Source organism: Suricata suricatta, chromosome 7 (genome assembly GCF_006229205.1).
Source record: "Suricata suricatta isolate VVHF042 chromosome 7, meerkat_22Aug2017_6uvM2_HiC, whole genome shotgun sequence".
NCBI classification, from domain to species: domain Eukaryota; kingdom Metazoa; phylum Chordata; class Mammalia; order Carnivora; family Herpestidae; genus Suricata; species Suricata suricatta.
The window spans coordinates 46,722,308-46,794,396 of NC_043706.1; the positions used below are offsets into that span (position 1 = coordinate 46,722,308).

The 72,089-nt window shown below is 39.6% G+C and overlaps 1 protein-coding gene across 1 annotated transcript; it reads left to right on the forward strand.

Annotated features, from left to right (window-relative positions):
- The first annotated feature begins 2,887 nt into the window (after positions 1-2,887).
- Positions 2,888-59,847, forward strand: TFAP2D (transcription factor AP-2 delta). The gene is made up of 8 exons (XM_029945053.1): positions 2,888-2,926; positions 3,940-4,437; positions 8,019-8,079; positions 18,637-18,802; positions 18,970-19,088; positions 34,497-34,638; positions 39,514-39,627; positions 58,470-59,847. The coding sequence occupies exons 1-8, from the start codon at positions 2,888-2,890 to the stop codon at positions 58,687-58,689; spliced, it is 1,359 nt and encodes a 452-aa protein (XP_029800913.1). The 3' UTR covers positions 58,690-59,847.
- Positions 59,848-72,089: the final 12,242 nt, after the last annotated feature.

Here is a 72,089-nt window from a genome sequence, read left to right on the forward strand (position 1 = left end):
TTCTTTCTTTCTTTCTTTCTTTCTTTCTTTCTTTCTTTCTTTCTTTCTTGTTGTTGTTGTTGTTGTTGTTGTTGGGATGAGGCAAGAGGGAGCAGTTGGCCAAATGGAGTTTCCCTACAGTTCAGACAGATGCTGGTGTGGGAAGTGGGGACATTGGGTGGGTGGAGAGATTTTCAAGGCAGATGTGGGCCCTGGCAAAGTAGACCCTTAAGAGATGTATATTACCCTCCCTGCTTCATTTCCTTTCAATAAGAATACAAGTGTTTGGTTGTTGTTGTTTTTTCTCATTCTGTGTGATCCTTAGTTTCCTCTAGTTCCATAGGGGTTCAAGAGACAGTAAATGAACCCTGGAAGCCTTCTGTCTTGGTGTCTAGAAGTGACTCCGGAAAACGAAATGCGGGTAGGGATTAGAATGGAAAGTTAAGATTGCCAGCTCTCCTATGATGTCCTGAAGTATTTAAAGGGATGAGACAACTAGAGGTCATTCTGTGGATGTACTCAGCTGGAGGCCAGCTCATTACCAAGAGTATCAAAAGTGCTGGGGCTGCATGTGGATCTTCTCCCCGACAGGGACAAACACATGGGCTAAACACGTTGGCACAGCAGGTCAGAGCAGGCAGTCACCAGTCCTGAGCCTCCTGGTTGTTCCCAGGGGAAAAGGCTTTATGTCTGCTGCTTGGACCTAAGCTTGGGAAAGAAGGTCCCAGTGCCTAGAATGAAGATGTATCTGACAGTAGGGGTGTTGGGGGAGGGGCTTGTGGCTTTTCTGAGAAGGGGCCATCCTTTTCCATTTGAGATCGGACCCACAGGGAACCAACGTTGTCCACCTAGAAAGCCGTGTCTGGCAATTCCCAACATAAACTTCAGGCTCTACATGTTGGGGAGGGGGGGGCAGGGCGGCGATTGTTGTATTGTTGTACTTCAGAGAGGTGGGGGTTCCTAGGGTTAGGTGGGGGGGCAGGCCTCAGCTCCCCACAGATGGTTTTTTATGTCGTCTGTGGGTGGAATATGGAGGCCTCACTCAGTCCTGGCAAACAAAAGATTCTGCTGTAAGCATTTTGGGATTCAGTCCCTCAGTGCCAAGGGCACTCATCTTACACCCTCCTAGTTAAAGATCAAGTTGGCCATTCTTTCTTTTCATCTTCATTGGGCTCTCATTCTTCTGACTTTATTAGATCAAAATATAGAATTTCAAGAAGTTGGGGGAGGGTAGGGACGCTTGCACACCTTGAAAAAGGGAGCAAGTGTTGGCTGCTGACCCTTGTGCAGGGCTGAAGCATCACGGATCTCCATTTCAGACAGTGCATTTCAATTCTTGTCGTGTGCCTTTGTCCATTTATATAAAGCAAAGAGCGCTGAGTGACAGCCCCAGTTAGCCTGCATGAGCAGATCCTAATAAACCCTCCCAAACCTCAACCTAAAAAAAAAAAAAAAAAAAAAAAAAGCCACATGCCTGTTTGCCCGCGGCTTATTATTAAGACACCTTCTCAGCTTAAACACTTAAAAGCTAACCAAATGAAATGGCAATTAAGACTAAATTACCCCTTCTATCTCTGAGAGGAGTCTATGGGGCCAGTCAGTTCTTAAGAAATAGACAGGATTGAAGAGGGGACCTTGCAAAGCCTCAGTATTGCGGACATGTAGCCATGGCTACCCCCACCAAGTGCCAGAACACTTGGTGCAGGAAGCTGAATTTTGAACGAAGTAAAGCTCAAATACTGTTTGTAAGTGGAGAAATCAGCCAAAGAGACAGGGATAGGTGTGCACTGCCTCCCTCCTGCCCTCTCTTTGTAAAATATAACTTTCAAACACTTAAGGGTTATTTTGGGGTAATAATGTTCAAATACCTGGTGTCACTGCTAAATAGTCTACAACCCCCCAACCCCCACCAGTCCAGTTTCTGAAAGGGAAGAAGGAAAACACAAAAGAGGGGGAAAATGGGTTGGGTTGGGGAGTGGATGACAACGTTTTACCTAAATGTAGAATCTTGTCACACGTCTTTATTCTCTTGTATTTTTCTTAAATATATTGCCAGTTACACCATTTCTTTATGATGAAAACTTGGGGCTGTCCATCGTGCCTATTTATTTTAAAAGCTGCTGAAAGTGTATGCTACCGCAGGGTGTTGCCCTTCAAAAAAGGGAAAAGAACCCAAATTCGATGTAAATATGGAAAGAGCAGTATTGTTTCCACTTGGGCAAAGACAGACACCCCAATCTGGGTGAAATTGATTTGGGTGCTTGCTGGAAAAAGCAGCTTTCAGCATCTAGAAAGTGGAACCAATAGGAATGAACACCTACTCATGTAAAAGGAAGCTTTAATTAATATATATTTCCATCTCTAATATACACATATTGAGGCTAGATCTTTATCTTCCCAATAAAATGTGTGCAAATGCTCTCTGTAGAGATGAGTCCCCACCTCGGTCGGTATAGAAAAGCATGATAAAGGTTGGAAAAAATGGATAAAAATGTTGAAAGAACCTCCAGTTCCTTATTAGGCGAAGATACAATATTTATTCCTTGTCTCCTGGGATAAATCTCTTCTGCCTATTGTCCTCCCAGTTCTCAGTGCTGATGCTTAATTTTCAAAACTTCTATATTACCAAGGGACCTACGACATCAGCCAAAGAAATACTCAGCAAGTACAAAATCTGTTCCAGGGAGCTGCTTTTGTGCAGAGGGAAAATTTTGTTCCTACAGGTTTTTAAGTGGGTACGAGGCAAGGAGCTATCTGATCCGGGCAAAGCCATTACAATTTAGATCTCTATCTATAGAACATTTTTTTTTCCTTAAAAAAAATTGGAAAATACAAGAAGTTTGGATTTTTTTCCCGATTCTTTTTTTGGAGGGGGAAATTGCATCGTAAGCTTTCGGAGAAACCCAACATGTCAACTACCTTTCCGGGACTAGTCCACGATGCCGAGGTATTATTACTTTTTTTTTTTTTTTTTGAGCGCGCGTGTGTGTGGCGGCGGCGGCGGCGGCGGCGGCAGCTTTCCCTGTCTCTAATCTATATTGGACCGTTACATTTAATTATAATCTGGCTTTCGGGGGAAGTTAAGGAAGGAAAGGGGAGAAAGTTCGTTATGACATCTGTCGCCAAGAAGGGCAACTCTGCCACGTTAAGAAACATTTGCCATAATGAGGGGGAAAACATAATCCTAATAATAAAGAAGGGGGGGTGAGGAGAAAGAGATAGAGATGGAAAAAAGAGACTCAGAAAGGCAAAGTAAAGAGACTGATGGGGGGTGGTAGGTGGACAAGGGGGGGTGGGGAACAACGCACCCCTTTCTGAATGGGCTTATTCTAGGAAAGTGAAGCAGAAAGAGGAGGGTCGGATTCCTTGCCCCGCATGGGTACGGAAATGAGCGAGTTGAATGATTTGCACAGACTGGATTTTGTAAATACGTGGATGCCGGGCTGGAGCAGCTCCGACGGAGCCCCGCGGCGCGTACGGCTCAGCGTCCGGGTGCTGGGATCGGGCGGCCCCGGCCGGCGCCGGCCCGTGCTGCGGCCGTGTGGACATTCGGCTTCCGCTCCCCGCGGCCCCTGGCTCCCGACGCCCGGGTCCCTGTGCAAGTTAGGCAGGGGCTCTGTGTGTGCGTGTGTGCGTGCGTGTGTGTGTATGTGTGTGTGTGTGTGTGTGTGTGTGTGTGTGTGTGTGTGTGTGTGTGTGGTGTCACCCGCACCTATAAAGGGTGGGGGATTTTTTTTCCGCCCTCTCGACTGTGAGGACGAGGCCGCCCACCCCCAGCTCGCGGCTCGCAAGCGCTCTTTGCAAAGGCGCTGAGCCGGGGCTGCGGCTCGGCCCCAGCCTCGCGTGCTCGCTCTCCTTGGACAGCCAGAGAAAGCTCCTGGCTCCGGGAGAGCGGCGCCTGGTTGCAAAATGACAAACCTCAAGTTTTTCTGCTCTCCCTTTTCCCCCTCTTCCTTCCAGATACGTCACGACGGATCAAACAGCTACCGTTTGATGCAGCTTGGCTGTCTGGAGTCCGTAGCCAATTCCACTGTCGCCTATTCCTCCTCCTCTCCTTTAACTTACTCCACCACCGGCACAGAGTTTGCGTCCCCCTACTTCTCCACTAACCACCAGTACACCCCGCTCCACCACCAGTCCTTCCATTACGAGTTTCAGCACAGCCACCCGGCCGTCACCCCCGACGCCTACTCTCTGAACTCGCTCCACCACTCGCAGCAGTACTACCAGCAGATCCACCACGGGGAGCCCACCGACTTTATTAACCTGCACAATGCGCGGGCACTCAAGTCGTCCTGCCTGGACGAGCAGAGGCGGGAGCTGGGCTGCCTCGATGCCTACCGCCGCCACGACCTGTCCCTCATGAGCCATGGCTCTCAGTATGGAATGCATCCAGATCAAAGACTCCTGCCAGGGCCCAGCCTGGGGCTGGCCGCCGCGGGAGCGGACGACTTGCAGGTAAATAAGCATGCAGCGAATTTGTCTGCACCCTCCCCTCCTCCCCCTCCCCCTCCCGCTCCGTTAGAGCTCTGCTGTAAACTGCCTCGCCTCGCCTGGCCTCTCCTCGCCTCTCCTCTGCTCTCCTCGCCTCTCCTCTCCTCTCAGTCTCTCTGTCTCGGTCTCGGTCTCGGTCTCTGTCTCTGTCTCTGTCTCTGTCTCTCTCTCTCTCTCTCTCTCTCTCTCTCTCTCTCTCACACACACACACACACACACACACACACCACTTATGGAAAGTTATCAAAACAATTAGAGGAGGCGTGTGCCATTCTGTCACTCTCATTGGATCAAGGCATTTCACCTGGACCGCCTGGAGTCTGGCTAGCTGCGGGCCCCCACTTTCGGTTGGTCTGCACCGAGGTCGATTGTGAATCCTCCTCATTTCGGTCCCTGAGGGGATGGGACGGAGGAGACCGCGGAGGCTGGGTTGAGTCTAGGGGGACTCAGAGTAAGACCCGACAAGTTGATGACCAATCGCACCCTCAGTCTCTGCGCTTTGCTGGGATACCCGGGTGTTCGCCAGGTGTTTGTCCCAGACTGAGCTTATGGGGAACTTACTAAGAATTGGGGAGGGGTTGGTTTGTTCTGGGGACTTTGTTGAGCCCTAGCAGAAGCTTCTCCGAATATGCTAGATTGCTGTGGAAAGTAAAGAATCTCAAAGGAAAGTCTCAAAAATTTACCTCAGTGTATATCTGCGCAACGCAGCTCAGGAGGTTGTGGAGTTGAGCCTAATTCTCTCTACTGAGCTCCCCAATCCCACCACCTAGTTGGGTAATTGACAACTTTATTTTTCACAACAGTTTTTTAACTTTTACGTAAGATGCAACTCCTTAAAAAGAAGGAAATGAAGAAATGAAGGAAGAGAGAGAAGGGAAAGAGGGGGGAGATGAAATAGGAAGGAAGAAAGAAACAGAAAGGGGGGAAGAGGGAAAGAGGGAAAAAGAGAGAGGAAGGAAGGACAGAAGAGAAGAAGAAAGGGAGGAAGAAATCCAGATACTGTGGAGGCGATCACTCAGATGATCTCCCTCCTACTTCCTTCCTTAATGTATTTTTGTATATTCTTTGCCAACAATAGAATTTATAATTTTGCAAACATATTCAATATGCAAATAAACCCACAAATATCTGAAAAAGAACTCAAAAAGTGTGAGTTTGTAGCTTCTTTTGGCTGAAAGGGGGGCCGTAGATGAGTCCCTACTTTTTCAGTCCACACAAAGCTGGCCAGCTTCTCCACAGCCTCTACAACGAAAGGGGAGATACTGGAAGAGCACAAGTTGGAGACGTAAGAGATCCCTTGTTGCGCACAGAAAATCTTTTCCCCTCATTTACCTCCGACCAAGGGATTATTTTAAAATTAAAGTGAAAGCCCTTACCATCCCAACAAAGAACCATGGGTGCAAGATCGGCACATAAGAAAAAAGATCTGGCTCCATAAACCTTGACTTTCTACACTTATATTCACAAAATAATTTTATACGCTCAGAACATTTTTACATTTTTCACAAGAATCCCCTTATGTCTCAAGGGGGGAAAAATCTGCCATTCAATGCTTAGCTCAACTAAAACCTATTTACTCCTTTTAATAGCCACGTCTGCTGCTGATTTTTTTGTATCTGTACAAATTTTTTTTCTGTGCTAGGCACAAAGCCGGGCATTTTTCAAAAGAGGGGATTAGAACATTTGCAAGCACCAGACAAAGAGCGAATCCCGTGCAAAAGAACACCGTAGTTTATCCAATTTTCGACTTAGTGCCATTCAACTGGTCATTTATGCAATGTCATCCGACCAAACAACATGTTTTACTTATGAGGGGGAAAAGTTTGTTAAGTGTAGAGACCAAGATTCGTTTCTTGTAAGGAAATAAACATCTTAACAGTGTGCCAGAGAATGGGAGAGAAGGCGGTTCACTCCCTTGGAAAGATTCAAGGCCTTTACCTTCAACATTTCAGATATTTTGAGACCTTTTTTAAAGCCTATGTCTTTTTTATATTCTTGGTTTCCTCTTTTCAGCTTATTGCTCATACTGAGGGAAATACTCCAAGATACTAAAAGAAATTAAGGAGTACGTTATATGACATATTTATATATCAATGTCTATGGACATATCTGTATATGTATATATTATTGTATATGTGTAGATACATACCATGTTATATATATATGAAGCAAGTTGTAAATCTGGAAAGTTATTTTATTCCACTCCTCCTGGTCTTAGTTGGCAGAATGAAAAAGAAAGAGAAAAAAAGTAATAGCTACTTTTAAAAAGAGAAATAGGGAGGGGATGTGTGGGAGAAACCCGTCTCTCTCCTTTTATTTCTTCCTTTTTAAAACATTCATCAGCATATGCCTCATTTCAAATGCAACAAATGTAAATATACTTTTCCCTGCACAGAATTTTAAGTGAAAGTCCAATGGTTTGGAGGGCAGTCTAAGTCTGCCTAACAGATGCAAACAGTCTTGTGGCTTCAGTTCCATCTTTGAGTCTCCTAAAAAGATTTGCTATGGCCAACAAAGGAAACTGTCACACCTTTTCCCATCACTGCTTTAATTTATGCTCAGTCTCCAAGTTTTTTTTTTCATATTGATTTGATAATCACTTTAAGGCAGAACATTTAAAATAAGAAAGAGCTCGTGAGTAGGTTGAAAAGGGGGGTCTTACAGGCCTGCCTCAATATGGTGAAAATGGGGAAGCGAAAGGGAGCCAGGGCTGTAAAGGTTGTTTTGTAAAGTGGGTTTTTATTATGCACCGACTCTCTCCGCATTTACTTAACTCTTCACGGGCTGTTGGGTAGGTTAACACCCTTCAAGGCCTCTTTCATGTCCAATACCTCGTTTGTTTGTAAAGGAAAATGAGCCTTTAACACATTTCAACTCAGGGGGAAAAAAAGACAGAGAGAGAAATTTTTATTTTTCCTAAAAAATTAGCAAACCCTTTCCTTCTTCCCTGCTCAAATGATCCCTCAATCCATCAGGTGCCTGAAGACCTACAGTAGGTGAACCTGAAGGTGTTGCCTCTCTAAGGTATATTTTGCGTAGGATACTCCTACTTCTGTGGTAAAGCAGAACCAACATCAGATATCTTGAAGCCTGCCCTTGAAATGGCTCCTCTGAGCTCCCAAGAAGCCCACAGTGCCAGACTTGACACTTTCAATGTAATTTGCTCCACGCAGAAAGTGCCGTGGAAACTGTCTGTATATATGCTATGTGCCTTGATGGGGACTCAAAGGGCTTCTCATTCCCTTATGCCAAGATGAAAGGCACTCAGGTGCTTTGAAGTGTAATATTGTATGGTGCTGCAAAATGCATACCTTAAGATTTATACAACTTTTAGATTGTGGTTTTTCTGGCACTTTTTTCCCCCTTGAAATCATATGTGCTGCCAAACTTGCTCCAGCTCAATGGTTGCTTTTAAATGTCTACTACCGGGTTATGGGGATATGGCGATTCAGCAATGGGGCAGATTGAAAGACTAAACTCATGTGTTAATACCTACTAGTATCTATTTGAGTGCTTTTATTTCTTTTTCCTTTTCTTTTATTAAGGGCTCTGTGGAAGCCCAGTGTGGGCTTGTTCTCAATGGTCAAGGTGGAGTGATAAGAAGAGGTAAGTGACATGTTAAGATGAAACATTTTTCTCTCATCTGATACTTTGTTTTGAAGATCTAGTGGTGCTTGTAAACGTCAGACACTTGCCTAATGATTAAGAAAACAACTACTCTTGGTCAATTACTTTTGTCCCACACAGGCATAGTCCCTTCCTTCATTGAGGCTTGAATCTAGCCTCTTCCCAAAAGACCTACAAAAGAAGAGATTTGCTGTTTCTCATGGAACAGTGACAGAATCAAAGTTAGAAGGGGGAAAAACAGAAAAAAAGAAAAGAAAGGGAAAAAATCATGGTCACACCTCCTTTCCCTAACACCACATCCTCAAGCAATTTCCAGTCTCTTTTAGCCCTAAATGTGCCAGCCACCGCCTGGGTGATTGAGGTGATGGTGTTAACTTGAGGCTTTGAGGATACTGTGAAAGGCTAGATTCGTTGAGGCTTCAGGGAAGGCTAATGAAACACCAATATTGTAGCTACCCTTATTTTTCTAAGTGTCCAGAACATTTCTTTCTTTAAGGGAGGTGGGAGGAGGAGGTGGTGTTAACTGTACCGGATAAAGCTTTCTTGTTCCCATCTGTTGAGGAAAACATCTGAATCCAGAGTTACCCATGGAACTGGAAGGTGGGGGGAAGGCCAGAATTGAGAGCTGTTGATTTTGGCTCAGACACTGAAGGGGGCTGCATCTCAGATGTTCCATTTTGACAAAAGGTTTTGAACTATGGCATTTTAAGGGCCTCAAGGCAGTGCAGATTTTGCTGGCTTTCCCACTTAACTGTACCCAGAGCCTCTGAAGCTCATTTTCCTAGCAAGCTGAGTAACCCGAGGAGCACACAAGGCAAGGGGACCAGCTGTTATCCCAACTTCATACGAATTAATAAGAGGTGGCCTATTTACCAGGACTAATTCCAGCTCCAGGGCCGCAGTTGTCTTTAGTAAGTGAACTGCTAAAGACTGAGTCACTTCTGATGGCACCAAATAAATGTCCTTCAGTCTCTGTCCATTTCTTTCAAAGTTTGTTGAAACATTCCAATGCCTTTCCAAAGAAAGCTATGGATTCTTTCATGTTTAAACTGAAGGCTTTAGAACCCACTGTCCAAAGTAAAATTCCATTTAAATTGAGGAAGAAAGAAAACAAAGATTGCTCTTCTTTTGGAACTTGACGATTGTCATAGTGGGTGCTTGGAACTTCCACTAAATGTACAATAGTTATTCAACTCCGTTGTTTCACCCTCATGGAGGTTTTTCAAAAAACTACTAGTGTTGCTTGACAAGGATTTTTTTTTTTAAATGAGCAGTATTAGGCTTATCAGCCAGTCTAATATTCAGCCATATTGAAGTGACATGAAATAGGCCCAGACTAGTGAAAATTGAAATAAAATATACATATAGTTGAAGGGAGGGATTAAAAATGCACTGTGAAAGAGGGGTCAGGTGAGTTGTGCTGATCTGGGTCTGTTGGGGCGGTCACGCTCAAGGTGAGGCTGAGCACTCAGGGCGCATAGAGATGTCGGTGGTGCTGAAGGACAGCGCCACTAATTAGCGCCCAGAGCCGGCTCCTCCCAGAGCCCGGCTGGCGCTACTGCGGTCGACGCGTTCAGTTCCGCATTTGCTCCAAAATCACCTTCTCAAATGCTTGGAAATTGCATCTGATCTTACAATAGCTGACAGAGGGTGGGAATTATTTGAGATCGAGGGCCGGAGCTGGAAGGGAGGTGGCTGAGTAACCAGTTGAAATTTTGGAGAGAGATTTAAGGGACACCCCCTCAGCATCCCCCAAAGAAAGGTCAGCGCTCTTGGGTAACTACAAAATGAGAACTGTGGTCTTGTCTTATTAGAGCCACATAAATGGTCTTCCTTAGGTGATGTTTTATTGTTTTTGTAGAATTCAGTGTCACTTCATTTCACTTGAAAATCAGCGTGGAGTCTGCTATTTTAAAACAAATATTGATCTTTTAGGAGAATAGCATGGCTCCAAAGAGAAAGGGGAGGTAACTTGGGGTTTCTGTCAGTATTGTTTGACTAAACCCTAGTCCTCTGAACCCACCCCCCGCCCCCACCCCCACCCTGTGAAGGAATTCAGAATTTAACTGCGGAGTTTATTCCATTTCCACGTGTTTTAAAGAAAAGCCAGTTAACTTGGTTGAGCCCAGGAGACCAAGTGTGTATCTGTGTTATTCTGAAACAATCAATGTTCATGATAATTTACAAATGTCCTGCCTAAGATTGTGTACATGGACTGGAGTCCGCACAGGCCTAAATCTCAGGACTCCCCGTCTTTGAAGAAGAGTTAGGGAAGCCCTTTCTGTTTTTGTGGCAGTCTGTTGGATTTGTAACATAAATAGTTCAAGTCACCATTGTTCATCAAAAATCAGGAGGACACTAAGTTAAGCACTCTGCCATATTCTGTAATGGTTTTGTTTAGATAGGAATGTCTGTTTCTCTGCTAATCCATACTTTACAGGTAAATCTCCACAGGAAACATAATTTCTTGAAAAGCACAACTTTTTGCCATTTTTCCTCCCCTGCTAAGTTCTCTGATAAGCTTAACATTTCTAATAATTTCTAGAATTTACTGTGGAAAGAACAAAACATTTCACTTCCAAAGACTCCTGAGTGCTCTTCTAGAAGAAAGATCCCTAAGTGCCCCATAGGAGCTCACCCGGGAGAAACTGTCCCGGTTTGCAGGGGGGGGGGAGGGGTGAAAGGATGGGGAGAGGTGGGTGTGTGTGTTGAGGGATGAAGGAGTGCTCAGTTCTTTAAATTTGGCCACTTCTGTTAGCAAAGAACAAAATACCACTTCTCTGACTCACTGTGGCAAGTAGCAGTTACATTGTTTTTGCCTATAATGAAGGCCGGATAGCCAAAGAAAGCCCTGAAGAGGGGCAGCAACACGGTAATTACCACCTAGATAAAATATTTGCCACCTCCTCGGAGGGCGGCTCCCGCGCGCTCAACTCTCGCTTAATGGTGTGCCCGATTTTGCCCGCAGCTCCGCCACTCCAACCATCAGAACCAATAATCTTTACTTTACCCTGTGCCTGAGTATCGATAGCTTCTCTCGCCTCCGGCTTGGGCTTTGATATGTTAATATTTCTGAGTAGCAAATTCTGCAGAGATCATATTAATGTTGTACGTACAGAGTGGGGCTTTGCCTTCGTTGAATATTCAGATACTGGGTTTCAAAAGGCATCTTGAAGAAATGAGGCTTCTATTTACAGGAGTCGTCTGTGTTTTTAATCATTAAAAAAAAAAAAGAAAGAAAGGAAAACCTACTCTTCTTTCCCCCCTGAATCTTCTGAGGCTCCCTCATGGCCCCCTCCCCTTTGTCAGACGCTGGTCCCTTTTATTTCTAGTTCTGAGAATTTAAGAGTAGAAGAAGAATGTTGATGATGATGACAACGACGACAACGATGATGATGATGATGATGATGATGCTAATAATGAGTGGATCAGGTTGGAATTGAAGGGTTAGGGGTTCAATTGGGTAGGGGGCTATGGCCTTCAGAAGAGGATGGAGGGGAGATGAGAAGACCTAGCTTTTCTATAGTAGGGTGGAAAGTGACATTTTGGCCCGAATCTTTTTTGAGAAATCTGGATGGCAAACTCAAAAAAAAAAAAAAAAAAAAAAAAAAAAAAAAAGGAAGAAAGAAAAAAATGAAAAAAAGTGAAGAGGGGAAGCGCCCTTGTTTCGCTTTGTGATCACTCTGCCTTGCAGCCCCAGGCTAATTTCAGACGCTTAAATACCGTCATAGCCTCTGGGCCACTCGGAGAGGGAGCGGACCGGGCCACGGGCAGGCAGGAGTGCTTTCCGGATTGCCCGTGGCTACACAAAATACAAACTACTTTGAATCAAAACATTTTTGGGGAATTAATATGATCTGAACTCTGCAAGTTTTAAGAGAGCTGGAGTTTGTCAGATCGCTTAGAGGTGACTGGCACGCCAAGGAGGAGGCAGTTACGCTGCGGTACAAACATTGTCAGATCGGATTTAATTTTTTAAAAATGCTTCTGTGAAATGGAGTTTAGCATCAATCTCCCAGCCTGCCAATAACCGGGTGGATGGACCTGCCCACTCTTCCCTTCTACAGCCCCCCCAGCTGGCTGCCCACAGGCTGCTTGGGCAGGAGGATGAGCTGCCTCTGCTTCTTTAGTTTTGTGAGAGCCCTGAGCCTGGGAACTCGAGTTAGGAAGAGCCAAAGGCTCTTTCAGCAGCTCCCTGAAGGCATTAAGATTGGAGTGGGGTGGGAAGCCTTTTTTCTCTTCTTTTGTCAGAGCCCTCAGAATCTCTTAATGAGAATCTCCATAACTCATCTCTATAGCTCATCCATTTTGAAAATAGAGCCAGAAACACACCTGGAGCCTCGCCTGCCTCGTTAGTCCCTAAATACAGATGATGCAGATTCCAAATTCAGTCTCCTTTATATGAAGTCTAAAGCTCATATACCAAAGGGTCTATAGGCATGGTTTCTTGGAAATCTTTTTTTGTTTGTTTGTTTTTTGCAGGGAAGGGGAGCTCTTTTTCCATAGCCTACTGTCTTTTCTCTAATTTCTTTATTGCTTTGAAAATCACCAAAAGCCAAAGCATTCCCTGCATTGGGAAATAGGGATTAATTCTCTCTCTCTCTCTCTCTCTCTCTCACACACACACACACACACAATTACACACCCACCGCCACATTAAACCAGTAGGTCTCCCCCGCAGACCTCCCTTTCTTTTGTTCTGCCTGGAATCTGCACCGGGAGAAGCGCTTTGAAACCTGGTAATCCATTTATACCTGTAAGGTATATCTTTCCCTGAAACAGAACAGTTAGCGGCTGATGCCTCTTCTGAGGCCTATTTGATTGCAATTAAACCACTATCCCTTTGCCGTTTGATTACAATTAATATCTGCTGCAGGAGGAGAGGAGCGAGGAGGGGATTACACGAGGGATTTGGGATTGAGAAGGGCGAGGGGCTACAGAGGAAGCAGCCGAGAATGATTCTACCCCACCCAGTTTACACTCGCACCTCACAGAAATGCACCCGCAGAACAAACAGGGACAGGAAACTCCTATAATCGCTTACACATTTTTAATGTGTCAGAAAAAACGAGCGATCACTGGAGATGAAGAAGGGGAGAAAAAATCCCTGCCGTTTGTATTTCTTTCATTTGAATTGTAAACATCTGTTTGGCTCTAAGGCGAACAGAACATTTATTTTGCTCTCAAGATTTGGTCTAATTATGTCAACACCGAAGCGGCGGGGAGCGGGGAGGCGCTGCGGCTTTGGAGAGGCTGCGCGCACGGGCCCCGCGCCCAGAAGCCAGCCAGGAAGTATTGATCGCACCTGGAGAGCGCGCAGGGCCTCTAGCCTTTGGCAGCTCTGTTCTTAGAGAGGAGTGCACCCAGAGGGGGCACGTGGCTTAGAGGCAGCTTTGGAGGCTCCAGGAGAGCCACAGTTCCTTGGAGATGGCCGGGGCTTTTTCCTCTGCCCTAATTGCATTGGATGAGAACAGGAAAAGCGCATTCAGGCTACGGGTGCTTGTCTTTCTAGCCTATAGCCCGGCAAAAGGTGGGTGGGGGTGTTGGTGCGCTGCAGAGCTCGCACTCCTGAGACACGGTGGTTGCTGGACATAGTGGTGGCGTTGGGTGGGCATTATTCAGGTTGCTGAGTGCGTGTGCATACATTTCCCGTTGCACCTCCTCACGAGCTGGGGAAATAAATGGAGCAGGTGTGAGCATCCCCATTTTCAGATGGACAGACCAAGGCCCAGAGTTGTTACTCATCTAAGATTGCATATGTCATTAGTTGGCCAACCTCTTACTTGCTGCCCAGTACTTTTTCCACTCCCCCACGCTGTGCCTGCAGACACCGGGCCAGAGGTCTCCAGGCACACCAGGAATGACAAAACCCCGTTTTTCTTCTGGCCTCATGGGATCTAACGGGGTCTGCAGCTGAAGAATGTGTCTGTGTGTCTCATGCCTGGTTTTGTCCCCTGCACACTAATTCTTCAGCTGACTTTCCTGTAGCCATGGCAAAGTTCTCCCTTTTATGACAGTCATGTTCTAGACAAGTGACCTTAAATAGATGGTCCCTGATTTCTTACGCTGTTTCTATAGCTACAGATATGAGTTTGAGCATCACTGGAAATAGGAAGCCCCATCTCAAATTTCAATTTTAAAAATAGTCCCCTCCATGGAAGTATTGTTTCTGTACACTATGAATGGAAAAGAGTTGTACTTTAAAGAAGTTCTGCATGAATACCCTGGTTGTGGCACCAGAGACGCCTCTAACTGGAGTGCTGGATCTAGAATGAATGTTACATCATTTCAATAAAAGCTGATAGGCAACACAGGCCCCATGAGGAACTTCAACTGATAATACTGTGGTTGAATACTGTAAATGGCTTGGCATAGATGACTCTCATGATTCATCTGAAATCTCCGTCATTGCTATCTGTAGTCTGGATCTCCAGAATGAAACCCCACCTCTTTGGTCCTTCATTCCAAATGGAAAAATCTGGTTATGTTGACCTATTACTCTTTTCTTCCCCCCACCCTGAATAAACCACTGCGAAGAAAGATATCAGGTTCCCCATGCTGCTGTAAACTCTACAAGTTGCCAAATCTTTAGCCAGGACGAGAGAGTTCCCCAAGGCTGCAGCAATGCCAACTATCAAAGCAACAGAAATTCCCTTTAAAGATGCTGTGACATAAAAAATAAAAGACTCTAGAGCTGATGGCTAATCCTGAATACAAAATAAATCCTCCAGGCAGTTTATGTGTGCATAAAGAATACTCTTAATATTCAGCCTATGTAACTTACCTAATAAATGCTAATTTGAGCATAAAGCAGAAGCCCAACCTGGATTCAGGAGAGAAAGACCCAGAGCCGAGGAAGATTGCATTGGCGATATAGCAGATCCAGTGACTTCCCTAGGAGGAGCTGGCTTTCAGTGCATGGGGTTCACTTTGCCAAAAGGGGGTGATTTTCCAAGTGGAGAAACCCTGATTTAATTTTTTTTATGAAAGTCTTTTATAACCTTCTGCATCTCCCTAAATTAGGTTTCTAACCCACTGTAGACTATTAAAGATAGACAAGGTCTAAAATTGTGTCCTTCTTTTCCCTTGGCCAGCTAGGAAAGTAACACATGCACATTCTTCTCTCATAATTTGCTTGAGACCCATTGGGCGGGATTCCTTGTGTCCTCAGTTGTTTGTATCAAGCTATATTACAAGAGGAGGGTGTTTATGTAAGAATGTGAATTTGCTTATTATTCTGTGACCATGGGGGGGTGGCCCATTTTTGGGAGAGGGCTCTGTGAATTTTGAGTATAGATATTATAATTTCTTAATATTTTTGCTTCGGATGACTGCACAATGGCCTAAATCCTAAAGTTTTTCGGGATCCTGATTCTCACAGTATGATGCTAAAAGCCAGCTTCATTGATATCCTGTTCATCTCAATTTTTGAGAAGTCACTTAAGAGTTTATTTGTAAAATGCATTTTGCATCTATCTATAGGTATGAAAGGAGAGAGCATCAATGAAAGGATGATGGTAATTTTGGGACCCCAAATCTGGGAAAACTAATGATGATGATTAGCTTTAAAATTCTCTATGACAGGGGCACCTGCTGGCTCAGTGGAGCAAGCAACTATTTATCTCAGGGTTGTGAGTTTGAGCCTCGCATTGGGTGTAGAGATTACTTAAAAATGAAATCTTTACAAAATAAATAAAATAAAATTCTCTATGACAATGCAAGGTGGGGAAGCACAGGTGAGTCGAGTTTCAAGCTCCTGAGGTGGATATTTGCATGGTTTTCCACTATGTTGACTACAAGTTTAATTCCAGGAAAAGGATGTTGTATGTATATATGTATGTATGTATGTGTGCATTTTGAGAGAGATAGCATGCATGTGGGGAAAGGCAGAGAGAGAGAGGGGGAGAGAAAGAATCCAAAACAGGCTCCAAGCTATCAGAGTGGATGGAGCCTGACTTGGGTCTCAATCCCCCATGAAATCCTGACCTGAGGCAAAATCAAGAGTTGGACACTTAACTGACTGAGCCATCCAGGTGCCCCCAGGAAAAGGATTTCAACTTGACAGTTGAGATTGTGACCTCTCAGATTTCAAACTGAGGCCCAGTTTCCAGGCAATGGCATTGGGAGTTTAGCCAAGTGTACAGGACTCTTTTCCCAGTCTGGAGAGGTCTGGCTACTTTAATATTTTCAATATCCTGTCTTCTGTTGGGGGGGGGTGGTCTCCAGCCTCAGAATGCTTAAGGAGAAAGACATTGAGTCCCAGTACTTTCAGGGGAAGCTTGTATGACTATGAGACAGCCTAGAAGAATTCCAGGTAGTCCAGGGGTAGAAACACTTTAAGAGTAGGGTAAAGTTAACCTGTTCTCTCCACCCAGGTCCAGGACCCCTTTGCCTTTTTAAACATCCTCCCAGATTTCTTAGCCACTGTACACAGAGAACACACCCAAACCTGAATGCCAGAGACTAGCAACATGGCATTCCACCTGAGCAGCTTAGTAAAGGCGGGGAGGAGTTATGTAGGAGGCAAATGGTGAGTCTAAGACGAGGGCTTCTCAAACTTTAATCTGTATGTGAACCACCTGGGGATCTTGTTAAACTGTAGATTCTGACTCAGAAAGTCTGAAGTTTGGCCTGAGAGTCTGCATTTCTAGCAAGCTCCCAGGAGATGACAATGGTGCCAGTTGAGGACCACCCTTCGAGTAAAAAGATTTTGAACAACACTCTCCTGCTTGTTTTTCTTCTTTGGCCTACTTTTTCTCTTTTCTCTCATAGAACTTGACCTTTTGGGGAGATAAGTCTTAAGATCTCCCATAGCTGAAGAAATCAAATGTATGCTCAGGATAGCAAATCTTGCATTTGAACTTGCCAGTGAACCTCAAAAGCTCGGCCCTCAGATTGCTCAAAGCATAAGGAGGCAGCCTTGGACCCCAAAGCTATGTAGCCACTGTGTTAACAGTATGGATATTAGCTCAGGATTTTTCCAGTAAGAGGATTGGGCAGTGGGCAACTCTCCTCAGCGATTATCATCTTGGGTCCTCAAGTCTACTTCAGGTGCCTGTGGTTGGGGAATGTATTGTGTTGTCCTGGAGGGGAGCAAAGCTCAAGAGGCTTTCTGGAGCTTTGGAGACAAGAGGCTTCTGCCCCTGGAACCCCAGAAAGGCAAGATTGCTTTGGCTATTTTTCCATTAGCAGTTATCCTTGCTTTGTTCTCTAACAGTAATAATGATAACAACAATCAAAACAATATAATTGGCTACCAACATTTAATGTGACTGTTACTATGTTCTAAGTCTTGCACTGTATTTGACTGTATGTGCCAATCCTGAGGGCTGATGTGTGGCAGAGAGCTGTGGCCTATCATCCCCCCTACATGAGCTGAAAGTTTATGGTGCTAGGAAAACTATTTTGGGTGGTACTTGGAAACTGAATGACTCCAGTGCCGATAGTTGGCAGATGGATGAAGGAAAAGAGAAGGTAGTTTTCAGATAATTTAGAAAAGAGCTTTCAAAACTTTTGTCTATATAATAAGTCACAGATGGATGACTTATAATAGTCTATCCATTGTGTATATGTGCACATACATGCACACATATACACGGAGCCATTGTAAAATAACATACCCTCTGTGGGGTTAACTGGTGGATTTGGGGGTTTTGAATTAATTGAAGTGTTTCTTGGTGTGTATGATGTCAGCATTAGTCCTGGAGGGCCAGCCGGCACTACACAGGATGCTGATTTTTGCTAAAATTAAAAGATGATGGCTCCACAAACATGTCCTGTATCATATTTGAGAGATGAAGCCTTGGTTGTTATTTGTTTTTTTGTTTTTTGTTTTTTCTGCCTCCCCCATTTATTTCTTTTCATCCTTCTAGCACACTCCCTTGGAGATTTTTCATATGTTCTCTTCTCTTTGGAAGACACTCCTCTGTAGTTCTCAAGTGGGGGTGATTTGACCTCCATGGGGCATTTGGAAACATTTTTAATTGTTGCTCCTTGGCTGACAATGCTACTGGCACCTAGTGTTTAGAAGCTGGGGATAGTGCTAAACATCTTACAATGCACATGACAGCCCTGCAGCAAGGAATGACCCAGCCCCAAATATCAGTAATGCAAAAGTTGAGAAATTCTGCCCTACATCAAAGTCTCTTGGGATGCCTGGGTGGCTCAGCCGGTTAAGCGTCCAACTTCAGCTCAGGTCATGATCTCACGGTTCATGGGTTCGAGCCCCATGTCGGGCTCTGTGCTGACAGCTAGCTCAGAGCCTGCAGCCGGCTTCAGATTCTGTATCTCCCTCTCTCTCTGACCCTCCCCTGTTTGTGCTGTCTCTCTCTGTCTCTCAAAAATAAATAAAAAAATAAAATTGTTATTTGAAAGGACATCTTTAGAGCAGCTCTCCGAGATAATCCCGGTGGCGTGTGTATGAGGACAATTGTTGCCAGGTATTCCCAAATCCCAAGTGGTGCTTTGATGTTAACTGTCTTTCAATGATCTCCTCTCACTGTCACTAATATGTAATATACTTCTCCTCTCCCCAAGGTGGCACCTGTGTGGTCAACCCCACAGACTTGTTTTGCTCTGTCCCTGGCCGTTTGTCCCTTCTCAGTTCAACTTCCAAATACAAGGTGACCATTGCTGAGGTAAAGAGGCGCCTCTCACCGCCTGAATGCCTCAATGCTTCACTGTTGGGAGGCATTTTGAGAAGGTAAGACACTGTTTTCTGGCTGTACTAGTATATATTCCTCAACCCTCAGCCCGTAAGTCTCCTATCTCATGTCGAATTCCCCGTTTGGTCACATCATCTCATCATTTCCCTGTGAACTTTCAAAACCTAGTTTTTATTTATTTATTTATTTATTTATTTTTGGACAGAGCAAAATCCAAGAATGGGGGCCGCTGCCTGAGAGAGAAACTGGATAGGCTTGGCCTGAATTTACCAGCAGGAAGACGGAAAGCAGCCAATGTTACCCTCCTTACTTCTTTAGTTGAAGGTATGATTTTTCAGCTCTGCAAAGCAATGATGGAAAGTTAGTGATCCTTTGGAACTCAGGTTTGTTATATTATGCTGTTTCACTTTTTGTCTGTAGTATTAAGCAAGACAGTTAACAGTTACAGGTGAATTTCCCAATCAATCATGACACACATGATTAAATTAGATAACATAGGCTTAGGTAATTCATAAAACATCATTTAATTTACTAGTCTTGGCAAAAATACAGAAAACAATGCAAGATTTAAGTACCTCACTGATATTTTCTAATAGCAACAACAAAAAAATCTAGCTGTGCTATCGTCATTTTTATTATTGTTTATTTTAGATAAATCTGGCTTAACTCATTATAATTCAGTGCAACATGATTTAGAGGATAAATAGTAATCCTTTACAGAGGGTTTACAAGAGTTTAGGCATGATACCAAGCCTGAGAGCATATTGTACTAATCCTAGTAGACATCTCTTAAAGTTCAGTGAAGTTCTTTGGATTTATAGGTGGGTAAAATGAGTTACAGAAGGGTTAAGGTTAACCAGTGGTATAGAGACAAAAGTAAAAATATATTCCCAGAAGTTATTGTTTTCCAATTTACCTTTTCCTTTTTGTTTCTTCTGTAAGGACAAAAGTCCATATTCTTATTCAAACTTTTCTCAAGAAGAGGTATAACTGGAAACTTAGTTTTAACTTTGTGGGAGAGCTTTTGAATGTCAAAGGAGAGTTCTTCTATAACCCAGAATGCTATTGTATTAAATATGAACAAAGAGTTCCTGTTACCAAGGCTCACCTGAACACACCTGCGACACTTTTCTTGCATTGGTTACTCTCTTGTCTATAAAGCAAGTAAAAATCAAGGGAATCACAGAAACAAACATCTTGCCTCTTTCCAGATTATCAATTCATACCATTTATTGTACAATTTTGTGACGTAGTATGTTCTAGACATTTGTCTTAGCAAAATTGCTGTGGTGTTTTTGCTATTTATAGTTACCTTTGCTTTGTTCCCTAATTGTGATAATGACAACCAACAATAATATTGGCCACAAATATTTAGTAAGTGTTGCCATTACTATGTTCTATGTCTTGTGATGTGTTTGCTTGTGTGTGCTGATCCTGAGAACTGACGTATGATCGAGGAGGTGGACCTGTCATCCACACACATGGGTCAGTGGTACTGGGGAAAGGACAGAGTAGAAAAAAAATGACTAATGGGTTGATTCTAAAGAGAGACACATTCATGCTCAATTTAAGTAAGAAGAGAATTATAATTATAGCTACTTAGCAATAGAACAAAACACTTGTTCAGAATATAATGAAGTGGATTCAAGAATCATGTGGATGGGGACACCTGGGTGGCTCAGTCATTTGGGCATCCAACTTTGGCTCAGGTGACGATCTCAAGGTTTGTGGCTTTAGGCCTCACATTGGGCTCTGTGCTGACAGCTCAGAGCCTGGAGCTTGCTTTGGATTCTGTGTCTCCCTCTCTCTCTGCCCTTCCCAGCTCACACCCTGTCTTTCTTTCTCAAAAATAAATAAACATTTAAAAAAAATTTTAAGAATCATATGGGTGGTAGGACTTGATTGGTTTTTAAATTCAAATCTGCAGGAGAATCAACCTGGGAGATTTATTAAAAATCACTGGGCACCTTCCCTAAGCCAATTGAAACAGTCTCTGAGGATATGATCTAGGCACCTACATATTTTTAAATATCCCCAGTGATTCAGATGTATAATGAGGTTTAAGGATCAGTGGTCTAAATGTTTCTTGAGATTCTTTACACTTCCTTTGATGGATTGACTATGAATGCTCATGAAATTTGTAACTGGTGTGAAAATTAAAGGCCCTAAGAAAGACCTTTTCCCATGGTGTCTGTGAATATACTGGCCAATATGAACTGAAGAGCCATACATCAAAGGGTATATTCACAATTTTTCTTACTGACTTTTATGGTGGCCAACCACTGAAGTATCCTGTGTGGGAATCATCAACAGTACTAACAGAAGAGGTGCGAGTTAAATATGTTAACTCCTAGGATGATCTTTGTGGTTTTGCCATCTACTCTTTCAGTATACCTGTCCTCCCATAGAAGTATCTAACTGTGTTCTATACATTTGGGTTATGTTCATGGAAGAGTCACATCAGTCTTGGCTGATGAACTCTAAGATTTTATACTTTCCAGGTACTTTAATTGGATACTTCTGAAATCCCCCAAATCTTCATACTATAGAGCAATAGATCTTTTATTGTTGAATTCCAGGCACTGTGATGGAACTGAGGAAAGGACATTTAGAGGGAAAGGGACTTTTGCACCCCGTCAACCCCCAACATATTGTAAACCACAAACACATATGCCCACTTCCTTTCTCTCTCTCTCTCTCTCTCTCTCTCTCTCTCTCACACACACACACACACACACACACACAGAGAATTTCATTATCATTTGTTATGTTCTCTGATTTTTATTCTATTCCCTGTATGAGTGTTCTTTTTAAATGCTGATTATAAACCTACTGAATTTATTTTGGGACTCATGCCAAATCATGAGTCATGACCCACAGTTTAAAAAAACTACAAGTTAAGGGTGCCTGGGTGGCTCTGTCGGTTGGGTGTCCAACTCTTGATTTTGGTGCAGGTTGTGATCCCAGGGTTGTGGGATCAAACCCTGTGTCAGGCTCCACAATGAGCATAGAGTCTGTTTAAAATTCTCTCTCCCTCTCCTACTGCCCCTCCCCTACTTATGCATGCTCTCTCTCTCTCTTTCTCTCTCTCTCTCTCAAAATAAATAAATAAAAACTTAAAATATGTAAGTATAATTTAAAAAGTACAAGTTGTTTTAGGATATGAAGAGAACCTAATAGTTGAAGAACAAGGACATGCCATCTAAAATAAAATAGGCTTCATTTTATTCCCAAGCTGACAAGGAGAACAGTTTCACCATTGAGGATTCTAATGTATATTTTATTCCCACATTTTAGTTAGTGATGGCAATTGATGGCTCTTTTCCAGTCATCAAGATACCATTTTCTACATTAGGCTCATAGTCTTTGAAATCCTATAGATGATGCTATAGGTTACAAAATAATGGTGCCTCAATTGTAATTTGTCAAGCTCCTGGAAGATTGACATAGTTAATGCTTCTCTTCAGTACATTTGGGGCCTTGATCATTTTTGAGCAAAAATGGGCCTGATTCAGTTCTCTCAGGTTTGTTTTGACTTTCCAGTTTTAAGTGGTAAATTAAAACTTCACTGTATTTTCTAATTGGTGTTGGAAAGACGTGGAATTGACCATGTCTTTGGATGACACTTTTCTCCTCCCATCAAACAGTCTTTGCAAGAGCCGGCAACATTTCATATTAGTCATCAAAAATGGTCCATCAGCTTTCTTATAAATCTATGGCCTTGTAGTGAAGAATAGTATTTTTCTTACCATTTTTATGGATAGCTCCCCTTTATTTATCAGATTTTCTACAATAACCTATATGTATATTTGAAAACCAATACCTAGTAATTTAGTTTCTCTTAAGTGACTTGTTTTTTCAAGTTTTAATTTTAATTCCAGGTAGTTAACATACAGCACAATCAGTTTCAGGTGTACAACGTAGTGATCACTCCCATACAATACTTGGTGCTTATCATGACAAGTGTACTCCTTAATTCCCTTCAACTATTTTACCCATCCCCCCAACCCCTCATCTCTGGTAACCATCAGTTTGTACTTTATAATTTAGTCTATTTCTTGATTTCTCTCTCTCTCTTTTTTCCTTTCCTCATTTGTTTTGTTCCTAAATTCCATGTATGAGTGAAATCATATGGTATTTGTCTTTCTCTGATTGACTTATTTTCCTTAGCATTATACTCTCTAGCTTCTTCCATGTCATCGCAAATGGCAAGAATAACATTCCGTGTGTGTGTGTGTGTGTGTGTGTGTGTGTGTGTGTGTGTGTGTGACATCTTCTTTACCTACTCATGAATTGACTGTTTCTGCATCTTGGCTATTGTATGTAAGACTGCTGTAACCATAGGGGTGCATGTATCCCTTTGAATTAGGGTAAATACCTAGTAGTATGATTGTTGGATCATAGGGCAGTTCTGTTTTTAACTTTTTGAGAAAACTCCATACTGTTTTCCACAGTGGCTCTACCAGTTTGCATTCCCACTAAGAGTACATGAGTGATTTGTTTCTATACATTCCAATACTTGTTGTTTCTTATGCTGTTGATTTTAGCCATTCTGACAGGTCTGAGGTGATATCTCATTGTATTTTGATTTGCATTACCCTGATGCTAAAGGATGAACATTTTTTCATGCATCTGTTGGTCATTTGAATGTCTTTGAAAAAATGTCTATTCAGGTTCTCTGCTTATTTTTTAATTGGATCATTTCTTTTTTGGGTGTTGAGTTTCATAAATTCTTTACATATTTTGTATACTGACCATATATTGGATATATCATCTTTTCCCATTCTGTAGGTTGCCTTATAGGTAACTTGATTGTTTCTTTTGCTGTGCAAACAGTCTTAAGACTGTTGACTAAGACTCTTTTTAAAAATTTTTTTAATTTTTTTATTTATTTTTGAGAGACAGAGACAGCGCGAGCAGGGGAGGGTCAGAGAGAGAGGGAGGTACAGAATCTGAGGCAGGCTCCAGGCTCTGAGCTAGCTGTTAGCAGAGAGCCTGACATGGGGCTTGAACCTACCAACCTTGAGAGCATGGCCTGAGCTGAAGTCTGAAGCTCAACTGACTGAGCCACCCAGGCGCCCCTGATTGATACTCTTATAGAGTTATTTCTCAAACATCCTGATGGTCCAATATATTATTGGTATTTAATAACACACTCCACCACCCCATCTTGGTATAATATCTAACTGGCTTTATTTCTCATAGGCCAGACTTAGTAATAAACTTCATGAAGGTGAACTTTCCGTGATGTTATAGTACTTGTATCCGCCCCATTCTGGGGTAAAATTTGAATATAGCCTTGCCATTGTTTCTACTTTGATAGAAATTAAAAAAAAAAAAGTAGTGTATGGAAACGCTGACAGGCATTCCATGCAGAAGAAATGTCATAACCTTTGTAAAAGTCCAATGAGGATAGAAATCAGCCAGTGAACATTTGTTTTTCGAAAACTACCCTGGTCACTGACATAACAGTAGTTTCATCAGGATATTCCAAGTTTCTATGCTTGCCCCGGGCTTCCAATCATTCTGTTTTTATTTGTTTTATAATGATTCCCCCCTGTATTTCTTTTAAATTGAGTCACTCAGCTAATAGTGCCATCCTAACATTGTTCTCAAATCAACATATTAAAGTCATCATTTTAGGGATTATTTTAGGAATTTAAAGGAGAGGGTTATTTAATGCAAATTTGTAATATATTTGTATAATTCACAACATTTCTGTTACAAATATCATTGTGCCTGGTAATCAGTGAGATGAAGAACTTGAGACTGATTTATTTTCACCTCCCAAAGTTGTTTCAAAAGTGAACATTTTGGTAAGGCAGATATTTAGAGTGGGGATTTGTTCGGTCTGTGTAACAGATATATTTGACCAGAGTGAGATATGAATTTCTGAAATCAGTGTCCCCAGAATGTAATAGCAAATCATATTCCCCTTTTGTTCATATGTTTTCATCTAATAAGTTTTAGATATATAACTAATGGTTGATATGATTTCTTGTGCCCCACTTTATCATAAACTTTATTATTCTTTTCCCTTTTTTAAATTGTCTCATCCTGGTACCTATGACATCAGAGACATATTATTCTCTGGAAAATATGGTGGATTAGAGTTATTTAACCCAATGCGCTGATCTTCCTGAGGAGATCCTGAGATAATCCCAGACTCTTCCATGGTGGAAATAATTCTTTCTCTGGAGATTCAGAGAATTTGGCCAATATTATTGTTCTCATTCTAATAGTCTCACTATATGTTTATTATTTCTGAATCAGAAGCTTCCATTAGTGGCTTATTCTGTATTTTGTTCCAAAACAATCTTTGTAGAGTTGGTGGTTGTTAAACACGAGGAGTCAATGATGTGGTTGTTCCTGCCCATTGCTCCCTCTTCACTTGAGGTTTTCCAAGATGGCAAAGTTGCTCTCCAATGTTGCTGGAGGGCAATTTTGTTCCCTGGGGTGGGCTACTTTCCTGGGACAGTTCTGCTGAATTTGCAAAAGCCCATGTAACATTCTCAGGCAACACCGGGAGTTCTGAAGACACAGTTTCAGTCCTTAAACATAAATACCTTGGCTTGCAGTTTCCTATGACAGGGTTCAAATTCTATGTGTACATCGTCTGTCTGTTTGCATTTAAAAACAGTGGGGGCAGAGAAGGATGTGAATATACATCAGCAAAAGAAAGGGGATGTTTTACAAATATTCTAGATGATCTCCATTCAGTGTTTTCAAGTTTGAATTTTTGCCACTGTTCTTTCCTTGTTTAGTTTCAAAAACTGCAAGCTTCCAGCCCTGCCCTGCACTTCTTACTTCACGTGAACAGTTGTCCTACTCATAAAATGTATTATCTCCTGGGCTAGTACCACCTCCCCTGCCCCCCAATAAGGTCATCACCTTTGAAATTTTGTCAGACTCTGAGCTGGTTATGTAACCTGACTCCACTTCACTTTCTCTCTTTTTTTTTAAGTTTATTTGTTTATTTTTTGAGAGCGAGTGGGCAAGGGAAGGGCAGAGAGATTGAGAGAAAGAATCCCAAGCAGAGCCCAATATGGGGCTCAAACTCACGAAACATGAGATCATGACTTGGGCCAAAATCAAGAGTTGGGACATTTAACTAACTGAGCCACCCAGACATCCCTCAGCTTCACTTTCTTAATTGATAAATAAAGATCAGGATACCTACAATGTTTGAGATAATTCTAGCAGTTACAGCAGTTAATTCCCAAATTTTCTGTGGTGTCACGTAATAGAAGCTTATTTCTCGTTGTAGTCTGATGGGGGTGTTCCTCACCAGGGGTCTTTTCTCACAGTTTCATTCATGGACCCAGAGTCATTCCCTGTGTAGCTATGCCCTAGTCTAGGTCCTAGGAGCCCTGTTCATTCAGCTCGCAAGGAGAGAGACAGGATGGCAAAAGTACTCAGCTTTTTACCTACGTGGCCAGGAAGTAACCCATATCACTACTGTTCACATTTCAAGAACTATGACCACACTCAATCCCAGAGGTGTGTGTGGGGTACACTAGAAAATGTAGTCTCTAGCTGGGCAGAGTCTTCTCAGCAACAATGCTATAGTATGTAAAGAAATGAGAAATCTTTGATGGTCCCTCACTCATTTGTGTTGCATCTGTCTTGTGTGTCTTTTGTAGGATGAAATACACTGACATAGACCAGAACTGACTTGGCAATGAACTCTTTCTTATAGATGAGGTCCAGTGAGTTAGTTTAGATATATCAAGTTTTCTTGATGTGACTAGTCCATGGCTTTTTATTTTAGGAAGAAGTATTGTCCCCTGCTTGAGGCTCATAAGACTCAAACACCAAAATCCTTTGCTAAATGTTAATGATAATATATGCACAGGGCATGCCTAGCATTAGTTGTTCATCTCATGGAATTTAGGACAAAACTAATATTCTCATTGTCTACACGTGGTACCACCATGCGTTTCTGTGGAAATATGGAGCTTAAAGCTAGCCTTTGGGGACTCATGGCATGATTTTAAGTCTGAAAGACCTTCATCCCAAAATAACTTCTCCGCTGGCCATTCCAGACGTCACATTCCCATTTTAGTTCCTCCTTCAGGATAAAGGTTTCCAGCTTTCTTCTAAAACTGTGTCTGATATGAAAAGGATAATAAATTGTCCCTTTGTAATAATAGCTCTAATTGGTACTCACCCTGGTCAGTCACATGCACGAGTGCACTCACTTGGAGACGCTGGTGTTCCCTTTTGCACACAAACTCTCTGGCATTGACAATGTCTTGGGCATAGTTTTTGCATTTCAGAGCTGACAGTGGATTGAGCTCAATAAACTAAATGCTAGGAGAGTCTATGTTAGTCATTCTAAGATCTGTCTTGGAAAAGTTTTTTTTTTCTTCAAACTAATTAAGTATCACCTAATCTAAATTTCTTCTTCTAAATTATGGAAGAGTTTCTGATAGACTCTGCTTTGATAACTGTTAATTAGTAACAATTAGATATTGTGTCTGAGAACTAGCACTTATCAGAATTCTCAATAGTTGATCTCACTGATCCAGAGATTGTATCATACAATATAATGGACAAGTAGACACCATCTTAGGGGACATGCTTTTAAATTTTTTGTTTACTAATGCTTCCCAATATTACTCCCTTGATCTGCATCTTCTGATTTCATTCATCTTCAGGAGGAAAGAAAAGGGAGTTTTCATGTAGGGGCAGAAGAAATAGGCTACTATACATATGCCTTTGTGTCTGACTATGTGCGTGGAGTGTCTTAAATTCCTGCTTTTATTCATTGCAAAAAGGCAAGTGTATCCAAGCCTATTTGGCTCAGTCCTGTCCTCGCCTGCTTTGAGCTCTCTTAAAAACACATGCCTCTGCATGCCTTCCCTGGTGATTTTATTTTCTTCTTTCCATTATTCTCTCTTCCAATGAATATTCCTCGACTAATGTGCTTTTCAAACACGCAGTTTCTGCTTTATTTCCATTATTTACACTTAACAACATTCACAAGTATTTTAATAAAATTACAGATGGTAGTTATTCCTATCGATGTCTACATTCTACAGAAGAGCAATGGGAGTCTTGGAATTGCCTGTGTTTTAATTTACAACAAATATTTGAGTTTAGAATGAAATCTCTCTAAGAACGGAGTCAGAGAGTAATTTTACTTTTGAATTGATGTAATTTTAAATAGATAATTTATTCAAATAGTAAAAAATTTAAAAGCTACAGAAGAGTATATAGTAAAATATCTCCTTTTCACTTTATTCCCTAGCTGGGAGTTTCAGTTCCCCTCCTGGAAGAAAACAAATGTGCTGTTAAAACAAATGGTTTCTGTATTTTGTTCCAAGGATATATGTGTGTGTGCATGAGCTTTTTAATTTTTAAAAGAAATTATAGGATTCTCTACACACTGTTCTGCATGTTGGGGATTTTTTTCCATACCTTATAATAGTGATTTTTTTCAGTGCTTACAAATCGTCCATTCTTTTAAACACTCATGATATTCTCTTGTTTGAAAATCTCATAATTTATTTAACCAGTCCCTACTGAACATTATATAGATGTTTTCAATCTTCAGCTGTTAGAAATAGTGCTACAATGAGTAACCTCACACTCACATAAATAATTCTGCAGATATGCCAGTACATCTACTCATAAATTGCTAGAAATATTGCAAAATTGAAAGATATTAGCACTTGTGATTTTAGCAAATTATTGAAAGATTATTCTCCATAGTGGTCCTACATTAATAATCCCATCAGTAAAGGGGGTAAGAAGAAGCATATATGGTAGGGGTGCCTGGGTGGCTCAGTCGGTTAAGCGTCTGACTTTAGCTCAGGTCATGATCTTAGTTTGTGAGTTCCAGTCCCACACAGGGCTCTGTGCTGACAGCTCGGAGCCTGGAGCCTGCTTGGGATTCTGTGTCTACCCCTTTCTCTGCCCCTCCCCAGCTCATGCTCTGTCTCTGTCTCTCTTTCAATAATAAATAAATGTTTTTTTTAAAAAAAGGAGCATATATGGTAGTACTTTCCTGAATTTGAGCCCAAATTTTTGATGTCAAGTTTTTGATCTTTGCTAATTTGATTGGTTAAAAAAAAAAAAGAAGGTTCCCTCAGTTATGAAGGAGGTTGAGTTGAGTATTCCTAGAACAATTTAATGAGCTTCGTTTTCTGTTCATTTACTTTGTCCTTATGGGGTAATTTTAAATTATTTTCTTATTGATTGGTTAGTACTCGTTAGAAAACAAAACTGGCTGTATGTCTCTGATCTGAGTTGCAAAGCCTCCCCACCACTAGCTTTGGTTTGTCTGTTTGCTGTTATAAGTTTTCTGTTGGTCTGCTTGTTTGTTTAGGTCTTTGCCATGCATACTTTTTGATATTAATGTAATCATATGTCTCCTATATTTTATATCATGGTTTTTAGTTTTAATTGTAATATTTTAAAAGACTTATTCCAAAAGAATTCTCCCATCTTCTAATTACTTTGTGGTTCTGTTTCTTTATGTTTAAATTGTTGATCCATCTGGACCTTGTTTTGTTGTTAGATGCATGGTATAGATCCAATTTTATTTGTTTTTTTCCAGATGGCCACCCAGTTGTCCCAACACCTTTTATTGAAAATCCATCTTTTTCCTACTAGTATGAAAAGCATGCTTCATCTTACACTAATTCTCTCTGTACAAATATACTTTTTTTTAAAGTAGGCTGATGACTGTCTCCCTAGCAATGTTGTCTGTCTCTACTTCTACTACCTTCTTTGTGTTTTGGGGTTTTCTTTTTAATTTATTGTTTTTTAATTTTAAGTAAGTTCCATGCCCAACATAGAACTTGAACTCATGACCCTGCACTCAAGTCTTGCATCTCTACTGACCTTGCCAGCCCCTCTGCTTTTGTTTTTAGAGTTTATACCATATCAGTCAAATAAGGCAGATTCCTTTATGCAAGAGCCCAGATAAAGGTCTTTACAACTTAAAATGTATTTATTTAGTATTTATTCACCTTAAGACAGTAGTTCTTAATGTTGACTTGATATTTGAGAGCTTTCAAAACATTCACAGACCGAGAGGTTAATTGATATGGAGTGACATCCACTCATTAAAAACAAAAATAGGGGCACCTGGGTGTCTCAGTCAATTAAGCATCCACTTTCAGCTCAGGTCATGACCTACCAGTTCATGAGTTCCAGCCCCACATCCGGCTCTCTGCTGTCAGCATGGAGATGGCTTTGGATCTTCTGTCTCCCTCTCTCTGCCCCTCCCCTGCTTTCTCCTCTCTCAAAAGTAAATAAGCATTTAAAAACAAACAAACAAACAAACAAACAAAAACCCCAGGTACGGGAGCAATAAGTGTTGAAAAGTATAAGTAGACTTATTTTTTTAAATGGCTGCTGATGTAATGATATACTCTGTTTTTGTGGATTTCCTATACAGTGTATTCTTTCTAGCAATTCTCTTTTGCTCTAGTTTTTCATTATTTAGAAGGAGTACCTTACAAGATTGTTGTTATAATTAACCAAATGAAAGGTTTTTCATTTAACAAACATTTACCGAGTGCTTATTAAGAATCAGGATGCTAAGTGTAAGGTGTGGAACGGGGAACAAAATATCACTTTAAAAAACAAAGTGTTGGTGTTTATAAACAAAATTATCATTAAGCCAGGCCCTTATTCGTATCATAGATTATAGGATAGGTAACTGTAGAGTACATTCCTTTCAGAATAGTTTGGGGAACCTATAATGTATTTACTTTGTCCTTCAGCTCTAGAGTTTACTATAGCTTGATATTATAAGACAATTTATTTAATAGAATATCTTTTTTTAATTTAAAAAAATGTTAACGTTTATTTATTTTTGAGAGACAGAATGAGACAGAGCACGAGCAGGGGAGGGCAGAGAGAGAGGGACACACAGAATCTGAAACAGGCTCCAGGCTCTGAGCTGTCAGCACAGAACCCAACACGGGGCTTGAGCTCACTAGCTGTGAGATCAAGACCTGAGCCAAAGTCAGACGCTCAACTAACTGAGCCACCCAGGTGCCCCTATTTAATAAAGTATCTTATTCAGGTTTGAAAATAATTCTGTTTTGCTTTGTATTTTTTTTAATAATTTATTTTAAGTAATCTCTACACCACCCAGTGTGGGGCTCAAATTTAAATTCTTGAGATCAAGAGTTGTATGCTCCACTGAGCCAACAAGGTACCCCTCAAATTTGCTTTCTAATCTGTACTTCCTGGAATAATCCGAAAGATAGATTTGAATGTGCTAGTTTTCCATACATATAAATAAAATTGAAATCATAGATATGTGACTGGAATTTAACAAATATGAATTGTTGCTTTTATTTAATCACTTTGGGTATTATAATACTAAGTTAAACATATTATTTTTAAGGCAATATTGTTACATGACAGTTGATAAGAATTATCTAGTGATAACAATGTAGAAGCATCCTTTAGTGCAAATTAGTGTACTAGATGTTGATTTTTAATTGTCTAAAGTGCATTTCCCCAAAAAACAATAATATGAAAGGAAGGAAAAATCCTTACTGACTTAGAAAGCTTGATAACCAGGTGTATTTATTTCTATTAAAAAATATATTTAGAGCTTCTTTTTGTAAAAATAATGTGGAAGCCAAGGAACTCAGTAAGACAAGTGATCCTGAAAACATTTTCCCATGAACTTTCCACTTCTAGGCTGCATCAGTGATGGATATTGAAAAAAAAAATGTTGAAACTTTTCTTAATTGTTTCCCCTCATTGCACACTTTTTGCTTTTGAGTGTGAAAAGTGAGTGCCCTGAAATCAGGGAGCAAATTCTTTTTCATGCTCTTCTCATATTCTGAATTTGACCTCTGTTGGCATTTTGAGAGTTATTCAGTATGAGTCAGCCACTGCTGACGTTGTTATTGAAGAAACGAACACTTTTCAGTGGTTTCTACTTTTTTGGAAGGGAAGTAAGCACTACTCGGCTTATAGACCCTAAAGCCTTGTACTTAAAATATTCCTGACCAAGCAACAACCCTAATCCCCAAACCTCCACCCTACCTCTAAACTGTTCTTGAAATGACGATATAAAGCAGTCATGCATGCGGAGCTGGTGTCCTGCTTCAGTGGTTGTATAAAAACGGCCCGGGCGGGGTGGAGGGGGCACTGGTTTATCAAGAGACGCAATGCGTTGAAATTAACAAAATGGCTTAAACCTGCTTTGCAAACAAAGAACTAGGACTTCCCCCGTCAAACTTACGAGGATCTGAGGTGACACAGCAATATTTGCCGTATGGAAATAGAATAGTTCTCGGCCCTTCCTGGATCGCTCTTCTACCACAGATTACCTGCCTGCTGTTCACGTGGGCATTTCGTCCGACCACAGAGTCCAAGAAGCCCATTGATCTTTATCTTCACGGATCAGTCAGATCCCTGAGAGTCTTATTCACATGCGTTTTTGATCCTAAAATTCCTATTTTTCTCAAACTTGTTGACTCTAAAATAACCTGGAGTACAGGATTTAACTCTAGATTTGTTCCCCTTACTAATATGTATATTCTAATTCATGGATTCCTTTATTCATTCATTCTTGGGCCCTTGCACACAAAGCTTTTGTGGCGTGATGCACACATTTTAACTACTTATCAGAGTGTCTTCACTTGCCATTTCTTTTGATGTAGCATCGCTATACATCCAGTAACAATGTTACATTGCAAGCAAGGGAAGGCAGTAAACAGAACTAAGGGAAGGAGGGATCTGGCTGTCAGTGTAAATGTAAATAGCAGCTGTTCCATTCAAACTGTTTTTAAAACTACCACACGGTGAGAGCTTTGCATATAATGGGCCAGAATCAGGTTTTAGCATAAAATTGAAGAGACCCGCTGGCACCCTCCTGTTTGCACTGTTTCACTTCTCCCTCTACTGCACACGTAGTAGGGGACAAACCTATATTGTACATAATAGTGTCTGTGAGAATGTCATCTAAATAGCTCTTTCTGTGATATATTGCGCAATAGGCACATATGGGAGTACACGTAACCCAACACGCTGTACAAAGATGACACTGAATGGGTTATTGTGTTCGTGGTGAGATACTTCTAAGTCCTAAGATCACGTGAGTCTATCCTTTGTCACGTTCTGTTGCCACTGTGTCATCAGGCTTTCAGACTTTATACCTCAAATCTGAAGTGTCTTGAATTATCTCCCTCCTGTCATTTTCCTAGCAAAAGTGACCATCCTATATGGCATGACTATATCCTTAAAAAAGAAAAACAACTTGGTGCTGTCGTTCTGCCAAATATGCACATATTTTCTTTCCTAATCGGTTAGAGGGATAAGCCGCTGGTAGTCAGCCCTTTAAAAATACTGCTTGTATATTGCAGCTTTATCTAAAACTATGACCCTTCACTAACTAGCACTATCAAGACTAATCAATAAAGAGACCCTTTCCATTTAGTTATGTCATCTTCCTGTTTACGATGGAGGGAAAACAATGGTGTTTCCCTGTTGTGTAAATATAAAAATCTCAACTAACAGCCTGCCACTGCTGTGTGAGTGTGTGTGCAGGGGTGGAGGTCATGGTCGATAATTCACAAAACGTCGTCTAATCTTATTCCCTATGATTACGACCTTCTCCTTTGAACTTCTGTAGCCTGTTTTATCTGTAACACTCATTTGATACTTGCAGTACAATAGCTTGTGTTATATATAATAGCAGTTTAACATCAGTAAACATGAACAAATTATAGTGTTTGTATAGGTTACGATGTGATTTATAAAATACTGTTAAGGTGTTTTTGCTAGTATTACTGGGACAGTTGCCGTCCTCCTAGGAACAGGGATGACACTTTTATATACCTCATTACTCCTACATAGCACTGCACCTTAAACAAAGTATGTGCTCAGTATATGTGCAATGAAATCTAACTTTTTTTTTCTTTTTTCTTTTCTAGTTTTAATGCTCAGGTAAAATTTGGCTTGCAGTTTGAAATTACTATTGTGTTCAAGGTTGAAATACATTGCCAACCTTACTTTGCTGATAAACCGTTTTTACCTTATTTCTCAAAAATTAACTCAGGTTTAAGATTTTTGCCAAAGACCAAAAGTTGTTTATGATTTTATTATACTTAAAAAGGATTGCATTTTTAACAATGTACTTAAGAAGCACTGTGCACTGTGCTAAAAGATACTGAAGGCCGCCGGAGAGCCCCATGATGCTGGTCAAAGAATCACACAGTATTGTGTCCTTGGCAACATCATGGTAGGAAATTGATAAAAATCCATTGATCTCCGCTTTCCAAAGTGTTTCAGCTTCTCTGAAAAGTTGCGTGGACCCTTTGCCAATATTTTGATAGATCTCACGGGAAAGATATCTGAATATTTCGGACATACTAAGAATAGATGGGAGGATGAACCACAAGCCCCGGGAGCTTTTTCCGTAGGGCATTAACATGTAGGATCTGAGAAGCCAATCTGTTCTAATGGCCGGAGCCCCAGGGGAAGGCAGAACTCCTAAACTGCGGGTCTGGTTTCCTCCCTTAGTTTTTCACATGCCCTCGCCTGGTAAGTAGCTTCTGTTTCTCAGTTTCTCTTCTTCGTACCCCATCTCCACCCCACTCCCAAGAGTCCTTTCCTTAGGATTGTTTAGAATAAATAGGAACAGTGATCCATCAGGCCACAACCAGGAATGAGGCTTGAGGAAAATATAAAGTGTTACTCTTACTGAGTTTAGACATTTGTGAAAAATCGACTTCTATTTTCTGCCAACAGGGGAAGCTTTACACTTGGCTCGGGATTTTGGCTACACTTGTGAAACAGAGTTTCCAGCCAAAGCTGTAGGAGAACATCTTGCCAGACAACATATGGAACAGAAAGAACAGACAGCAAGAAAAAAGATGATCCTAGCCACCAAGTAAGCAGAACGGGAAGGCTCTGTGTGCCTTCTCTCCGTTTTTCCATTTTCTTTGAATGAGGGAAACAGTCCAGTAAGTACCAGTTCTTTACCACAGGGGGTCTCACACTTTGGTAGCTAGTTGTGTTATACAGGACACTCCCCACCCCCGGTCTTGCATCCATAGCAAAACTTACACACTGCCCTTGTTTACGGGTTATCATTGACATGGAAGTGTTTAGAAAACCTCTCCAGAATATGCAGGAATTCCTAGGAGAAAAATGTGTTTAGGAAATTTAGGAAATGTGGATTCCAGGCAAATATGTCATTAGCTGCTATGTAATTTGGTCTAAACCACTCATTGTGCCTTAAGACACAAGGGGCGGAGGGGAAGATCTCACAACAGTATGAATGTTTAGAAAATGTGACAAAAGTGGACCCAATGTGTGATGATCAGATTTTAGAACTAATAGTCCCAGATGAGTTAAATTATTTCTAAACTAGTCTCTGATTCAGGGAACCTTGTATTTTTTTAGTATCTATTTATTTTGAGAGAGAAAGTGCCTGTACTTGTGTGCATGCGGGGGAGGGGCAGAGCGAGAGCGAGAGCGAGAGCGCGCGAGCGCGAGCGAGAGAATCCCAAGCAGGCTCCCATTGTCAGTGCAAAGCCCAATGCAGGGCTTGATTTCAGGACTGTCAGATCATGTCCTGAGCCAAAATCAAGAGTCCAGTGCTCAACAGACTGAGCCACCCAGGTGCCCCTGGGCAAAACTTTTAAAGAGACAGTCTAAGGTAGACAGTGTTAAAGACGTTGCTTCTTAGAAACTTACGACAAATGACTTCCCAACACATTGCCTAAAATTTAAATGGGCTCAAAATGCATAAAACCAAAACTGAGTATTTCTTCTTCTACCAATTTCTAATGTCACACAGTATTTTTTTTTATAAGTTTAAGGGTGTAAATGGGATACCTGCCACCCAACAGGCTTGCCTAAGATACTTGAGTCCCTAATTAGGGATTTGTGCTGCTTGCGCTGGCACTGCTTGGGTTTAGGATGTATTTGTGTATTGCTCCTCTGAGAATAACTTAGATGATTCATCTCACCCCAAAGAAAAGGAAAACAAAAGGTGGTGGCAAAGGAGAAAAGGGTAAAAGAAGGAAAGGAAGGGGAAAGGAATAGCAGAGAAAGAAACATAAAGATCAAGAGTTAGAGAAAGAAAATTATAAGGCAGGTTTAAAATGACTTAAGATTTTGGGAAAATCTTGTTCTCTGCAAGCTCCTGAAACTTGGTAGAAAACCCTGGATCTGAATGATTTTGTATAGTGTTTCTTCTGGGAGATATTTACTTTTGTTTTGCTTCTACTCTTGCCTCCTTCCAAGGGTAGGCCCAAAGGGGTCTTCATGGGTAAGATTTCAATTTCTCCAGAAGAAACCGAAAGTACATGTAGTCAGTTTGAATCCTTAATATAATCTTGGGAAAAATATAAGCACGTGTTACCAATCAAGAAAAGAATGCAATGCTAGGAGTTAGATAGTGTCCTCAAGGTGTTCCCAATGTGTAATATCATTCGAGCTGAAAGGACTATACTGATTTTCCCGATATGTGTACCCATGTGACAGCTCTGAATGACACTGATCCTTCTGCCTATAACTGGACATTTGCAAACCATTAAATATCAAGCAAGAATTGAGTTCACTGATGCCAATTACTGTATTTTATGTACGTGTAAAGAGGCCATAAGAATCTAGAAACTAGGAGATAGACTGTTTAATTTTTTTGTCTTTTCGGTTGTTTATATCCATCCCAGCTTCCTATTAGACAATGTGAAATGAGAATTAAAGAATCAGAGACAATGCAGTCATAGCGAGCCGACACAGTACAAGTAGTCATCAATAGAAGTAGATAAATTAAGGGATGTTTAGGGATAACATGCCTTTCCTGCCTGCAATGGGTGGACAGATCTAACATGTGTTCTGAGCAGTTTCTAATTTTCCAAAAGTAACTCTTTGGACATTTTCAATTAAAATGCTCAATGTTGAAATGCCCACCTACATGGATATTCATTATATTCTAGTTACCTTACCTTTGTTCACAAGACAATGACAACTGCCTCAAAAATACATATGAAGTTCAAAACCTTCGGATGAGAGATCCAATAGCTGGTCTGCATTGTTGAATTGGTTTACATGTTTCTACTTTACCTCTATGAATAAACACACTCAGTTGTATTTAATTATGTTGCCAACTGTACATTATATGAAGTGCCCCTTGACTAAAGGTCTACCCTCCTAATTCTTCTTAATTCTTGTGTTTTGTTGATTAGTCAAATATTTTGGTGCAATTAGACAATTATACATAGGAGGGATAGAAACTGAATTGGACAGTTTTTGAATTCAAAAATATACTGGACAAAATATTTGATTCAGGGAAAAACACATTTAAACTTCACTGAACTTATAATTAAATATGCTTAACATTTGATCTGCATTAGGGTAAAGCAGAATTGTTAACAAGTTTTAATTGTTACCGTCACAATAGTCGTCAAGAGGAGAAACATAGAACTTGAAATTCAGACATCAGCTCAAAAATTTTGTCCTTAAGGACAATGACGTAAGTGATAAAGTTAGAATTTATGATTCACCAAAGATCGTCTTGTGTTACATAATTCATAATGTGACATTTTGTTTTGAGAAATATTTCTTATTGTAGCTTTATAAATAAAATTTTAAATAAGGATGAAACTAGTCATAAAAATAATAGCCCCGTAACTGTCATAATGAGATGATGATCATAATTGCCTAAGGGGAGTCTAGAAAATTGTCATCTGTTTTTAAGTCAAGAAGCTGTCCTCAGTCAGTGAGTTAAACAGCAGAATCAAATACCAGAGGTTGAGAATTCTGGAACTTCTCCAGATACAGCTTCCTATGTGGTGTAGCTGAATTGCTCAGCATGAGTTAAATTTTTCCACCCTTTGCCTCTTCATGTCTTCATCGACTTTCAGTTTATTGTAAATTGCTGTAACATTTCTGAGGTAAAGAAGTTGATTTACCAACTTCTAAATTAACATATTCACGTATCCAAATAATTCCCAAATCCTACCATAAGATTTAAAGCAATGTTTCAACCTTTATTTTAGTTTTTAAATATATTTTAATTTGACATAAAATTACTCATCTTTAAACAACTCCAGTATTTTTTTTGTAATAATGTATCATACTGATCATCTACCACATGGTAATTGCCAGTCCAAGAAATGATAGCACGAGTCTGTATTTCCTAAAAATAAAGCTAACACAAAGCACAACATATCATGATGCCCCACCAATTGGCATCATTTGATGACACTGACTGGCATCAAATACTTAGTCTAAATTACTATTCATCTATTAAAACGTAAGTAATATACTTGACAGTCAATCAACTAAGTCTAACTCAGAACAGAAAAAGGGAGCAGTTCAGATCAAGTATTCTCAATGAAAGTATATACATGCAGTTGTTAAATGCGTGCATTTAGATACTGTATCTCAGAGATTCCACTAAAACATTAGCTGGAGGATATGGATGATCTTGTTTGATTTAGAGCAGATAAGAGCTAGCTCTCTATTTGTTTGTTTTTCCTCTCCTTATGGCCCTCTTTACTTTCAGCTGTGTTCAAAATGAAAAAGACAAATTCTCTGAAATAACACAATATGAAAATAATGCTGGCAATAAACCTGTGGATTAATGTTCATTAAAAAAAATCACTAATGATCCTTAGAAGAAATTTTAGGCACCTAATAATAAAACGCCACTGGTTTTAACTTGGTGAAAAACTATTTATGCCACAAGACATTTTGTCACTTTTTGGTAGTTATTTGTTCATGACACAAATGCTTTGGAGAGGAATTATTGGCTGGGTCCATGGAGGGACATTCACTTGGGATAATTTGACTCATTTGTACTTGTCTTGGCAACATTGATAATTATAGTCAAGGCCAATGGTTTGATTTTATGACTACCGTGGAAACCCAGACGAAGAGAACGGACTCACTATCTCATTATCCCTTGAATATGGAGTAGCATCACTTTAGATGTTGTATTCTTTTGAGAAATTCCTTGGTCATCCTTCAATTTATTCTTTAGCTACTGTGTTAATCTAGTGTGTTGTTGTTGTTTAAAATAGAACTGTTTTCTTCATGTGTTTTGCTTCTTTAGAATTACAGCATTTCGAATATGGATCACAAAGGCTTTACTGTTATTCGACATACTCAGGAATGTGGTAATGAAAAACTGAAACCAGGGACCAGAAATCACAGTTGTTTAATGTTAAGAAAAGCAGCAGGAAAATGCTATTAAGAGTTCCTTATGCAAGAAATCATCTTACATGGGGGCATAGCAATCATTTTGGTGAGCCTGGTGGGCTGATTGTAGCAAATATATACTTTAAATATTAAAATATAAATTCAGTTCACAGGAGTCTGAATTATCAAGAAATGCTGGGAAAGAGTCTACTTGAATCATGGCTCTCTGAAAGAAGCCTATATAACTTCACTTAAACTGGTTTATAAAGGTGATATCCCCTTTATTTTGATTGTATAAAAAGCAATGATTAAGTGTGATCCTTTCGTGTAGATTTTTCCTTAATCTATGAATAGTCACCTTAAAAATGAACGCTGGTTTTGTCAGTGCTCATGGGCTGTGTCACATCAAGTTTTACAATCGTCCTATAGTGCTTGAGAGCAAAGTTGCTACTGTGAACCTCATCTGTGTGTTGTAGATGGAACTTTGGAGGTTGTTTATGGAAGTTTATCTAGTCCTCTTGTAAACGAGAAAACAAGTCTTTAATAAAATATCATGAGATGAAGTTAAAGCCCCAAGTTGAGTTCAATTTCATTGCTGAATCTTTTATTCCAGACAAATTTGTAAGGAATTCCAAGACCTCTTGAGCCAAGATAGATCACCACTGGGATCCTCCAGACCCACTCCAATCCTAGACCTTGACATCCAGAGACACTTAACACATTTCAGGTAAGACTGGTTTTCTTATTTCCTCAGACTCTTTTTAAATTGTTAAACCATCTTTATTAACCCAGGTATTTTTATATTCATATCACAGCTCCATTGAGAGATATCACTTATATATTCATATAGTGACTGACTGAATCTTTTGAAATTGCAAACATCTAAGATCAAATTGTAAAAATAACTAATGCATGAAGCATTATAGATCAGATAATCTAGCGTTTGTGCGATCTTCAGGAAATTGTGACTTTGAAAGTGAACACTATTATTTCAAATAATAGTACTTTTGAATGAGGATTCTGAAATCACTTAAGTAGTTCTTTATCTTGGTGAGACACATTGTTGAATGGACAGATAATGTGACACAAATTAGTGGGATAACATACACTAATTTTACAGGCATGTGTGAATTTCTGCCCAATTAGAAATTGCAAATGGTTCTTAAATTAGACCACACAAGTATATTTTAAAGCTTCTAGAATGTGTTACTGAAAGCATATCCAAATTTTATTTTCTGAGGTTCCTTGGAAAAGAATAGAATTTATTTCTGGATAATTTATCTAGTTGCATTATGGAAAGGAATATAATTACTCAGGTAATTTTCAGTTTTAAGACTCTAAAATTCTAATGCCTTACATGATATTTCTCATCAATGTAAAAAATACTTTATCCTCTTTTAATTATTATCACTTAATTTATAAAACAATGCTAAGCAAGGACTATTACACATTAAATTTTTAAATGTTTTAAGTACCTCTCACTGATTATAATACTGTCGAGGAAGATATGCCATTATATATAGTAATGTGATTTAAATGAGTGGGGATTTTATCTACAACATCAGAGGTTTTATATAGAATATTTTATTTTGCATAATGCCACAAGGCCCCTCAGGATGTAATAAATACATCTTTGAAAGCTAAACTTAGGGTTTACTTTCTAAAAATGCATCAGGGGCGCCTGGGAGGCTCAGTCAGTTGAGTGTCTGACTTTGGCTCAGGTCATGATCTCATGGTTTGTGGGTTCGAGCCCTGTGTCGGGCTCTGTGCTGACAGCTCAGAGCCTGGATCCTGCTTCTGAGTCTGTGTCTCTCTCTCTGCCCCTCCCACTCATGCTCTGTCTCTCTCTGTCTCAAAAATAAATAAAGCATTAAAAAAAATTAAAAAGAATGCATCAGATATACCAAACATATATCTCACAGGACTTTTTTCCTCCCACTCAGTTGAGTTAGTGAAAGTGAGTGTAATAAAACTGGTAGAAATGACAATGCCCAGAAGTAAAGAGAAAAAGGCTTTGGGGTAGAACGATCTTCAAATCCAGACCCTGATACCTGTGAGCTGGGATGTTTTTGGGGTAACATGCATTCTTTCAAAGCCTTGATTTCCCTAGCTTTAAATGGAATAAGACCACTACATTATATGGTGGTAGTGAGTTAAAGTGAGATAATGATTATTGATATGGGCTCCAGGTTGGTTCAGTTGGTAGAGCATGCAACTCTTGATTTTGAGGTCATGAGTTCAAGCCCCACACTGGGCATAGAGCTCATTTAAAAAATAATACAATAAAGTAAAATGAGATAATGAAAATAAAGTAAACATTTAGTAAATAATATACTGTTTTCCACTGATCCAGGCTTGAAAGTTATGGCTTACTCCTATGTCATATCCATATGGATATGTTTTCTTCATTTTTTAAGTTTATTTATTTATTTTGAGAGAGAGAGGAAAAGGGGCAGAGAGAGTGGGAGGTAGAGAGAATCCCAAGCAGGCTCCATACTGTCAGAGGGGATCCTGACACAGGGCTTGAACCCACAAACCCTAAGATCATGACCTGAGCTGAAATCAAGAGTCAGACACTTAGCCAACTGAGTCACTCAGGTACCCCAATATTTTTCATATTTTAATTTGTGCACACAGTAAAGATATTTATAACTTTTATAGAAATTCAATTCGGAGCTTAATAATTTTCAGACAAACTGAATTCTCAATTTAAGGAAGTTTTTTAAGTTATCAATATACTCTAAGGAAGAACATACTGTTAAAACTTGGAGAATTCAGGTTTCATATCATAGCTACCAGGTTATTTCCAGATACAGGTGCCACAGCCTTCATCAGACAGTGAGAGGTCCTTTTTCAGGTTCAAAACAAAATACAGCATCGATGTGTAAATCGAATATTAGTGAAACAAATTGGCAAACTATTAGTTTGCTCAGCATAGGCACCGTCTGCTAATTTGCTAATACTTTAGTTAGTTGCCAACTTAATGCCGTAGAAGTCCTCGGAGAAAACTCTCACTTCTAAACTTGAGCTGAATGTTTCCTACGTGGGCTGTATATGCTCTTATTTACTTTTCCTCATGCAGAATATGGTAACAGGCTAGTCTGCTGCTGCCCAGAGAAGAGCTAAATATATTGAAAATTACTCTTCCCATCCTCAACAAAAGAGGCATTATATTTCAAGTGCAAAACTCTCAAGATTATGTATGGCTGCGGATTCTCAATCACAACAATTCGAAACACACAACCATACCTGAAAATAATTTAACACCACATGGTATATCTATTTATAAAAGTATCATCTATAAAATTTTAGTATTATTGTTCATATATTGAGTATTTTGTTATCAGAAAGTTGTGATTTCCTATTTATTATTTATTGGGGGAGAGAGAGAGAGAATCACAAGCAGGATCTACACTACTAGGGCTTGATCTTGCTTAATGGTGAGGTCATGACCTTGGAAATCAAGAGTCAGACACGTACCCAGGTGAGCCACCCAGGTGCCCCTATGATCTCCTATTTATTATGGCTTTCTAATATTTGTTAGCTTTTTCATTTACTTTGCTTTAACTACATTCCAGAGTACTTACTTTGATGAGATCTTCTGATTTCATAATGGAAGGTAGATGGATGATAGAAATCACTTAACTAAAATTCTCTTTATAGCAAACTTCCTAGACTATATCTTTTTTATTGTGATAAAAACCACTTAATATAGGGGTGCCTGGGTGGCTCAGTCAGTTAAGCATCCGACTTTGGCTCAGGTCGTGATACCACGGTTCATAAGTTCAAGCTCCGCATGGGGCTCTATGCTAACAGCTCAGAGCCTGGAGCCTGCTTCAGATTCTGTGTGTGTCTCTCTCTCTCTGACCCTCTCCCACTCATGCTCTGTCTTTCTCTCTCAAAAATAAATAAACATCAAAAAATATTTTTAAAAGAGCACATAATGTAAATTTTACCATCTTAACTATTTCTAAATGTGTAGTTTAGCAGTGTTAAATATATGCACATTCTTGTGAAACAAATCTCCAGGACTTTTCCATTTTACAGACTTGAAACTCTATAACCATTAAGCAACTCCCCATTTCCCCCTCCCCCTAGCCCCTGGCAACTACATTTCTACTTTCTGTCTCTATGATCTTGACCATTCTAGGTGCCTCATATAAGTGAAATCATACAGTGTGTCTTTTTGTGACTAGCTTATTTCACTTAGTATAATGTTCTCGAGGTTCATCTGTGTTGTACCATGTGTTAAATGTCCTTCCTTTTGAGACTGAATAATACTCCCTTGTATGTATATGTCGCAGTTTGCTTATCTATTTATTCATTAATGGATACTTGGGTTGCTTCTACCTCTTGGCTATTGTGAATGGTACTGCTGTGAATATGGTATGCAAATATCCCTCTGAGATCTTGCTTTCAATTCTTTGGGACATAAGCCCAGTAATAGAATTACTATATGATATAGTAATTTTTAATTTTTTTAGTTTTTGAGAAACTGCCATAGACCTCTAATATATAAGAGAGATTTTATCATACAGGATTAAACAGAGTACAGGTAATGACCTAGGGTAATTAGGAAATGCTTTCATCTTTCTATTCACAGTACTTAGCACACAGAATGTGTCCAATAAATAAGTTAATTCTTTCTCACAGTGGCTGTACCATTTTACATTTCCCATCAACAGTGTACAAGGGTTCTAATTCCCCCACATCCATGCCAATACTTATTATTTACTGTTTGTTTTGTTTTTGATAGCGGCTATCCTAAAGGGTGTAAAGTGATGTCTCATTGTGGCTTTGATTTGCATTCCTCTAGTGATGAATGATGTGAAAGATCTTTGCATAAGCTTGTTGACCATTTCTGTGTCTTTTTTGGAGATACCTATTCAAGTTTTTTTGCCCATTTTTAATCTAGTTATTTGCTTTTTTGTTGTTGAGTTGTAGAAGCTCTTTATATATTCTGGATATTAGTTCCTTTTAGACATATGATTTGCAAATATTTTCTTTCATTCTGTGGGTTGCCTTTTTATTATGCTGATTATGTCCTTTGATAAACAGAAATGTTTGTGTTGTTCAACTTGCCTGTTTTTACTTTTGTTGCATATGCTTTTGCTGTCATATGCAGAAAATCCTTACCAAATCCAAAGTCTTGAAGCATCCACCTTATGTTTTCTTCTAAGAGTTTTATTGTTGTAGGTCTTATGTTTAGTTAGGTCTTCATCCATTTTGAGTTAATTCTTGTACATGGTATGAGGTAAGTGGCCATCTTCATTTTTTTGCATGTCTTAAACTATGTCCTTTTAAACGTGATAAAAGATGCGTGCCTGACATATCCAATTAAAACCCAAATGGAAGTCTCCCAATGTAGATCAAATCTAAATGTATGTATTTTCTTTACTCTGCATTTATTAAAAGAAACCTCAATAGAATAGCTTTATAGGACAGTAAAGGTCAGCTTTCTGCCTGACCTTGAAAAAGACTTCATGCTTTTTAAGTATAGCCCTTAAACCTAGTTTCACAGCATAATCTTGGAGCTCTTTAAAAATCTCAAGGACATGAGCTCATTTTAAAGATCTAATTTAATAGGTCAAGTCTAGCATTGGACTTGGGCATCTGGGTCGTTTGCAAAATCTAAAGTTGATTCTGATAGTTAGACATCTTTAAGAAACAGAGCCCTAGAATGTTTCTAGACTATTTGCTTTTTTTTTTACCTTGGAAGAAGAACAATTCTAATTCATTTTTAAAATGACACTGAGAGTTATATAAAGCTCTATATTGTATACTAACAGATTAAAAGGATTCTACATTTATTATTCTGCTAATAATCTGGGTAAAATATGTCAGCATAGACTATGTCTCTTTCATAATTTCCTACCAACAGTGGTAGCTTTAACTTTGATAAGAGCTCAAGAGAAAAATGAATTAGAAAGGAGGCATAACACATTTTACTTTGAAAATAGTCCATTGCAGTCTGATTTTCTACTGTTTTTACTGAGTTCTGGGTGGAAAAGAAGTAAGGAGACAGCATGGTTGAAATAGGCATAGAGAATACCCTAATTAGTAACATCAACTTGGGCTGCTGTTTGACTTGGTCAAAGTACCGCTCCCAGTGCAGACCACTTGGGTTGCACCTTACGGGGTGACTGATTTCATACCCTGAGAGCTGTGGCTTACTTTCAGCACACTGGAAGTGTCCAGGTAAAGCTAGGGAATGATCTGACCTCATAAAGCACAGACAACTACTCCCAGTTTTCTGTGGTAGTTGACATATTAGTGTGTGCTGGGAAGCTGTAGCAGTGACCCTTCTCCAAACCCATGGCCTGGAAAGCTGCTTGTTTCCATCAAAATAACAAGAATCAGGTTTATTCATTATTTATAGTTCACTGAGTACCATTAAAAGTGTGGAGAAGACAGCAGACACCATAACACCTACTGGAAGGGGGAATAGAATCGACTGAAATCTACAGAAGACCTTGAAAATACAACTCAGGAAACAGTGGTGGCAATTAGACCAAGGTGGCATTGGGCCTCACAGACAGAACACAGCCAGCTCAAATGGAAACCTAATTTTCTGCAATGTTAAGAATTCCCCTTTTTGAGATCTTGGGAAATCTTAGCAACTTTTCCCTTCTTTGTCTCTTACATTTTCATAATTGCCTTGAATCTAAAGTCGAGCAAAAGCATGTCTGACAGCATAAATAAGGGGACAAAGTTAGACTATCTTTAGTGCTCAGTTCAGAAAGAGCAGCCAACCTGAAAAATGAGGACATTTTCTTTCTCAGCACCCACCTTGGGAACCTGAATTTTTATTGTTTCTTGTAGTTTACTGTGGTAATGGCCAGCGGTGCAAAAATTGAGACTGAAGGATTGTCCCATTCTTTGGAAACTTGTAATGTGTAGGAAAATTACTTACAAAGATATAATATATGGGAGATTTTGTAATAAAGGATTAAGCATAGTACAGGTAATTACCTGGGGTGATTAGGAAAGGCTTTCATTTATCTATCCATAGTACTTAGCACATAGTATGTACCTGATAAATATGTTAATCAGTGTAGATTATGATAATACCTCTATTAGGTCTTGGAGGTATTCTCCACTGGTTTATTCCCAGGGTCCCACGGTTTTAATTGGACCAGGGGCTGGGGAAGTGAAATGATCGATGTGCTTAATTCTTCTGTTTGAGTCAAAAAGTGTATTAGCATCACACCTTCTTAAAAAGAGACCTTTCTACTACTCCCATCATTCCTGGAAATAAGAAATGTATAGGCAGTCCCAGAAAACTGTATATTTGCTGGTGATTACATTTTCTTCATTGATCCTCAATGTTGGAAGACCCCTTACATTTCCCACTCTCCCTCCACATTTGAATCTTCTCTCCAACATCCTTGTCAGGTTGTCACCCATTCTGGGCTTAAAAACTTTCAATGATAGACTGCTCTTTTATTACCTAGACATTCCTTCTATCTCTGACAACTCGATTTGAAATGCCTCCCTTCCATGGAGGCAACATCTGTCTCCCTAACGTCCCACTCCTTGGGGGCTTTCCAGAGTCAGTTTAGTTCTGTTTCCCTCCCAATTTCTAAACTCAGCTCTGGTGTCTGAGTTTTCTCTTTCTGGGCTGTTCATCCCCTTTGCTTTAGTGGTCCACATATGACACGAATTCCTGTCAGCTCAACTATCTGCTCCGCACACACTCAAGAGAGGATGTGTCTTTACTGAAACATGACATGTTTGGTTTTCTCCAAAACCCGAAACTCCTAAAGTGTGTATGTTTTGTTTCTTGTTTTTATTTTTCTCATTTGGGGGGGAGGGTTGTGGGTGAGTGGGAAGATGGAACAGTGGTAGGGAAGGTAATCAGCAGTGGATGATTTTATTAATCTTGTGGAAGCATTCTTGCATGTCACAAGAGAAATGAAGGCATTTCAATTAAATCTCTAATCTCAAAAAAGAAAACACCATGAACTATATTACACAACGAGGCTTGGCATTGAAGAAGTTAAATTATTAACCCTCCTTCAGGATGTTCTGCCAGTTCAAGGGGCCTTCCAGGACCATTTTATGTAAGAATATTCAAAATAATGAGGGGTGCCCGTGTAGCTCAATCGGTTGAGCGTCCAACTTTGGTTCAGGTCATTATCTCACAGTTTGTGGGTTCGAGCCCCACATTGGGCTCTGTGCTTTGAATTTTGTGTTTCCCTCTCTTTCTGCCCTTTCCCTGCTTGCATGCTCTCTCTCAAAAATGAATAAACACTTAAAAAAATTAAAAATTAAAGTAAGATTATTCGAACTAATGGGCCCAAATTGTGAAGAAAAAAAGACCTATATTTCCCAAACTTATGCTCCTTTATGTAAGGTTGAAATTTAATTTTAAAACTTTAACTTTAACTGCAAAAATCTGAATATCATTCCCACGTGCAAAGCAACACATAATTGTAGGTGGTAAGCTTTTATTCACTAGTTAAATAGGGACAATTTCTATTTACATAAGATTAAAAATAGTCTCTACTTTGAAGTAAAATTTTCACTAGTAAAAATGTAGAGTAAAAATAAAACAGGCAACAGTTTCACTTCCTTAGCAGACAAGTGGAACCACGATGAACTTCTTGTATGTATGAACTTACATTAAATTACTTACATTCACTTAACATTAGGCAAAAAATTAAAATCAGTTGCCAATATTTATCGTACTTCACAAGTTGCATGGCACCAAAGCAAATGCTGCAGGAGATACACATAAAAAACCATCCCTTGAAAGTCACTTGATGACAATTTAATGGATTTTTAGGGTCAGAACATGGGAGACTAGTAATTCAAACAACAGAGCCAAAAGCAACTGTTTCTTTTTTATTTAAAATTTTTTTTTCATGTTTATTTATTCGTGAGAGAGAGAGTGACAGAGCATGAGCAGGGGAGGGGGACACAGGGACACAGAATCTGAAGCAGGCTCCAGGCTTCCAGTTGTCAGCACAGAGCCCAATCCGGGGCTCAAACCGGTGAAGTGCAAGATCCTGACCTGAGCTGAAGTCCTATGCTCAACCAACTGAGCCACCCAGGTGCCCCCAGAGGCAATTGTTTCTAATAGCAAGTTGCAAACCTGGCCCTGTAAGAACAACATGTGGGAGTAATTGCCTGGGGAGTGCATAGTTGGTGAAGAAATTGAGTATATTGTTATTTAAATAATTTCTGCCTTTGTTGAGCTCTAGATTTGGGGAGAGTCTAGGGAGACAGCACAGGGTTGTGGGAAGCACTCAGATGGGTTTCAGGGACCTAACTCAGTCTCCTCTTGTTTCCAGTTGACAGTATGGTTTTAGAGGAGACATTTTACCAATCTGGCCTCTGCCTGTTCATCTATAAATAGATACATTTAAGCCAGATGATCTCTAAGGTTCATTTTATAACAATGTTCTTTTACCCTATTTATTCTCCATTTCCTCTCCCTGCTAAATTATTATTCTATGCTGTGTTCTCATATGCTCTCATTTTATTCTCTTTATGTTTCAGAAACTTGTTCATTTAAAAAAGTCAACAATTGAATAAAATTCATCTAAGAAAGCACAAGAGCCCTAAGCTTAGCATTTCCATTCCCTTAATTCTAAATAGAAAATATGAATTGCCTGATAAGGAGAAAGATAAGGAGATGGTTAATTTATTCCTACAAGCTCTATTTCTGTATGCAAAAATAGGGTGCAGATGTCAAAAATGTCTTCACCTTCTAAGAGTTGACTAGAATGTGATTAACTTGGGTCTTTCCTAATGCATGTGCAATGATTATATCCTTAGCTTCCTTTGCTAATAAGCTGGACTGAGGTAAAGTAGAATCATAAGGACTCAATCCCCTTTGGGACCTGAGTAAGCAGCTGAGAAGAGCAGGAAGAATGAGCCCTTAGGACAGTAGATGGGCAACACATCTAGTCCGGCAGAGATTCAGGGCGGTCATAAATACACTTCTCCAAAGCGAGTTTTGCAGAACAGCAGCCTCATGAGATGCTCCTTGAAAGTGTCTCATGGTCAAGTGTTTTATGGTTCTGGAAACCTTACCTATTATACTCCCCTTGAAGTGTTACACATTAGCATATCAAAAGCTCCCACAACCCTTTCTGAATGGAAGAAATGCTTAGCCCCATGCTTCCAAAACGTAATCACAGGAACTTTTTTTCTCACAATAACTACATCCCGTGAAGCTCAGGTTCTACAGAAGTTCTTGTGGGGAAATGCTAAATTCTTCATTCTCTTTTTCTGGGAAGGATAGCATTCAGCATGGTACTTAGGTGTTACTTCTTGGCTCTAGGGGGACATGCCCAACTCCTCCGTACCATTTTAAAAATACTGAAGTTTTGGACCCATCCCAAACTAATTAAATCAGGATCTCTGGAGTGGGACCCTCATGTTTGGATCTTTTAAGAAGCTCCCCGGATGACTTTGGGAGCTATATCTGGGATTGAGAACCACCAGCTGAAGGACACACAGAACATTTGTGGGTGCTGTCAAGACCTTGCTAATGAGTACATTCCAGTAATTTCTCACCACCAGAGAACCCTATACCTTAATTATGCACCTTAATTAAACTCTATTTTGGAAGCACTTAGGACCATGGGACAATATAATCTATGTAGAAAATAAGCCCAATCAGACAGTTTCTCTCTTCCTCTATAACCACAGCCAGTTAGGCTACCAAGGATAGATGCCTTCAAGTTTTGGGAGAATAAGCCCCAGCTACTTTCCTCCGGGTGAGGTCTCTGTCCATGGCCTATAGTCAGGGTTTGTGTGGCTTCAGAGAGAGATGAAGCGCCTTACTCTCACAGCCCTGAAAAGAAGTAAGATTTTGCAGAAAAGCCCCACAATCCTTTGCTGGTGTTCTCTAGGGGCTGATTCCTAGCCTCCTGCCCTCACGGCTGTCCTCAGGAGTGGAAGAAGGCATTTTTCTGGCTGTCACCTAAAACCGTAGTGGGGAGTACAGACTGAGCCTCAGGCTACATTTGGACCTAAGCCTGCAGTAGCTGAATAATACAGGAGGGAAAGAGAAGGAGGCTTGTCTTCCCTTTAAATCTTGCTGCCTGCATGCCTCCAGAGGCCAAAAAACAGAAACTGTGGTTGGTGACAGTGGCATCTGCATGCAATTCAGGAAATCAAAGATCTATGATAGCAAACACCTGCTAGAACAATGCAACATAACAAAACAATGAGAATAATAATCCAGACTGTTTCGACCTTTACACACACTGAAAGAAGTGGAGGAAGAGGAGTTTGTTTGTCAAACATTTTCCAGGTCAAAAGTTGAAATTTGACAAAATGAAATTAGCTTTTACTCTAATTACCTGAATGATGATGGTGGGTGATTTTCTCTTGATTCTCCATCTGCTAATGTGTTGCATAATAGTGTCTATTACATCCATCTTTTTGTGTCCCACGAGAAAGCTAAAAATAACCCATCCATGGTTGTCAGACACAGCCGAGTGACCTAGTCTTCAGTGGTAAATACTAATGAGGCTTCCATTTCCTTTTCAGTACATTTTATTATGCAGTTTGTTTGGTTTTTTTTTTTTTAATTAAATAGGCTCCACTCCCAATGTGGGGCTTGAACTCAAGACCTAGACATCCAAAGTAGCTTCTAGCCCCCCCCCTGCCACCTCTTCAATATATTTCAAGTCAGTTTTTGCTTACTTTTTGGAAAGTATGTGCTTAATCCTAGGTCCAACTGTTGTCAAGATGGGAAGAATTCAGGGGAAGACCCATAGGAGTTTTCTTTAGGCTATGTTTTTACAAATTGCTGTAGTATTTATTTATTTATTTATTTATATTTTATTTATTTTTGATACAGAGAGAGATAGAGCATGAGAGGGGAAGGGGCAGAAAGAGAAGGAGACACAGAACTGGAAGCAGGCTCCAGGCTCTGAGCTAGCTGTCAGCACAGAGCCTGACGCGGGGCTCGAACCCACGAATGTGAGATCTGACCTGAGCCGAAGTCAGAGGCTTCACCGACTGAGCCACCCAGGCGCCCCCAAATTGCTGTAGTATTTAAATTAGTTTAGACAAATCAGTTAAAGTCATGATAAAGTATTTCTGAAGGACAGCTAGAACAATATGGAAACAGCTCTGTAACCGTTCTCTGGCCTACAACAAAGCTGATGGAATACAAACCCTATTTACTTAGATTAAGGAAACTAAAATAGCTCTTATCGCTCAGGTAGTTATCTGTTGAGAATCTTATATTAATTTATATTTCCAGTAAGCACTGAAGCTTTGAAGATTTTCAAGATAAACATGCAAGGCCTTAGCCACAAGCAAAACAATGCACTTACCCAGAGATCATAAGGCGTAAAGAGAAGTTTGTGAAATTTCTATTATATGGAAATTTCTTGATAGGTTCTCATCAGTAATGTCAGGCAGTTTATAAGTACAAACACTGAGTTAAAGATAGACTGTTCCTAACATCTTATTAGCAGATTCACACAGGGAAAAAGAAGAAAGGATTCTAATTTATTCTCTTTCAAATAGCAATTTCTTCTTTCCCATCTATTAAAATTTTTTTTTAATGTTTATTCATTTTTGAGAAAGAAAAAGAGAGAGACAGCATGAGCAGGGGAGGGACGCAGAGAGGGAGACACAGAAACCAAAGCAGGCTCCAGGCCCTGAGCTGTCAGCACAGAGCCCCACTTGAGACTCAAACTCACAAACCATTAGATCATGACCTGAGCCAAAGTCTGATGCTTAACTGACTGAGCCACCCAGGTGCCCCATCTCATCTGCTATTATTACCTCTTTGCATTTGTCTCAATTTCTTCATTTTTAACCCTACTAAAAGAAAATGGAGTTTGAACTGTTGCAATACATTTTCCCTTAAAAAGCTAAAGTCTGTCATCAGCAGAGCTTATTCATATCAAGGCCATTGGTCAAGAAGAGATTAGGGTGACACCTTATAAAAAGACAAATGCACACACAGACATACTTCTTCCCTAGAGAGGGCGGCTCTACCCTGTGCTCTCCCCACAACTGCTGAAATGTGAACATACTCTAATGCTCAGGGGAAAGTCCAAAGTAGAACATTACCTTTTGGATCCAGCATAGTTACTATCTCCCTGAGCTGAGCCAATTTGAAAAGATGGTTTATGTTGCAGAAAGATACTCTTGAAAATGTTAATTGGGGGGATCTAGCAGAATTGGAGTTTTTAAAACCATGAATAAAATTAAGAAAGTGACTATTAAATAGAAGTTACATTTTCTCTAACGTCGGGTGCCATAAACTATAGCAGTCTGGATTTTCTCAGCAGGTAATTGTATTGCTCACAGTCAGTTGTCAGAACCTTCCTGCTCCTCAGTGTGAAATTAGTAATAGGAAAATGAAATCAATGAGCTGGAATCTATCTAGTTAGAAAGAGAGAGAGAGAAAGGGAATAGTTGAAAGTAAATATAGCTTGTAAACCTAACTAACTGTGATCCAAACCTCAAATTCTGAACGTTGTTTTTTAGTTTAGACTTACTGTTTTGGTGAGCCTTTCTCTAAGAGTTGCTCTTGGGCAGATCTCTCTGTCAGTATACTGCACGTGGATATGTTTCCCTTAATCTCCCCTAAATTTCACACCATTGATTTTGGTCTACCTCCTATACTTCTTACCACATTAGGGAATTTTAAAAATTTGGTTCCATTATCCATTGTAGGAACTTTCCTCTCTGTGTTAACACCAGCACTTAACTCTAGGATGCTTTCAGTCACATTGTCAATTAACATGGCAAGCAGAGTGTGATGAATGGGAGAATTTTGCAGAACTCCACTGGAAACACCCTTCAAGGTTGACAAATGCCCTCGGTCTACACTTCAGGCATCAATATCCAACCATCTGTGAGTCCACCTAAGGTGTCCTCACCTAGCTCACTTGCCCCCTCTTTTTATTTGGGGGAGATTTTGTTGATGCTTTGCTAAAATTCTATAGTAAAGTGCATTTTTAGTCCTTTAATAACAATTTTATTTAAAATAAAATACAGTTGCTGGGGCATCTGGCTATGGCTAGCTCAGCCAGTGGAGCATGTAACTCTTAATCTCAGAGTTGTGAGTTTGAGCCCTACAGTGGGTACAAAGATTACCCCAAAATTTAAATAAATCTTAAAAAAAAAAAAGACTATTATTGGGCTCCCTACTGAACCCATGCAGCACTTCTGTGGTCACTTCCCTTCTTAAAACATTAATACTGGGGCGCCTGGGTGGCTCAGTCCATTAAACCTCCGACTTCGGCTCAGGTCAGATCTCACGTTCATGGGTTCAAGCCCCACGTCAGGCTCTGTGCTGACAGCTAGCTCACAGCCTGGAGCCTGCGTCCAGTTCTGTGTCTCCTTCTCTCTCTGCCCCTCCCCCTCTCATGCTCTGTCTCTCTCTGTATCAAAAATAAATAAAACATTAAAAAATTTTAAAAAAGACCTAGCCATTATTAAAAATAAATAAAATAAAATATTAATACTACAGAGTTTTAAGAACCCATCATGTGAACAAAGTATGATAAACCCATTCAATGGAATATTTAACCCACAATAAAAATTATCTCAAAAGTATTACACAAAGTGAAAAGAGCTAGTTACAATAGTCTGTAGACTTTATTCTTTGGTTTATATGACAGTTGGGAAAAAGTGAAAACTATAGGGATAGAAAGTAGAACACTGACTCCCAGGTGCTGGAGGGGAAGAGGGGGATATTGACTGAAAAGGAACATGAGAAGACATTTTGAGTAATTGTGGTGGTAACACAACGGTATGGTTCATCAAAGTTCAGCAGACTGTAAACCTGAAAAAGACAAATATCACCCTGCGTGAATCTAACCTCGGTGCACCTGATTTTTAAAGATATTTTTAATGTTTAGTTAATTTTGAGAGAGACGGACAGAGTGTTAGTGAGGGGAGGGGCAGAGAGAGAGAGAATGCAAAGCAGGCTCCAGGCTCTAGGCCGTCAGCACAGAGCCCCACACAGGGCTTGAACTCATGAGCAGCGATAACCTGACCCGAAATCAGATGCTTAGCCCATTGAGCCACCCAGGTGCCCCCTGATGTACCTGATTTTTAAAATGTCCCATTACAAGAAACTTGTGAAATGCTGAGTTAAATGTAATCTAATAAGCTCGAGTTTCTAAATTCTATCTCTTTTCGCCTTGCTTTGATTATTGTTTTAAGTTTATTTATTTATTTTGAGAAAGAGAGTACCAGCAGGGGAGGGTCAGAGAGAAAGACAGACAGAATCCCAAGCAGGCTCCTCATCATCAGCACTGACACCTGCCCGAGGTGGGGCCCAAACTCGGGAACCGTGTGATCATGATCTGAGCCGAGATAGAGTCGGAGGCTCACCAGCTGCACCACCCATCCCTTGCTTTGATCATTAAGGCAGTTTCCTCTGTTCCATTTCACACCTCCTCTCCAATCTTCCAGGAATTTTCAAAGATTACCTAACAATTCCAGTGTCTCAAAACCACATGACTGTTTACTTTATCCTGAAATTGGAGTTTCTTATACTTTTTTAAAAGGACTCCATTTCTTATGCCAATGCCAGTTTTAAAGTTCAAACTCTCTGAAAAGGAAGCAACATGTCTTACTTACCATTAAATCTTTCTTATGCTAACACAGCCCTGTGTCCCCTCCAAACAAACCATGGGCCCTTTTTGGCAGTGTTCCTCTTCCTCATTCTTGAAACAGAAATTTAAATACATCCTACTACCCTGAGCTTTAGAGACTCCCACATGAAATCAGGGAAACTTTAGCCTTCTGGAAGTCAATCATTCCAGACACTGAGGTACCTACAATCTTCTCTCTTCTGGGGCTGCTGCCTCGGGGGGGTCACCAGGACCCACTGTGCTGACGGTGGGCAGTGTCAGGAAGAGTACAGATTGATGACAGTACTGTCCCATCTCAGCCCTGTTTGTTTTCATTGTTGCTGTTTGTTTGTGGTTTGTTTTAATTTTAACAACTCTTCATATTTTTTTTGAGATTAGACTATAACTTTTGATTACCGATTTATAGTAAGAGCTCAAACCACAAAGTTTTAAAGATACAGATAACATCTTATTTGCCACTGCATTAAGATCTAGCATACTTTGGGGTATCTGGGTGGTTCAGTTGGCTAAGTGTCGGACTCTGGATTTCAGCTCAGGTCATGATCTCCCAGTCTTGGGATCAAGTCCCACATCCTGCTCAGTGCCGAGGCTGTTTGAGATTCTCTCTGTCTCCCTCTTTGCCCCTCTCCTGCTCCTCGATGCTCTCTCTCCCTCTATCCCTCTCTCTCTTTTTCTCTCTCTCAAAATAAATAAATAAGCTTTTAAAAAAAAGATCTAGTGTACTTTGATTACCACTTGGGTTCTGAGGTCACCTGTCTGGCTCCCCCTTCTCACTTTGGTGACTAAGATCTTACCCCTCACTCTGTTGTCTTCCATGGTCTTTCCAGGCTCCAGTTTTACAATTTGGGGGGTATGTTACTCCTTTCTCCTCAAAATTCTGCTTCAATCCTCTCATAACTTTTTCAAGCATCTATCCTGTGGCAGGAACACATCTTCTATTTCTTAATCAAGGGACCAGGAAACTAGCATGTGTTTTTCAAGATGATGCAAGGAGCATGCATGGGAGGGTGGACTTTGGGTCAGCCGAGGAGAAGGAGGACAAACAAAGGTGTCCAGTAGGAACAGCCATCCCAGGTCTGGGGATAGAAAAGATTGGAACCTGAGATAAGCCTTTCAAAAATAAAGAACTAGAACACATGATCACAAAGGATGGAGGGAGGAAGCCTGAGTAATGCAAAAATGACATGAAATCTGATGTGGTGTTTGTATCGTCTGCCACCTTCACAAAAATGTTTACAACGTGGCATGAAGATGACACACTGAGCCCAGTGCTTGTTGTCTCTTCCCCTTGTCTTGTTTGGGAGGAGAAACTTTTTGATGAATTTGAATTTAGAAGAACTTTTAAATTTTGACTACCTACTTCAAACCACCATGGCAACAGGGTAACCCAGGTAGTAATATTTGCTTGTGAAATGCTCTCTGAGAGTAATCTGATAAAAAATATATGCAAATGCCAAGTATAACTTTAATATTAAGTCTGTGGCTGAAAATGTTCTTTTCCAAAGGCAAAAATTGATCTCTGTTGCAAAAGATTTTGGAGATTTGACGGCCGAGGTTTGAGTAACAGATGACCTTAGTTTATTTTCTGTTTAGGACTGAAAGTCACCCTTATCCTTTCTGGTTTTACCTTTATTTTTATGTAGATTCTACATTATTCCTCTTCTCCTTTCTGTATGTCACTTTGAATAAAATAGATAGCTATTTTTCTGGAGTGATTGGGTCTAACAGAATAGCATGATGTTTCTAGAAATTTCTTTTAATCATCCTGTGATTTCACACATTTTTGTGTGCGTGATTCTAATACAACATTACATTACTTGAAATATTTGGATTTATCAACCTCACTGAAAACTGCTAGCACAGAAAGTATCTTTTGTACTTATACTATGCAGTCTGCCCTGGATATTTTTTGATTCACAGGTCTGTTAAATGGAGGAAATGAACACAATTTACATAACATTTTCCATGTTGAAAGATAACATTTCAAACAGTTACTCTTCTTTAAGTTTTATTTATTTATTTTTATTAAAATCTAATTAACATACCATGTTCTATTAGTTTCAGGTATACAACACAAGTAATTCCTTTTCTCATGTTGAAGATCCCACTATCATTTTAGGCTGCTCTGTGGAGCTCAGTGGTCTGCCAATTTCCATAACCTTCTGTCCGTATCCTGGGTTTAAAGAAGAGCAACCTAAGCTTTAGTACCTGTGGCCTGAAGCTTAGGGTTGGAAAGAATCTTGCAGATGTCCTAGTCAGACTGTTGTCATCTTAACAAAGCTTAATAACTTCCTCCAGATCACAAAGTGCCTGAAGTCAGAGCCCGTGTGAAGGCTGGGCACGTGGTTCTCAGTGCAGGACAAAGATGACAATGCATCCTGCTAATGATGCGTTGCATATTATAGAAGCAAGAAAGGTCATCACCCAAGAAAGGAGACCAGCTTAAAAATTGTTTATCATGGTGACAACTCTTCTCCATATTTACAAAGGCCTGTCCACTTTGTTCTTGACTTTTAAAAACCTTGATCTTAGAAGAGTAAGAAGAATTATCATCTTCTAGGCCCACAGGTCTGATAAGATCTCTCAGACTCCCTGATAGATCTTAAAGCATATGGATTCCCTTCCCATTGTCTCATTGAAAAATGCAGCTGAAGTCGGTTTTCCCAGTCAGCAGTGCAAGATACTATAGCAAAGAAATGCAGATATTTGAACTCAAAATTTGAGAAACTAAGCTAAAACTGTCAATAGAATGTGATTTCTCAAAAAAACAAGAAGAAAAACAACAAAGGGTAAAACATACCCACAGCCTGAGAAGAATAAGCACAAAAGGCAATACAGAATGTTGGATTTCACCAGCAAATTACTTAACTTCTCCGGGCATTACTTCCTCTGTAAAATGGAAATAATATTACCTCATTTTTTAGTATTGTTGCCAGGACTGTATAAGGTGATATAGAATGAATCACCTGGCATAGATTCAGAGCTCAATTATTGGCTATTAAAAAATATTGGCTATTAACTTTAATATTTAACCTAGTAAAACTAAATTCTGCATGCTCTGCCATAGAGAAAGAGGGCAGTTACAACCAAGAGAACACAGCAGTATAGAGGAAAATAAAATTCACCCAGTGGTACAAAGGGCTCTAAACAGAAATAAAGCATGAGAAGAGAGGCAGTTTGTAAGCAGAGTCGAACATTTAGACATTAATGGATGGCTTCACTCAGTTATTTTTTTGGATGCAGCCATGATTAATTCTTCCACTGCTCCAGTCAATTCCATTTATTGTCCAGACTCCCTGATAGATCTTAAAGCATATGGATTCCCTTCCAGTTATCTCACTGAGAAATGGAGCTGAAGCCGTTTTCCCACTCGCAATGCAAGATACTATAGCAAAGAAATGCAGATGCTTGAACTATGCTGATGTCTTATATTTCAAATTTTGGTGTGCATAGTTGTCTAAGCACTGACTATTCCTATATTATAAATAAATGAAGTCTGAAGACTTTTTTGTTTTTTAAAAAAAATCTTTATTTACTCTTGAGAGAGAGAGTGGGGAAGGGGCAGAGCGAGAGAGAGAGAATCCTAAGAAGACGTCATGCAGTGGGCTGGAACTCACAAACCGTGAGATCATGATCTGAGATGAAATCAAGAATTGGACACTTAGCCAACTGAGCCAGTCAGGCACTCCATTTTCAGTTTCTTAATGAGATGGAGAATCAGAGCTAAATCATGTGTTAAACACCTAGACTTGGTAATCAGTAATGTATATCAAGTCTATCAATGACAAACCTTCTAAATGCACCCTGAATTTCTTATGGTCAAAAGCAATACATTGACTGTGTTCTGCCTTTCATAATGGTTGACATTATTTAAGAACACAGTAAATGCCTGTATAATTGAATGTTCTGGATTAAGCAGTTGTTCTATATCATATTGTAAGTTGTTCATTTCTTTTTCCCTATCACTTCTCATTTCCAGTTTGATCACCCATGGCTTTGGGACTCCAGCAATATGTGCAGCCCTCAGCACCTTCCAAACAGTCCTCAGTGAAATGCTGAACTACTTGGAAAAACACACTACCCACAAAAATGGCGGAGCGGCAGATTCTGGCCAAGGACATGCCAACTCGGAGAAAGCCCCCCTGCGGAAAACTTCAGAGGCTGCCGTGAAAGAGGGCAAAACAGAAAAGACAGACTAGCTACATCAAACAGAATCTATTTCTAGAGAGTCTTGCTGCTGATATTTTTTCTAATATATATATCATTGAGGGTGATTAATCTTCAGTGGACCAAATCTCTACCCTCCCCTAACCCTCCATAAAAAACAAAAATGGAAATGAAAAATGAAACAAAAAGGACAAAACCCCCCAAAAAAAGAAAAAAAAAAGGAAAACAGCAGTGTAACCGTGTGATGAAATTGTCACTTTTTAATTTTATGTTATGATAAACCCTTTTTGTGCACGTAATTTATTGTTCCAGATTATATACATCACAGTTTTTAAGCACTTCTGGACTCTGGAGAGGCAGCACATGCTTTTTCACATCTAACTGATGCACTTTCTTATCCAACTGTGTAGTTAGGGATTAGAAAGCATGACCAACTGGAATCCACCACCTGTGCTTCCAGCTCCAGCCTTTCTTCAGTTAATTCCCTGGTAACAGAAGAGTGCCTCTTTCCATTAAATAGACCAGTCTGGCAATCAATCCATCAATAAATGCTTTGGGAACCGAAAAGGGCAGTCATGAATCTTTGTCCTGTGAATTCACAGCAATTCTAAAATGTTGGTCGTTCCACTGAACTTATATTTTGGTTAAGCCCACTTAACTACCAGTGCCTTGGTGGTATTTCAAAATTCCAGAAAACTCTGCCCTCTTTATGTATGACCAATCCCACCCTGCCCTAAGATCTACTCCCACTCCATAACTAAGAAGAAACAGCATAATATTGAAGAGATAAGAGATGAACTCTTCTATTCATTTTCTTCGCAACCCCAGCCTAACAGTTCAAGGAAGTAGACTGCACTTTGTGGCTCGGGGCAGGATGGCTACAGGAAAGGGTAGCTTTGCTGCTCATGGGCTCCTAAAGGGAAGCAGTGGTATTGTGTTGCCTGGAAAAGCATGGAAATAGGAACAATGATGTTTCCAGAAGTCCTAGCCCCTCAGAGACAGGAGAGGAGCCCAGGGGACTAGTGGAGGCCCCTTGAAGCGCTGGTGGCTGATGATTGTATGGCTAAAATATGAGCCGTTCTTTTTCTACCTTTGTGCTTCTTCTACATGCCTGATGGCTGTGTTCTAAACCTTTAGAGGCACAGAAGCATTCGGGTCTGTGTTCAATAAAGAAAACAAAATCAGAATGATCAGAGAAGACTTTTGCTTTTAAGATGCTTCCTTTTTTTATAGCTTGTTCTTGTACCTTCATTGTCCTTTAGTTAAGACACTGGAAACGAGGTTCCTGGCTGCAAAGGCCGGGGGGCTAAGTGAATGAAAGTTTGGTCCATTTAACCCTGAATGCGTCAAGAAACCTGATTCGTACTACACTGTACTGCCCTTTCTATTGTTAACAATTTTCAAACTTCTAGGCAAATAAAGATGTAGGTCATCATCTATGAAAAAAATTAATAATATATGGACTCCTGATACTAAAGTTAGCATGGAAATATTGTCCTCTTCTGAACACATTTCAATTACTTTCAAAAAGTCTCTGTCATATTATAATCCCATGGGGAATAGTAGTATTATTTTTAATCGAGAGGAAATTGCTCAAGACTTTTCATGTAGAGAGCACACAAGATATTTTTACCTAATAATAATTCTTAAAATTATTTGACCTTTCTCTTTAATCTTGTACAGAAAAGAAGAACCATAATCAATGAAAATCTAAATTTTCTAGACTAAATTCAATGAACAGAAGACGCTACTAAGGAATTCTATAATAAAGGCATTTTATAGTTATATCGTAGGAGAGCTTAAAATAAATGTAACAGTAATGAATTGTGATTTCACGTGTTTACTGAGGTCCATTTTTTAAATTTTGCCATTACTCGTGGATTAAAAATGTTTTGAAATAAAATAGAATAAATCAGGAATTCTGCAGTTCCAAATTTTATCACAAAATAAATGATTCCATTTTACATGAAATTTCCCATAATGTAAAATATACACATGAAACAAAAATGAATATTTCAGTTTAATAAGTAGTAGGAAGGCTATATACAGGCTTCTACTATTTCCTTAATGAAATTTCCACATTAACTTTCTTTTATTCCTTTTATTATTAATAGTTATATATGTATTTAATATAACATTTTGATATGCATATCTGCTAGATACTTAATGTAGTTATATACCATGTCAAATGTTCACCAGTAATCAGATGAAAAATTAGATCTGGCTTATAGTACCACCTTCTCCACCCATAGTTGTGACGAGCTCGGGATCTTAACACCTCAATGGGGTGTTATTATTTGTTAGCCTTGAAAACAAAAGTATAACTATAAAAAACGACAGTGCATATAATTTACCAGGATTCTGGGTGTGTTAAGAGCCTTAAATGGACAGCCAGCACCCGTAATTTAACTTAACCAGCCATTAGGCCATAAATGAATTGATGGACTGGTCATGTTTAGAGTAACTTATTATCATATTCTAATAGACATTGTTAACATACCAATTTTTGCCTTGTATATAATAGGAACTCAACACTTTTTAAATAAATGAGTAAATGAATGTGTGTGTGTTCTTTGTCCAGAATGGGCCAAAGGACCTATTACTTCTGATTCAGATTTTATTTTTTCCCCAATACTCGGTGCTTCAATCTGGCTTGCTTCTTCCATGGTAATTTATAAGTAGCTATTTTTATTTGAATAAGATCACACTTCCACTGTATCACATCAGTTTCAAGTAGATATATTTAATATAGAACAATAAAGAAAGCTAGGTAGGTATCAGAATTTTAACAAAAGTGAAGTTATAATCAATGTAGTTTATTGTGAAGGTAGATCACAAAAATCTATTTGATTTCCAGTGTTATAAGAAGTAACAAAGCAATGGAAAAGTTTTTCAGATTAACTATTACTTACCCAGAAAAATTGTCCAAATCTCTCATACTTACCCACAATTAATAATAATAAGTTTAAAATTTTTATATTTTCACTTGTGAAAGATAAAGACAAATTCCTATGAAAAGAAATGTTTTAGGCTGTTTCAATAACCAATGTAAATGCCACCTCCATGACTATTTCATTAGACTTACCATTAGACTTAAGTTTGATGGTTCTAGAAAGATAAATGAAACTCTGAATTACTCTATATTTTTCTCCTCTGGAAAGATCAGCACTGGAAGGTTCCTAGTCCATTCCCCTTCTCTCTTCTTTGCTGATGCTTTACAAATACGGCTCATTTTTTCTGGCTTTGCAGTTCCCATTTCCTTTCCCTTCTTTGAGGACATATTCTCTTCAATGTCTAGGACAGAACATGACCCTTTAGCACACTCAGGAGTCCCCTGACAGTGGTAAGAATTTGACCTCTGTTACCTGCTGCTTTTAAGATAAACATGTCAATAAACCACCTTGTTAATGATAAGTAAAATAGTATAATTCCATTTTCCTTTATTTTCTTCCTTTTATGCCTCATTGGAAGCATTTCAGAGCAATGCAATTTTTAAAATGTATCTGAATCCTTTACACAAGGAGCATGCCATGTGCTTACAGAATCTAAGTCAATATGTGACAGGTGGCATGTACTCTAAAGAGTATAGACTTTATGGACTCTAAAACCAAATTACCTGGTTCAAATCATGGCTTTTTTCCACTGGCTACTGTGTGACCTTGGACAAGCTGTTGAACCTCTCTGTGCTTCCATTTCCCCAACTGTAAAATGATGATACTAATAGGTACCTACTCGCATAATTACTATCAGAACCAAAGAGCTAATGTACCTAATCTGCTAAGAGCAAATAGGGGCATAGTTAGTGCTGTGTGAGGGTTAGCTAGTATCTTTAATACTTAGCTTGGACAAGCAATCTTTAAAATCTAGACATCAGTCTCTCTTCAGCTTATTGGAGCCTTTCTATATGCCAGGCTCTGTCCTAGAGGCTGAAAATATAGAGTAGAATAGAACATTTTTTTAGCAAGTTTCTCACAGTCTTCTGTGAGGACTCCAGCCATTAGAATATGGTAAGTATCATTGTGGAAATGTGCACAACTTGCCCCAACACAAACCGCAGCACCTTCCAGGGAACTGGAGTGGTGGGTGCAGAGGGTGGGGGAAGGGAGTTATGATCAGGGAAACAGAAAATTGATCAGGAGAAGAGGGACGTTATGGTTCTGGGTGAATTCAAAACATTTGGGGCAGGATGCTATTTTGAAAGTCAACAGATGCACCTTGTAGTTCTGGTTAATCCTACTTCCTCCTCCCTTTTTGGGCAGCTAACATTTTGCCTGTACTGCCTCAAGGCAGGAGTGTGACCCAGTGGGATGCAGGCAACAAAAATGTTGAACTTCTGTACAAGTTTTCAGTTTTAAATTTTGGCCCTAAGGAGGAATTGAGGTTTAAAAGCCTATCAGTCAGGACTTCTTTCTTACCTACACACACACACACACACACACACATGCTGGAGACCAAAAAATGGTCCCTATGTTGGGAAAGGAATGAGAGAAAAAAGAAAGAGATTGTTGATCTCTTAGAGAAAGGGCGATGTCCTTGAGGGTGAGGTTGGAGATAGACACCAGAAGATGGCCCAGGGAGGGAGAGGCCCCAGCAGAGGGCACAAACAGAAGAGCTGTCTGAGTGGTGTGTGTCCAGGCAGATGGCTCGCAGCCTCGCAGGGCTGTTCCCAAGGAGTTTCTCTTCAACATGGCACCTGAGGTACCCGCAGAAAACTAAGCAGCCCCAATTCCTGCACCTCAAAGGGATACAGCAACAAAAGGGTTTCTTAGGTGCACCCAGATGCCACCCAGGAGCTGACAAGCATGCAGTCCTCACAGGTTGGACACAGATACACGCAGGAGAGAGTGCACACATGTGCCAACACCAGTCGGGAATTTAGGCATACGAGCTAGAGTCCACTTAGGAGAATAGAAACACACTAGGGACTTCAAGGGGAAAGGATTTGTTAAGGAGAATAAGTTGAACAGGTGTTAGAAGGCTGAAAGAGTGAAACATGAGACACGGAATCACCCAACTATTAGTAATTAAAAAGGCAGCAACCATCCCTCTGTATGGCAGAGCACATGGAAGGAGGTGAGGTTACCTGCATCTGGGGACTCCTGGGACATCCTTCCCTCCATAGTTGTTGCTTGAACCTAAAAAGCTGATGCTGGTGATCTCTCTGAGGGGGTAGAGCTTAGCTAGTTCTGGAAATGCAAAAGAAGTTGGAGGCTGGAGCCAGAAACTTCTGCTTCTGCTCCAGGGATGCTGACAGAAACTAGAAATACATGGAGCAAACTTTTCACCTCCTCCTTCCTTTGAATTTCTACCAGTGTCTCCCATTGTCAGAGTTAAGTTAGAAGCCAGGTAGCAGAGGGTTGTAAGATAGCTTGCAGACTCCCTCCCCAGCATCACACAATTATGAAGAATGGGCTTCTCTGCAGATGCCAGTAGAGGAAGCATCGATAGACAAAGACCCAGGGGTTCTGGGTGGCTTAGTCGATTAAGCATCCAACTTTGGTTTTGGCTCTGGTAATGATCTCAGGGTTCATGGGTTCAGGCCCCGCATTGGGCTCTGCACTGTGAATGCAGAGCCTGCTTGAGATTCTGTCTTCCACTGTCCCTGCCTCACCCCTGCTCACTCTCTATCCTTCTCTCTCTAAAATAAATAGACATTTAAAAAAATAGGCAAAGATCCTGACCAACATGGTTCTCCATAAGCCCTCCTCACTCAAATATGGGACATAGATGCAACCCAAGAAGACCCTAAATGAACTAAGATTAAATTACTGCCACATTTAAAATGAAGTCTTGTGTGTAGAAATTACGTCACATTACAGAAAAAAAAGTGACATTTCTCATATATCCGAATTGGCAGACAGACATTCATACCTACGACACTTAAAAATGATAGTTCAGCTACTTCCCATCTGTATCACAGAAAATTCAAAAAGAACAAGACACTTAGGAAAATGTGAAGTAATAATCCCTATGAGAGGCAGAAAAGAATAAAAATAAGTAAAAGTGTATGTGTGAGTCATTGCAAAAGTCTGATGTAAGTTTCAAAGCTATTCTTCCTTTAACATTGTATTTCCTTAAGTATTTCTTTCATGTCAAAAGGTATTTGGGGAAAGGGCACTAAGGTGATATTTATGTTTAGTCTTCCAAGTCCAATAAGGATGTTCTTGCAGTTAATAAAAGCTAATAATGTGCATAAATGTTGGGATCTTTTATCTTCTTGCCCCACATATTCTCCATGGGCAATATCTTGTATCATGTCTTTACTTGCATCAAAGACCAATCGCAACCTAACAAAGTCCATTTAACCTCTTTCCTGGGTATATGTGTATACTAGGGGCCACTAAACTTTTTCTGTAAAAGGTCAGAGAGTAAATATTCTAAGTAATGCAGGCCATATGGTTTCTGCTGCAACTACTCAACTTTGCTGTTGGCATTGTAGCATGAAAGTAGCTATCAGCAGTATGTGAATAAATGGGCATGACTGTTCCAAGAACTCTTTCTTTACAAAAATGGGTATTGAGCCGGTTTGATCCTGAGGACTGTAGTTTGCTAACCCCTGACCTAGATTACAGCGCTCAGCATTTCTTGCTGTTTGTAGCTATATGCTTAAGTTCTTTCCAGTGGAAGTCGTATTTGATACTTACAGAGTTTACAAACTCTTCTACCAGCTGCATGAGATGGTAATGTGTCCTTGGGGCAAGGATTCTCAACTTTGGCATTACTGGTATTTTGGGCCAGATAATTCCTTATTGTGAAGGCTACCCTGTGTGTTATAGGATGTTTAACAATCCTTGGCTTCAATGCATTAGGTGCCAGTAGTATTTGTCCTAATCATGACAATCAAAATTGTCTTCCAACATGGGGCACCTTGGTGGCTCAATTGATTGAATATCCAACTTTTGATTTCAGCTCAGGTTATGATCTCGCAGTTCATGAGTTCAAGCCCCGTTCGGATTCTGTGTCTCCCTCTCTCTCTGCCCCTCTCCAAATGTGAACTCCCCCTGCCTCAAAAATAAATAAATAAACTTTTTAAAAAATGTCTTTAGACATTACCAACTATCTCCTGGGAGACAAAATCACTCCTAGTTAAGAACTGCTGTCTTAGAGATTTCAGAAACACAAGATGGAAATTACCTGGACCGCTGAATGACCAGGTGGAAGAGAAGTACTCCAGGTGGAAGAGATATTACTCCAACCTAAACTTTTTTATGTTAAACCACTGAAATTGTGGGGTAGGCAGGAGGGTCTGTTTGCTACTATTTGTTAGCCTAGCTTAACACAATGCTGATGAATTTCAAATCCGTATCTTCAACCCAGACCACTGTTGCACTCCAGATCCATGTAATCAACTTTCTATGGTATTTCCTTATTAAAAACAGCATCTCCAGATATACATATATAGGAGTATCTAATCAGTCCCCCCAAGCCCCTTTCTCAATCTCAGGTAATCTTCCTTCTCCTGAATTTTCCATTTTTGTTGAGGATGTCTTTATACAGTTGGCTAAGAAAAACCAGTGAGTTATCTTAAGGTCTTCCCTATCTCTACCATCTTCCTACAGCCAATCACTAGGTTCTGATAAACTAATACAATAATATTATAATAAATTAATTTTTCAGGACCTAGTGATTGTTTGAGGCAGACATTTTCCTAGTTCAAGATATTATCAACTTATGATTGTATTATTGCAATAGCCTCCTAACTGGCTTTGCTGCCTACAGTCCTGTCTTTCTTTAGAAAAAGCATTCTAAAAAGTAACTCTGATTTGCACATACTAAATAAAACTCTCTGAGGCTTGCCATTGTCCTTTAAAGTCAAACTCTTCTAGAGGATTTATGATATCCTTCTTACTTGGCCTTTGCTCCCTCCCCAATGTCCTCCAGCTTTATCTTCTATCTGGGCTTCCTTCATCACATTCCCTCCTCCTGCCAACTGTGTACACATTCCATGGTCCAGTCACATTAAGCTTCTTTGAATTCCTGAAACTATCCACGACCTACAACTGATGATGTAGTAGTCTAAGCTTGAAACATTAGGTTCTACCTAACCTTCTTCACCAAGCCAGCTTCTACTTATGTTTTAGGTATCAGCTTGAAAGTCACTAATTCAGTACAACTATATGAGTTTTCTATTGCTACATAACATATTACCACAAACTTAGTGGCTTAAATTAGCATCCATTTTATTAGTCATATTCCTATTGGTCACAAGTCCAATAAGGCTCCACTGGGTCTCTGTTTAGTCTCTCATTAGGCTGAACTCAAGATAACAACAAGTCTGAACTCTTATCTAAGGCTTCTAGAATAGAACTCACTTGCAAGCTAATTCAGGTGGTTGGCAAAACTCATTTTCTTGTGGTTGTAGAACTAAGGTCCCCCTTTCCTTGCTGGCTGTTGGCCAATGGTCACTCAGAACTCTCAGACTCTACTGTCAGTTTTTTATCACATGGCCCCCTCCATGTTCAAGGCCAGTGACAGTGCATTGAATCAGCACCGAATTTGACTTTCCCTTCAGCTATCTGTTGGAGAAAATGTCTGCTTTTAAAGGGCTCACATGATTAGTTTGTGTCCATTCAGATGATCTCCCATTTGGTTGATTTAAAGCCAACTGATTAGTAGGATTAATTACATCTGCAAAACTCCTTTACCATCTAATCTGTAGCATAATTATGAATGTGACACTGTATTATATTCCAAGTCCCGGGATTAAACAGGAAATCTTAGGAGTTTGTCATTAGAATTCTTTCCACTGCAGGGGCCTTCTCTGATTCTCTAAACCAAGTTGCTTTTCTATCCTTTGTGCTCTCCTACCACCATTTATCCTATGCATGTCACTTCTTAAAGATTTTTTTAAAGTAGGCTTCATCCCCAGCATGGAGCCTGGTGTGGGGTTTGAACCTATGACCTATGATTGAGACCTGAGCAAGGATCAAGAGTCAGACAATTAACTGACTGAGCCACCCAGGTGCCCCTACAGATTTCTTTTAATAATTTGATTAATTATTTTTTCTATTATTGATCCCTAGTTCCCACAACTGTAAAAGGATGGAGGATAATTATAGTATTTACATCATCAGGTTTTAAGAATTAAATTTTCCATGTAAAACAATAATAATAGTGCCTGAGACATAGTAAGGGCCCAAATGACATTAGCTATTAATTTTATCGCAAATATGGAATTGTTAATACTAAATATCATTAGGTTTTGAAGAAGGAATCCATGTAACTTGCTCATCTCTGTATTTCCAGCAACTAACCCAGTGCCTTCCTAGCAAATTCGTACCTGACAGGAATGAATGATGAGCAAATGAATGAATATGAAGTTCTGTGCTCACCCACGTTCTATAGAGGAAATATGTAATACTCTCTGGAAGAAATGGTGACAAGTCATAAATTAGCAGAAGCCCTAGGAGTGTTTTCCGATTCACAGTGCCAGAGTAGAAAGTGATAGGCACAAAATATCTCAAGCATTAACACAGAAAGTCATCACACTCAAGTCTCTAGTGTATAAATCCTAGAAGCACATTGTTAAAACTACAATTTTAAATAAAAGAGTAACGGAAAATAAAACTGACAACTTATGGTCTCATCTATAGCAAAGCATTCTTTGTACAAATTATATCCTCAAACAGCACTGAAATGAGTATAAATGCTTATTGTTCCTAATTATCCTAATTATCTATTTGAAGTCTATTTACCAACACAGTAGAATTTTTTTTCTGAGGGTATTTGAGGGAGTATGAAAAGGCTGCATTTCCTTTCTGGCTTCATAAATGTTTTCTCTAATTAGTTAACTTCCATTTTAGAGTGGATAAGTTTTTGTTTTCTTAATGAATGACAGAATTCCACTGGAAATTATAGTCTTTTATCCTAGAGGTTATAAAGCTATTATAATGACTTTGAGACACAATACTGCTGTAATGGTTTTACAGAAAGGGATTTGGAGAAGATTGCCTGTAACTTTCTTAGAACATGGAGGAAAAAGCGCTCCTATACTCAGAGCATGCAGTGTATGTTTCCCCCCTGTTGTCTGGCTAAACTTACTTTATTTGAAAGCATCTATTTAATTGACATATGGGCATATAACTCCTAGAACACATAATGTTAACTTTGGACATTCCAGATGTCTTTGCAAATTGTCAAGCTAAAATTCTAATCATCAGCAGCAAATCAGATTTAATCAAAAAGACTTTCTTGAACCCAGAATTTTTTTAAATAAAATCCTTTCAAAGTTTTTATCAGAATGGAGACCAAGTAAACTTGTTCAGTCATTCATTCAACAAGTATTTGTTGAGAATTTGATATATACCAATCACTATGCTAACCATATAATAGATGTTCAGTAAGTTCAGCACTGGATCTTTAAATCTTTTTCAGCTCTTTATTTCCATTGGTCTTGTTTCTTCAAGATTCATATTACTTTCAAGTCCTAGATCTGAGAGCTTATGCTCATTTCTAGTGGCTATCAGAAGCAATTTTAAATATGTATTTATTTTTTAGTAAGTCCTTGATCACAGACTAGAAATATTTTATTTTATTTTATGCACTTATTCATGTATGCTTCTAGACTCTTCAAAAATAAGATTTAACACAGCTTTCAGGAACTTATACAAATGATAAAATACTATAAATTAGAAATAATTGATAAACAAAAAGGGAAATAAATCATAAAGTAATAAAATACAGCCAGAAATGAAGATGATAAAATTAGAATTGTAAGTATTTGCTACATACAGGTATATAATAAATTTAACTCTGAGCTTTCTTTTGTTAAATTTTTAAGGTTTACTTCTTTATTTTGAGAGAGAGAGAAACAGAGCACATGAGTGAGGGAGGGGCAGAGAAGGAGGGAGCAAGAGAATCCCAAGCAGGCTCTGTGCTATCAGTGCAGAGTCCAACCTAGGGTTCCAACCCATAAACTGTGAGATCATGACTGAGCTGAAGTCAAGAAATGGATGCTTAGCCAACTGAGCCACCCAGGTGCTCCAACTCGGAGCTTTCTAACAACCTTTGAAAAATGGAAAAGTTGATTCAATTCACTGTGTTAGCACTTTTGACATACTAACTGGGTAATTCTTTGCTGTGCAGTTATGTCCTTTGCTTTATAGGGTATTTAGCAACGACCCCTGGACTTTCCTGATTTGATGGCGGTAGCACTGTTCCCCCAGCTGTGACAACCAGAATATCTCCAGACATTGCTAAAAGTCCCTCCCCTATGCTTGGTCCATTAAGAACAATTTTGTAGATCTAACAGGAGAAAGACTATTTCCTAGACAAATGGCATTGTACCAAAACATAGTTCGGTGGAAACAAGACCCTTTTTGTTCAGAGCAGTTGTCCAGTTACTCAGCCCTCTACTGGCCTGACTTAAATCCAGGTTGTGTTTAGAGTAGCTAACTGATACCCATCAATCAGGACTTTAAGAAGACTGTTCCTCTCAGCTGAAGTTCTAATGGGTATTAGATTGCAGCGAATTCAAAATTGTCCTTCTAGGTAAAAAGTATTTCACATTTTGCTTATTGATATACTGGTCATTTAATTTTCCTACCTTCCTGTATTGACACTCTTTGGTGGTGCCCTCCTGCACCAACTCTGGATTTAGCCATGTGGCTTCGTTTAGCTAATGTGAAAGTAACAAACTTGATGCAAATAGAGCCTTGGAAAAAACACTTACTTATTCTCTTTTTCCCTCTCTCTCTTTCTTCCTTTCCCTCTTTTTTCTCTCTCTCTCTAATTCCTGCCTCTATCTAAAGGACAAATCCAGACTAGCATGCTGGAGAAGAAGGGACTTTGTGGAAAAGAGATGAGTTACTAGTCAACCTACCAGGTACTTTGTTCAGATTAGTCAGTGGTATAAGCAGTTCAACGAATCATTCCTGAGACAAAGAATGGGTATTTGGAGGGCGTGTGTCAGGCATTGCCATAGATCAGCTAGGGGTGTTTCTTGGCATTAACTCATGTCCACAAACACACAAGAGTGGGAGGATTTCTTAACCGTTGCTGTTTGCTTAGAACACAGGGTCATACCAAGTTTCATAGTGTCACATGAAAGAGATTATTACCAAAATTGATGCACAAAATAAGAACCTAAACTCTGAGACTGGCCTAAGGAACTCAAATCTATGATGTATTAATTTTTAAAACTATGACTATTTCTCTGATACCAAGAATATAAACATTCATAACATCAGCATAAAAATGGCAACCCTATCATCTTTGAGAGAAAAAAATGGAAAAGCTATGCCCCTTTAGTTTTGAGGCAGAAGTCTGCTAGATTTACCATGCAATTGTTTTTCCAAAAAAGAGCATGTACAGGTGAATATTGCTTTGGATTGAGCAATGGTTTTAAACAAAATCAATCTTTCAAGTGTGATTTCCCTTTTCTAAAATATCCTATGCCTACGTAAATAAGCCATTCGTCTTGTCTCCTACAGTATTTCAAATATACTTTGATTCAGGAAACCCTAAAAGTTAGATGTTGCTGTACATTTCACAAGTATAGCATTTCTTGTTTTAAAAATTCATAATTCTTATTGCATAAAGAACCAAATATGTTCCATGAGAATATTATAATATTAAATGTCAAATTACCTAGACTTCTAGAGGTAAAAGTAACAAGTCATAATTAAAATATTATATATAAGATTGAAAATCACTTAAAGGCATTGACAAGAGCCATCAAAAGGATCCCCAGTCCTAAATATCTATTAAAAGTTTCATGACAGTTTCTTAAGAGCTACCATCTTGACCATTTTATAAATTAATATTTGGGAAGAGATTTATTTCTGAGTACATTTTATCATACCTAGTTTTTATTGTTTCACATATGCACACAAATTCAACATAAACATAAGAGGCAGCATGGACGTCTGCTAAAAGGGGTAAAAAAACACTTCAAGCAGACATAAAAGTAAGTATAGAGAACCCTCAAACCTCTCAGCCTCTCTGAGAACATGTCTGTAGACGGGACTAAACTGTACCGATAATGCACTGAGGCACCTATGCAGCTCAACTATATAAACCCTCTCAGGATATAGCCAGTTATACTGTCTCTAATAAAAGAAGCAGGTAAACTTCCAGTCTTATTCTGGCCATATAATTTTGCAGCCCATGCATCAAGTTGACTAAAACGAAGACTAACCTCTTGGGAGACGATTCTGTACAGGTCCCTTGTATTGCCACATGTCTTTGGTACTGACTACTTTCATCTCAGTTAGGTCCTCAAGGATATATTTATATTGTGCACAGGCCTAGAAAATAGAGATAGTGTCTCCCTCTGGAGCAAAGAGCTGGTTTGCCAACAGCCTTGGCAAATAGAGATGATATCTCCTATGGGAAACGAAATAGCTATGTCCTGGGTTAGGAGATTATAGGGAATGCATTGCAAAACAGATCACTGCTTTCTGGCCTTGCTGAAAACAGGGGGCCAGTATCT

What these genes read in the sequence shown, in the direction of transcription:
- TFAP2D (XM_029945053.1), top strand. Translation starts at nt 2,888, where the DNA reads ATGTCAACTACCTTTCCGGGACTAGTCCACGATGCCGAG. An exon ending in GACTAGTCCACGATGCCGAG is followed by an intron (nt 2,927 to 3,939) that starts GTATTATTACTT and finishes TCTTCCTTCCAG; the next exon opens with ATACGTCACGACGGATCAAA. An exon ending in AAGATGATCCTAGCCACCAA is followed by an intron (nt 34,639 to 39,513) that starts GTAAGCAGAACG and finishes CTTTTATTCCAG; the next exon opens with ACAAATTTGTAAGGAATTCC.